A 72,089-nucleotide genomic window follows, 5' to 3' on the forward strand; every position below is an offset into this window, starting at 1 on the left:
GCTAAGGGAAGGTAAAAGAGAGTCATTCTGATTACAAGTGAAAGACCTCTGAGGTAATTCTAAGCCTAGAGAATTAAGCCTGGCGAATTAAGCCTGCTGAAGACTGAGGGGAAGGGTCCCTTTTATAGCTGGAGGGAGCTTCGGATCAGGTCAGGAGACCGCTGGAATCACGGGAGGTGAAATGCTTTTACCTTCAGGTGAATATCTTTTCAGCCGAAAGCAATAGTAATTCCAATGATTCTGTCTGGGCACTGTTGAGTGAACAGTAACTGGTCACTGTTTATGAACAGTGTTTTGTCCCCTTGCTTTTCTGGAATAGTAACTCTGCATAGTGTTTCGGACTGTGCAGTGAATAGTGCATTGTCTGTCTCTTTTGCTAGTGCGGGTACTGTACATGGAATAGTAACCGGTTTTTTAGCAAAGTGATTCTTGGTGCTTCTGGAGCGTCTGGAAACTACTCTGGGGAAGATATCAGTCTGTATCATAACCAGAGGGATACCCTTCATATGGATCAAATGCAGGAGGCTCATCATAGTGATCGTGCTCATGGTACCTGTCAAATAGGTTACAAAACCCACAATAGAGAAAAGGTTCGTAGTCTGCTTTCTGAGCTGTATAATGAGGAGGATCAAGGCAGATAATTCCTTCTGTGTTGAAAGCCTCTGAATATGGTTTGGTGGTGAATACTGTAATTCTGCCAGTATTTCCTATAAAGTGGTAATTTTCCCATAGTTCTCCGGTGACATTCCGTAGTTCATTGTTGAAGTAGTTTTTCCAACATTCTACGAGGGCCAAAGGATCAGCATAGGAGAGGTAGGAATCACCTTCATACCAAGGGCCATTGTGAGTGTACCCATTGATGAGTACAAGGTGGTAGGCAGGTTGAACTGTCATCCAATTGTTACCGTCCCATTGTGGGAGAGTGCTCCAGCATCTGATGGATACAAAAGGACTCTTGATCTTTGCTACGACCTGTTGGATAATCTGAGGGAATTGGCTGATCTGAACATGGTTCGTTAGTTTAATGAGTCTAAGGAAACCATATTCAAACATTCTTGAAAGCCAGCTAGGGTCTCTGTCAACATCATCTGCACCGTCTTCATAATTAACCAGAAGACCAGGAAAAGGATGTTGCTTTTCATAGACTCTGTGGCTGCTCCCAAAGTATTGATTCCAGGTTTCGCGGATGAGTGCAATTTCTGTGGCATCTGCTTCCTCTCCTAAAACCGGGAAGTGAGTGGTGACCAAAATTTCAAAATGTGTGAACCACTGGTCGCATGATTCAGACATAGCCTTGCTTCTAAGTATACGTTGCTGTATATCAGAAGGCAAGTTGGCAATAGCACTCCTAAGCCGGTTTTGAATCTTAAGACTCAACCTGGCGTAGTCAGTGCCCATGATAGTCGTTGTATCCATTGAATGGATATCCTCTTTGCCAAAGAGTTGACTAATGGACAATTTTCCAATCTCAATTTCTGCCTCAAGGTTAACTAGGTGCAATTCTAGTGCACTGAGGGTTCTTTGGAAAAGGCGATTGTTATTTTGGGTAAAGGCTCTTTGAAGGTTATCGAGGACAATTTTGATGGAGGGTGGAAGGCCTGTATAGACTCCATTTGTAAATTGGAAATTCCTGGATAAAACTTCATGCAAGGTGATTCTTTTATTACCACCTGAAAATGTTATTTGAAGCGGAACATGTTCTAGAAGGGATGTTACTTCTCTGGGTTCTGGTCCAGGAGAAGCGCCTTCATGCATAGGGGCTTTCCCCTTGTTCCTGCTCGAGGATGCCATTGTCCACTTACTAGTGGAGTTATAAAAAGTTTTTTGCTTTTTGACCTGCCATGTGTTAACAATGTGATTAATTTCTGAAACATATTTGTTAAAATCATGGGATGTCATGGAGCAAATTCTTTTGTATGCAATGTGATGGGATGATAATTTATGAGATTGAAGGAGACTCAAAGAATTATCAAATATGATGGATGGTACATTTTGATCAAGGTTCTTGGCTTGATTTGGACCATATGAAAAGTTTTTGGCGTTGGTAAGTTTAGGTTTTTCAGAAACAGAAACTTTTTGGAGATTCTCAATTTCTCTGGGTTCAGGATTTCTAAGAAACTTAAACTTGACTGGTTGGCCAAAAGGATGGGTAGTGATACCTTCACTATCCGTGATGAATGGATACAACAGACACATGAATGGGTTTCCTAAGATGACCCTATCTGTCATATTTTTGACAAGAACAAAGGTGGTTTTGAAATACGCATTGTCTTGGCAAACCTGTGCTTCAGGGATTTTGAATTCAATCTGCATTTTTCCTCCACTTGCGGAAGTTAACCTTTCTCTGGTTTTCCGGAAGTATTTAGAGGGAATGATTCCTTCTTGAATGCAGTTGAGATCAGCACCCGAATCTATTAGGGCAATAACCTCAAGTTCAAAATCTTTGCTTATGACAATCCTGACTTTGGAATGCCATTTTTGGAAGTTAATCCTGCTGATGGTTTGTAAGAACGATCCATTGGATGGTTCTGGTTCCATATCTGCAGTAGGGTTAACAGTATCATTTGTTTCTTCATCAGAAGGGTTTTGTAATGAGGTGCCTTCCTCATTACCTTGCTGTGAAGTGAACTCTAGATTCTTGACTCTTAAGTCTATGAGGCCATGATCAACCCTAAGGATGGTTAATTCTTGCTTAAGGTTTCTCATCTCAGCTTTGGTATCCTTAATCTCTTTCTGGAGATCTTGGATGGTTACCTCTTTCTTTGATTTGGTAAACCTGTTGTAGATTTTTTCCAAATCGACTTTGGGTTCCTGAAACCTAGGTTTGGATGTGCTTGTTTCCTTGACTAGGGTTTTATGGAACTCACTAAGCCTTTGAGCTTTCTCCTCAGGGTCCTTGATCTGTTCTATGAGATCGAGGAGCAGTTCTTCTTGTTTAGACAAAACATGGATAGTTTTGTTTCTACAACAACTATCCTGGCAGGCGAGGATTTCGTCTGAGTCACTAGAGGAACTAGAAGATACTCTAGAGGTTTCAGAGGATGTCCTAAACAACTGGTGTTTCTCCTGGTCACTGGACTCACTACTTGGGTGGTCGAGTTCTAGAAGTTTGAAGATTTTATTCTTGCTGGTTTGGTCACTAATGAGGGTATTGATAAGGGTTTTGGCCTTAGCTTTACACTCTTTTTGGAAATGACCTTTCTTTCTGCATTTGAAGCAAGCTTCTGATGCTTTGGTTGTGAATTTCCTTACAGGGCTGGATCTACCTTTCTTATAGAAATCATCAGTTTTGAACTTCTTCTTCCTATAGTGTTTAGAGGTAGGTTTCTTCCTGTGGGATCTTTCAGAGGGTTCTTCGCCTCTGTGTTTGGATTTCTTTTTAGGGAGGATCGAAGGTAAGCCATACTGGGTACAGAAATTCCCTATTTCGTACTTGGCTTTGCTTTTGTTGGCTTGGCTCTGGATTTTGAGGTCTCTACACATCTTCATTCCCTCATTTCGGATTGTGCTTGAGATGTCTCCATAAGTTAGGTTATCATAATCAATGATACCTAAAGAGCTAGCAAGAGTTTCTTTGACCTTCTGTCCAAACAATGTGGGTAAGCCATTGATAAACTTCTCCTTCCAGAATGGAGAGTTACAATCGCTTCTATGCATGACACGGGTGGTGAATACATCTTCATACCACCGGTATTCTCCAAGGTTCTTACATCTAAGGTTACTCAATTGGTCGTAAATCCTAGATGTGACATTGCTGGGTTTTCCTATGAAGTGTTTCATGATTGTATAGATCAGGGTATTGACTCCATCAGGATCACCTCTTCCTATGCGTTCATCAAAGATAGGGTTCTCATCCTCATCTTTTTGAACAGCATGCTTAATATCTTCCTTGGAAGTTGCTGTCATGCAGTTGTTCCACCAATGCAACAGTTTTCCAGTAAATCCTAAAACAATGAGCTCTACAACCTCAGTATTTGGAATACCATCATTAAGATAGTTATTTGCTACCATGGTTATATGCTGGATTTTGTTTTGGATTTCTTGCTCGGATAAACCATCTATGTTCCATTCATAGAGTTTACCACTAGAAACTGTGAATTGCATGGTTCTTTCCTCGAACTGGAGGTCTGGAGGTGTTGGTCTAGGGTACCAATTCTTGGTAAGGCTAGTTGGCGTTACCTTGGGTTGGTAAAGCTTATTTACCTATAAACCTCGAAATTGTTCTTCTATAAGTTCTATCTCCTTTTCAGTTTCTGAGGAGGTTCTGCTAGAACTGCTAGAATCTGTGTGGTGTAGGGTTACAACCCGAGATTCAAGTCTGGGGTCCCTACAGGTTGTGGTGGGATCTGGTGAAGGGGAGATTGGTTCCTTTTTCACTAGATCATCAAGCTTTTGAGCCATTTCCTTCAGGGTTGTTTGGTCCTTTGGTTTGAGGCTAGCTTGTCTGGTTGTGGGAAGCTTGACTAAAGGGTTTTCTAGAGATTGGATTGGTTTATTGAGGTTTCCTGGTTGGAGGAGAACTTTGTTATCAATCCTATCTTCTATCCTATCAAGCTGTTTTCCTATGACTCCTAAACATTGGTTGGTATAGTTGTTTTGCTCTATAACTTTCCTAACAACCTTTTCATCTGGGGTTGTAGCACATTTGAAAGGAGAGGCAATAACATCGGTACCACGCTGGTTAAAGAGTATGGCTTCTTGGGGAGGATGGCTAGACCTAATAATTTCTGGTTTGCTAGAGCTTGGAGCATCCTTTTTGGGAAGTAACTTCCAGTTGGTCTTGGAAATGACACAGTTCTTTTTATGCCATTGGAAATGTTTCTCAAAGTATTCAAAGAAAGGATAATCTGCTTTTACCTCTTTCATGAATAACTTCCATTTCTCCAAAACTTTAACCTTTTGTTCCTTGGTATGGTTGACTCTATAGGCTTCTCTTTTAACTCTGTTCTTTTCAGAATTAAATTCCTTTTCAAGCATGTCCATATCTGGAACGAACTCTTTGGTTATCACTAGGAGCTGATGGTCATATCCAGATTCTTGCTGGATAGGATTTCTAAAGTCAGATCCTGATGGTGAGGGGGGTTTAAGACTGTCCTGACTGTTGTTGTCTTCTTCTTGATCAACAACTGAGTCTTGCTTGGCTGTGTAACAAGGGGTACTAACCTGGGAGTGGTCTTTAACACCTTGAAACTGTGGACCTAAGTCTCTTCTAGATGTGGGATAAGGAGCTCGTGTTCTAGACGAACTACTCTGGGATGCAGGTCTATCTTTTAGAAGGATAGTTGGCTGCCAAAAGGGTTGTCGTAGATCTAAGGAAGATCTGGACCTTGGTTCCTGGTATGTTTCCTTGCCCAGATCTAACGACAACAAAGAAGTGCCGTCGTCAAGAGGGCACTGGGAGCGGAAGAGGGTATAGGTTACAAATGCAGTGCTATTACAAGTGTAAGCTAAGGGAAGGTAAAAGAGAGTCATTCTGATTACAAGTGAAAGACCTCTGAGGTAATTCTAAGCCTAGAGAATTATGTCTGGCGAATTAAGCCTACCGAAGACTGAGGGGAAGAGTCCCTTTTATAGCTGCAGGGAGCTTCGGATCAGATCCGGAGACCGCTGGAATCACGGGAGGTGAAATGCTTTTACCTTCAGGTGAATATCTTTTCAGCCGAAAGCAATAGTAATTCCAATAATTTTGTCTGGGCACTGTAGAGTGAACAGTAGCTGGTCACTGTTTATGAACAGTGTTTTGTCCCCTTGCTTTACTGGAATAGTAACTCTGCATAGTGTTCCGGACTGTGCAGTGAATAATACTTTGTCGGTCAGCCTTGCAGTGCGGGTACTGTTCTGAATAGTATCCGGATTTGCAAAGGTGGTTTGAGCTGTTCTGGACTTCAGAAGCTGTTCTGGAGCGTTCAGGAGTCCATCCTGGTGTTGCTTTTAGTCGCTGTCCAAGTTGTAGGCATCATAAGGATCTTGAGAATCCTGGAATGGATCAAACTGGATGCGATTGCAAGAAGCTTCAGAAGAGGCAGAAGAGTTCTTTTCTACTGACTCAAGCTGAGCTGACTGGAGAAGTAGCTGTTGGGCAAGATCTTTAAGTTCCTTGCTAGACTTTCCGAAGAACTGGGCGGAATCTAGGCTAGACTGTGATCTTGTGCGATGGGCTATAGTCTTCTGAACTGGAAGGGGAAAGTCATTATACATTTTGGTGATAGCATCAGTAGGTCTGAACCTATCCCACCATTTTGTAAAGAATTCCCGATCGAGAATATTCTGGTTGATTGCATAATTCCACATGCTTATCCAGTGGATCTTGTACATAACTGTCATGTGCAAGATGGCTGGGAACTGGGAAGAATGCTTATCAGTCTGGAAACTGGTACTGAAATACCTTAGTGCATCCTGTAGAGGTTCTGGGAAGTTTTGAGGAGTTGATCCGAACATTTCCCACCATTTGAGGAACCACGAAGGGATTTGGCCTTTGAAATTTTTATCAAATTGGATGAACCATGAATGATCATAGGTCATATTCTGAAAGAACAATACTTTTTCAAATGCGTCCATATAGTCATAATAGTTGTACAGGGGTTCTGAGCCTTTGAGTACTGTAAGTTTTCTGAGAGTGAAGGGATGTCCCCAATCTTTGCAACTGACAAAACTCTGGATTATGAACTTATGGTAAAGAACAATTGAGGGATTAGTTCTTTCTCTGATGTCTTCTATTCTGGCAGACTTTTCTTGAAGAAGGATGCCTTTATAGAACCTGATACTTTTTTCTGGGCTTTTGGGAAGGAAATGTCATTCATGCGGCAATACTTCCATTGCTAAAGCCATAGGATCTGTTATGTGGGCCAAGTGTGGCTCAATATAAGAGATGTGCTGGACAAAGGGTTTTTTGAGGTAAGAGGCTCTGCCTGTTCTAGGAGGGAGAGCATAAGGTTGCTTAGACACAATCTGACCAAAGGGTTCTTCTACTTTGGATGAAGAAGCGATTGTCTTGGGAGGTAATGTGGCTAGGGCAGAACTGTAACTGTGTTGTCCTTGGGGCCTTTGGTAGTTTGGTTTAGGGATTGTGGAAACCAAATAACGATTGGCGACAATGGATGGTGGCACAGGTGGGTTTTTTGGAGAACTGGAAAAAGGTATCATAGGGCCAGGGTTCTGTGCCTGAATGGTACTCCTAGTGTTATGCTGTTTAGGCAATTTGGGAGGTTGGGGTTGTACGGGCTTTTTCCCGGACATTTTGTTCTGAATTCTGCAAAAATTCACGGGTTAGGAAATCAAGGATACTGTTTTGAGTTCCTGCAATGAATTCAATGTCAAAATCGAAAACTGAAAGAATGGCTTGCCATCGTGCAAAAATCTGTTTTGATGCAATGTTTTGAACATCTTTTTCTAAAACATGTTTTGCAGATTTACAATCAATTCTTATTAAAAACTTTTGGTTCAAAAGATCGCTTTGAAATTTTGAAATACATAGTACTATAGATAAAATCTCTTTTTTAATAGTACTATAGTTGAGTTGAGTGGGAGTCCAAATTCCTGAATGAAAACAGACAATCTGTTCAGGGGAAGTGGGACTAACACGCTGAAGGAGAATGCCACCATAACCAATGTTAGAGGCATCTGTCTGGACAATCTTGAAGGAATTTTCTGAAGGGATTCCAAGGCAAGGGAGTGTCTTGACATATTTTTTGACCTGTTGAATAACCGATGTATGAGTGGGTGTCCAAGGAGGAGGATTGGTTCGGAGTCTATCAAAAAGAGGCTTGCATTGTTGCCTAAGGTTTTGATAGAAATCAGAAATGTAGTTGAGGGATCCTAAGAACCTTTGGAGTTGGGTCTTTTCAAGGATTTCATCTGGAAACTTTTCTGCAAACAGAATGGCTCTATCTATGGGTTTGATGACACCATGTCGTATATCAAATCCTAAGAACCTGACACTGGTTTGGAAAAGCTTAATCTTTGGAGTCGAGACAACAAGACCATTTCTTTTGATGGTTTGGAAGAATGTGTTGAGATGCTTCCAATGTTTGTCTAGGGACTCAGAGAAGATTAGGACATCATCAATGTATACAATGGTATGACTGGAGAATGGATTAAAGATCTCATTCATGATATTCTGGAATTCAGAAGGTGCATTTTTAAGACCAAAGGGCATCACATTCCATTCGTAATGGCCAAAGGGTGTGGTGAAGGCTGTTTTGTACCTATCAGTCTCACTGATTTGTATTTGCCAAAAACCACTCTTCATGTCAAACTTACTGAAAACCACTGCTTTACTAAGTCTGTTAACTAAGTCTCTTTTGTTAGGAATAGGGTACCTAATCCATTCTAAGACTTTGTTAAGGGGCTTGTAATTGATGACAAGTCTAGGGACACCTCTTTCTATCTCAGCGTTTTTCTGGACATAAAAGGCTGGACAAGACCATGGTGACCTGGAGTTTCTGATGATTCCCTTTTTAAGAAGATCCTCTATTTCTAGCTTACAAGTATCCATAAGTTCTTGACTCATTTGGATAGGTCTGGCTTTGGTAGGGATGTTCTTTTCATGGAAATCCTTGACATAAGGTAGTGCAACTTCGTGCCTTTTCCTATGCCAAAAAGCTGTGGGAAGATCTGAGCAGACATCTTGCTTAAGTTTATCTTCAAACTTCCTAATGTCTGATTGGTAATTTTTGCAAGCTAATTGCTCATCTGTCCTTTTGTAACTTAGTTCATTTCCAAGGTACTTAAGGTGTTGGGTTTTGGCTTCAATCAGGTTAAGGGTCTTGGAGATGGAAACCTCTTGGAGACTATTGATGTCTTTAGGTTTAGGACTCCTAAGAAACTTAAATTTGACTGGCTGGCCAAAAGGGTGGGTAGTGATTCCTTCACTATCCGTGGTGAAAGGATATAACAGACACATGAATGGGTTTCCTAAGATGACCCTATCTGTCATATTCTTGACAAGGACAAAGGTGGTTTTGAAACACGCATTGTCTTGGCATACATGAGCTTTTGGAATTTTGAATTCAATCTGCATTTTTCCTCCACTTGCGGAAGTTAACCGTTCTTTGGTTTTCCAGAAGTATTTAGAGGGGATGATTCCTTCTTGAATGCAGTTGAGATCAGCACCCGAATCTATTAGGGCAATAACCTTAAATTCAAAATCTCTGTTTATGACAATCCTGACTTTGGAATGCCATTTCTGGAAGTTAATCCTACTGATGGTGTGTAGGAACGATCCATTGGATGGTTCTGGTTCCATATCTGCAGTAGGGTTAACTGTATCATCTGTTTCTTCATCAGAAGGGTTTTGTAATGAGGTTCCTTCCTCATTGCCTTGCTGTGAAGTAAACTCTAGATTTTTGACTCTTAAGTCTATGAGGCCATGATCAACCCTAAGGATGGTTAATTCCTGCTTAAGGTTTCTCAGTTCTGTTTTGTTATCCTTAATCTCTTTCTGGAGATCATGGACAGTTATCTCTTTCTTGGATTTAGTAAATCTATTGTAGATTTTTTCCAAGTCAACTTTTGGTTCCTGAATCCTAGGCTTGGATGCACTGGGCTCTCTGACTAGGGTTTTGTGGAAATCACTAAGTCTTTGAGATTTCTCCTCTGGGTCCTTGATCTGTTCTATGAGATCTAGGAGCAGTTCTTCTTGTTTAGAAAGAACTTCAACAGTGTTGTTTCTGCAACAGCTGTTTGTGCATGAAATGGTTTCATCTGAGCTACTAGAGGTGCTATCTGGAACTCTAGGAGAGGATGAATCTTGGTAAATCTGACAGATTTCTCGGTCAATAGAACTATTGGGAGACTCACTTTCTGGATGGTCAAGTTCTAGGATTTTGGAGATATCTTCAGATACTAAGGAATGGGTAGGGGATTTGCCTGGACATTCTTGCTTGATATGTCCCTTCTTTCCACACTTAAAGCATTTTCCTTTTGCCTTAGGTTTGAGAAGTTTTAAGGAATTAGGTTTCCTATAGATGCCTCTTGCTTCTAATTTCAGGCGTCTATATTCTCTGGAAACAATCCTTTCCCTTTTGAAATCCTTGAAGGCTGGGTTTCCTCTATATTTGGATTTCCATATCCTCGGAGGAAGTGGGGGAGGATCACCGGGTTGGTTGTCTAGTGGTTCTTTCTCCTTTTCATCTGAGGAGGGTTCATTAGAACTACTAGAAGATATGTGTGCTTCTAAGACATTAACTTCTGGTAAAGGAGAGAATGGTTTCTCTGCTTTTCGAGCTGAATGTCTAGCTTTTGGTGATGGGATGGTTTTTGCTGGAAGTTTGGACTTAACACAGTTCTTTTTATCCCATTTGAAATGTTTCTCAAAGTATTTAAAGAAAGGATAATCTGCTTTTACCTCTTTCATGAATAGCTTCCATTTCTTCAAAACTTTAACCTTTTGTTCCTTGGTATGGTTGGCTCTATAGGCTTCTCTTTTAACTCTGTTCTTTTCAGAATTAAATTCCTTTTCGAGCATATCCATATCTGGAACGAACTCTTTGGTTATCACTAGGAGCTGATGGTCATATCCAGATTCTTGCTGGATAGGATTTCTAAAGTCAGATCCTGATGGTAAGGGGGTTTTAAGACTGTCCTGACTGTTGTTGTCTTCTTCTTGATCAACAACTGAGTCTTGCTTGGCTGTGTAACAAGGGGTACTAACCTGGGAGTGGTCTTTAACACCTTGAAACTGTGGACCTAAGTCTCTTCTAGATGTGGGATAAGGAGCTCGTGTTCTAGACGAACTACTCTGGGATGCAGGTCTATCTTTTAGAAGGATAGTTGGCTGCCAAAAGGGTTGTCGTAGATCTAAAGAAGATCTGGACCTTGGTTCCTGGTATGTTTCCTGGTGCAGATCTAACGAGGATCTGGGCAAGGGTTCATCATACTCTAAAGGTGATCTAAACCTAGACTGGTCAAAGCTAAGTCTAACCGTTCCATCGGCTAGCTGCTGGACATAATCTAGATCTGGATTCCTAACAGGATTCTGGATCTGTAGAGGATAATTTTCATTCTCTAGAGACCATTGTGCTGGGAATGTTATCTCAGACCATTTCAGGGTTCTTGGTACCTGAACGGTGGATCTAACATCTGAAGTTTGGATAAGAGTGGTTTCACCTGGTTTTCTCTTATCGAAAGCTTGAACGGACATGTTTGTCCTCATGCACTTATAATACACTCTGTATATAAGAGCAAGCTGCTTGGTGCCATGTAATACAAAGATTCCATGGGTTCTGATGTTGAGGGTGAGGACCTTCAAAATATGAGGGTCGTCAAGTGCAACTGTGAGGTTTGGAAAACAGTCGAAATGAATTGGACCGTTACTCAAACTGGATTCTATGGTTCCTAGGAGACTGTCTCTGAATCTGATAAGACGAGTATCCCTAAGGGCCATAAGGACCGAGTTGTCTAAACCTTCTCTGATCAATGGTTTAACTCCGACTTGGACAAGTCCTATGTGGAGGTATTTGTGACCAGATTCCCTGTGAGCTTTTATGGCTGCAGGGGACAACAAATAACAGGTTTCATATTCCTTGTTAATGCTGTAGACTTGTTCTATAGTCCTAACATGGTAGTCTGTTCTAAAAGACTTTTTCAAGGACCATGACGAAGACTTATAGACCTGGGTTGTGGGAACTTTAGGTATGTTCCAATTTCCTAACTTCTGATCTAGATCTGAAAGCTGGTATGACTCTGAGTTGATTGTTCCATCTTCTTGTGGAATCTCAGGTGGGTTTGTACTGCTAGATCTAATTGAAGTGGAAGAGTCACTCCTTCTAAACATCCTATTCATCATCTTGGATTATAAACCTAAGAAATCAATTACAACCTAGACTACCTTTATCTTCCAATTTCTGGATCTAACCTTAGATCTGAAACAGGGAGTGTATGGACGCCTACTGTATCCTGTTATCAACTTACGACTAAGATACCGTCCTATGAATCTTGCTACTGCTTATACTATTTCGCTTTGTTGAGTGTACTTTCCCTATCCTCTCCGACCCTAATGCCTAACGCTCTCCTGGCTAACGGCTCAACGGGCATTACAGATTGACTCGGGCTTCCTGCTCAACTTGGGTACTCTAGACTTTCTGGGTAGCAAACTATCACAGAACTGGAATTACTCCTAGGATTACCGGATAACATACTGACACAATACCTGGCATAGTACACATCTGTAACAAATTGTGGGGAAAGAAACAAAGAATGGAAAAAGAAGATATCTGGGAAGCAAAGGATTAGCTTAAACAGATAATCACAAGATAATAAACAGTTTGAATGAACGGGAGGCTCAGCCTACCACAAAAAGAAAGAACAGTATAAACTGGCTAAGATAAAGTAGTAGATGAAAAATGCAACATATGGGAGTGGAAGTGCTATCAGAAAATAGATGTAAAACAAAATAATGTTTGTTAGAGATAACATACTTTCAAAGTAATGAACACAACAAAATAATGGATAACTATGGCGGTATAACCGGCCAACTTGATTCAAAATAAATACAGTAACTTACAAACACTTACGATCGAGCTCAAATGGCTCTGATACCAAAGGGGGGTAAGCTACAACAAAGAAGTGCCGTCGTCAAGAGGGCACTGGGAGCGGAAGAGGGTATAGGTTACAAATGCAGTGCTATTACAAGTGTAAGCTAAGGGAAGGTAAAAGAGAGTCATTCTGATTACAAGTGAAAGACCTCTGAGGTAATTCTAAGCCTAGAGAATTATGTCTGGCGAATTAAGCCTGCTGAAGACTGAGGGGAAGGGTCCCTTTTATAGCTGGAGGGAGCTTCGGATCAGGTCAGGAGACCGCTGGAATCACGGGAGGTGAAATGCTTTTACCTTCAGGTGAATATCTTTTCAGCCGAAAGCAATAGTAATTCCAATGATTCTGTCTGGGCACTGTTGAGTGAACAGTAACTGGTCACTGTTTATGAACAGTGTTTTGTCCCCTTGCTTTTCTGGAATAGTAACTCTGCATAGTGTTTTGGACTGTGCAGTGAATAGTGCATTGTCTGTCTCTTTTGCTAGTGCGGGTACTGTACATGGAATAGTAACCGGTTTTTTAGCAAAGTGATTCTTGGTGCTTCTGGAGCGTCTGGAAACTACTCTGGGGAAGATATCAGTCTGTATCATAACCAGAGGGATACCCTTCATATGGATCAAATGCAGGAGGCTCATCATAGTGATCGTGCTCATGGTACCTGTCAAATAGGTTACAAAACCCACAATAGAGAAGAGGTTCGTAGTCTGCTTTCTGAGCTGTATAATGAGGAGGATCAAGGCAGATAATTCCTTCTGTGTTGAAAGCCTCTGAATATGGTTTGGTGGTGAATACTGTAATTCTGCCAGTATTTCCTATAAAGTGGTAATTTTCCCATAGTTCTCCGGTGACATTCCGTAGTTCATTGTTGAAGTAGTTTTTCCAACATTCTACGAGGGCCAAAGGATCAGCATAGGAGAGGTAGGAATCACCTTCATACCAAGGGCCATTGTGAGTGTACCCATTGATGAGTACAAGGTGGTAGGCAGGTTGAACTGTCATCCAATTGTTACTGTCCCATTGTGGGAGAGTGCTCCAGCATCTGATGGATACAAAAGGACTCTTGATCTTTGCTACGACCTGTTGTGGAATCTTCTTGTGGAATCTCAGGTGGGTTTGTACTGCTAGATCTAATTGAAGTGGAAGAGTCACTCCTTCTAAACATCCTATTCATCATCTTGGATTATAAACCTAAGAAATCAATTACAACCTAGACTACCTTTATCTTCCAATTTCTGGATCTAACCTTAGATCTGAAACAGGGAGTGTATGGACGCCTACTGTATCCTGTTATCAACTTACGACTAAGATACCGTCCTATGAATCTTGCTACTGCTTTGCTAGACATTCAGCACGGAAAGCAGAGAACCCAGTCTCTTCTTTACCAAAAGTTAATGTCCTAAAAAGCCACATATCTTCTAACAGTTCTAATGAACCCTCCTCAGAAAGTGAAAAGGAGAAAGAACCACTAGACGATCAGCTTGGTGATTCAACCCCTCTTCCTCCGAGGATATGGAAATCCAAATATAGAGGAAACCCAGCCTTCAAGGATTTCAAAAGGGAAAGGATTGTTTCCAGAGAATATAGACGCCTGAAATTAGAAGCAAGAGGCATCTATAGGAAACCCAATTCCTTAAAACTTCTTAAACCTAAAGCAAAAGGAAAATGCTTTAAGTGTGGAAAGAAGGGACATATCAAGAAAGAATGTCCAGGCAAATCCCCTACCCATTCCTTAGTTTCTGAAGATATCTCTAAAGTCCTAGAACTTGACCATCCAGAAAGTGAGTCTCCCAATAGTTCTATTGACCGAGAAATCTGTCAGATTTACCAAGGTTCATCCTCTCCTAGAGTTCCAGATAGCACCTCTAGTAGCTCAGATGAAACCATTTCATGCACAAACAGCTGTTGCAGAAACAACACTGTTAAAGTTCTTTCTAAACAAGAAGAACTGCTCCTAGATCTCATAGAACAGATCAAGGACCCAGAAGAGAAATCTCAAAGACTTAGTGATTTCCACAAAACCCTAGTCAGAGAGCCCAGTGCATCCAAGCCTAGGATTCAGGAACCAAAAGTTGACTTGGAGAAAATCTACAATAGGTTTACCAAATCCAAGAAAGAGATAACTGTCCAAGATCTTCAAAAAGAGATCAAGGATACCAAGTCTGAGGCAAGAACCCTTAGGCAGGAATTAATCATCCTTAAGGTTGATCATGGTCTTATGGATCAAAGAATCAAAAACCTTGAGTATACTTCACAACAGGACAATGAGGACAGAATCTCATTACAGAACCCTTCTGATGAAGAGGATGAAACAGTCAATCCTACTGCAAATATAGAGCCAGAACCATCCAATGGATCGTTCTTACAAACCATCAGCAGGATTAATTTTCAGAAATGGCATTCCAAAGTCAGGATTGTCATAAGTAAAGATTTTGAATTTGAGGTTGTTGCCCTAATAGATTCGGGTGCTGATCTCAACTGCATTCAAGAAGGAATCATTCCCTCAAAATACTTCCGGAAAACCAAAGAAAGGTTAACCTCCGCAAGTGGTGGAAAAATGCAGATTGAATTCAAAATTCCAAAAGCTCATGTATGCCAAGACAATGCGTGTTTTAAAACCACCTCTGTTCTTGTCAAGAATATGACAGATAGGGTCATCTTAGGAAACCCATTCATGTGTCTGTTGTATCCTTTCACCACGGATAGTGAAGGAATCACTACCCACCCTTTTGGCCAGCCAGTCAAGTTAAAGTTTCTTAGGAGTCCTGAACCTAAAGACATCAATAGTCTCCAAGAGGTTTCCATCTCCAAGACCTTCAACCTTATCAAAGCCAAAACCCAACATCTTAAGTACCTTAGCAATGAACTAAGTTACATAAGGACTGATGAGCAATTAGCCTGCAAAAGTTACCAATCAAACATCAGAAAGTTTGAAGAAAAACTCAAGCAAGAGGTTTGCTCTGATCTCCCCACAGCCTTTTGGCATAGGAAAAGACACGAAGTTGCACTACCTTATGTCAAGGATTTCCATGAAAAGAACATCCCTACCAAAGCCAGACCTATCCAAATGAGTCAAGAACTTATGGATACTTGTAAGGCAGAAATAGAAGATCTTCTTAAAAAGGGAATCATCAAAAACTCCAGGTCACCATGGTCTTGTCCAGCCTTTTATGTCCAGAAAAACGCTGAGATAGAAAGAGGTGTCCCTAGACTTGTCATCAATTACAAGCCCCTTAACAAAGTCTTAGAATGGATTAGGTACCCCATTCCCAACAAAAGAGACTTAGTTAACAGACTTAGTAAAGCAGTGGTTTTTAGTAAATTCGACATGAAGAGTGGTTTTTGGCAGATACAAATCAGTGAGTCTGATAGATACAAGACAGCCTTCACCACACCCTTTGGCCATTACGAATGGAATGTAATGCCCTTTGGTCTTAAAAATGCACCTTCTGAATTCCAAAACATCATGAATGAGATTTTTAATCCATTCTCCAGTCATACCATTGTGTACATCGATGATGTACTAATCTTCTCTGAGTCCCTAGACAAACATTGGAAGCATCTCAGAACATTCTTCCAAACCATCAAGAAAAATGGTCTTGTTGTCTCGGCCCCAAAGATTAAGCTTTTCCAAACCAGTGTCAGGTTCTTAGGTTTTGATATTAGACATGGAGTCATCAAACCCATAGACAGAGCCATCCAGTTTGCTGAAAAGTTTCCTGATGAGATTCTGAAAAAACCCAACTCCAAAGGTTCTTAGGATCCCTCAATTACATTTCTGATTTCTATCAAAACCTTAGGCAACAATGCAAGCCTCTTTTTGATAGACTCCGAACCAATCCCCCTCCTTGGACACCCACTCATACACTGGTTGTTCAAAAACTCAAAAAATATGTCAAGACACTCCCTTGCCTTGGAATCCCCTCAGAAAATTCCTTCAAGGTAGTCCAGACAGATGCCTCTAACATAGGTTATGGTGGCATTCTCCTTCAGCGTGTTAGTCCCGCTTCCCCAGAACAGATTGTCTGTTTCCATTCAGGAATTTGGACTCCCACTCAACTCAACTATAGTACTATTAAAAAAGAAATTTTATCTATAGTACTATGCATTTCAAAATTTCAAAGCGATCTTTTGAATCAAAAGTTTTTAATAAGGATTGATTGTAAATCTGCAAAACATGTTTTAGAAAAAGATGTTCAAAACATTGCATCAAAACAGATTTTTGCACGATGGCAAGCCATTCTTTCAGTTTTCGATTTTGACATTGAATTCATTGCAGGAACTCAAAACAGTATCCCTGATTTTCTAACCCGTGAATTTTTGCAGAATCCAGAACAAAATGTCCGGGAAAAAGCCCGTACAACCCCAACCTCCCAAATTGCCTAAACAGCATAACACTAGGAGTACCAGTCAGGCACAGAACCCTGGCCCCTTAGTACCCTTTTCCAGTTCACCTAAAATTGCACCCATACCACCATCTGTTGTTGCCAATCGTTATTTGGTCTCTACTATCCCGAAACCAAACTACCAAAGGCCCCAAGGACAAAATAGTTACAGTTCTGCCTTAGCCACATTGCCTCCCAAAGTAATTGCTTCTCCATCTAAAGTAGAAGAACCCTTTGGCCCAATTGCACCCAAACAATCTTTTACTCTCCCTCCTAAAACAGGTAGAGCTTCTTACATCAAAAAACCCTTTGTCCAGCACATCTCTTATATTGAGCCACACTTGGCCCACATAACAGATCCTATGGCATTGGCAATGGAAGTATTGCCTCATGAATGGCATTTCCTTCCCAAAAGCCCAGAAAAAAGTATCAGGTTCTATAAAGGCATCCTTCTTCAAGAAAAGTCTGCCAGAATAGAAGACATCAGAGAAAGAACTAATCCCTCAATTGTTCTTTACCATAAGTTCATAATCCAGAGTTTTGTCAGTTGCAAAGATTGGGGACATCCCTCCACTCTCAGAAAACTTACAGTACTCAAGGGCTCAGAACCCCTGTACAACTATTATGACTATATGGACGCATTTGAAAAGGTATTGTTCTTTCAGAATATGACCTATGATCATTCATGGTTCATCCAATTTGATAAGAATTTCAAGGGACAAATCCCTTCGTGGTTCCTCAAGTGGTGGGAAATGTTTGGATCAACTCCTCAAAACTTCCCAGAACCCCTACAGGATGCACTAAGGTATTTCAGTACCAGTTTCCAGACTGATAAGCATTCTTCCCAGTTCCCAGCCATCTTGCACATGACAGTTATGTACAAGATCCACTGGATAAGCATGTGGAATTATGCAATCAACCAGAATATTCTCGATCGGGAATTCTTTACAAAATGGTGGGATAGGTTCAGACCTACTGATGCTATCACCAAAATGTATAATGACTTTCCCCTTCCAGTTCAGAAGACTATAGCCCATCGCACAAGATCACAGTCTAGCCTAGATTCCGCCCAGTTCTCCGGAAAGTCTAGCAAGGAACTTAAAGATCTTGCCCGACAGCTACTTCTCCAGTCAGCTCAGCTTGAGTCAGAAGAAAAGAACTCTCCTGCCTCTTCTGAAGCTTCTTGCAATCGCATCCAGTTTGATCCATTCCAGGATTCTCAAGATCCTTATGATGCCTACAACTTGGACTGCGACTAAAAGCAACACCAGGATGGACTCTGAAGTCCAGAATAGCTCAAACCACCTTTGCAAATCCGAATACTATTCAGAACAGTACCCGCACTGCAAGGTTGACCAACAGAGCACTATTCACTGCACAGTCCAGAACACTTTGCAGAGTTACTATTCTAGAAAAGCAAGGGGACAAGACACTGTTCATAAACAGTGACCAGTTACTGTTCACTCTACAGTGCCCAGACAGAATTATTGGAATTACTATTGCTTTCGGCTGAAAAGATATTCACCTGAAGGTAAAAGCATTTCACCTCCCGTGATTTCAGCAGGCTCCTGATCTGATCCGAAGCTCCCTCCAGCTATAAAAGGGACCCTTCCCCTCAGTCTTCAGTAGGCTTAATTCGCCAGACATAATTCTCTAGGCTTAGAATTACCTCAGAGGTCTTTCACTTGTAATCAGAATGACTCTCTTTTACCTTCCCTTAGCTTACACTTGTAATAGCACTGCATTTGTAACCTATACCCTCTTCCGCTCCCAGTGCCCTCTTGACGACGGCACTTCTTTGTTGTAGCTTACCCCCCTTTGGTATCAGAGCCATTTGAGCTCGATCGTAAGTGTTTGTAAGTTACTGTATCTATTTTCAATCAAGTTGGCCGGTTATACCGCCATAGTTATCCATTATTTTGTTGTGTTCATTACTTTGAAAGTATGTTATCTCTAACAAACATTATTTTGTTTTACATCTATTTTCTGATAGCACTTCCACTCCCATATGTTGCATTTTTCATCTACTACTTCATCTTAGCCAGTTTATACTGTTCTTTCTTTTTGTGGTAGGCTAAGCCTCCCGTTCATTCAAACTGTTTATTATCTTGTGATTATCTGTTTAAGCTAATCCTTTGCTTCCCAGATATCTTCTTTTTCCATTCTTTGTTTCTTTCCCCACAATTTGTTACAGATGTGTACTATGCCAGGTATTGTGTCAGTATGTTATCCGGTAATCCTAGGAGTAATTCCAGTTCTGTGATAGTTTGCTACCCAGAAAGTCTAGAGTACCCAAGTTGAGCAGGAAGCCCGAGTCAATCTGTAATGCCCGTTGAGCCGTTAGCCAGGAGAGCGTTAGGCGTTAGGGTCGGAGAGGATAGGGAAAGTACACTCAACAAAGCGAAATAGTATAAGCAGTAGCAAGATTCATAGGACGGTATCTTAGTCGTAAGTTGATAACAGGATACAGTAGGCGTCCATACACTCCCTGTTTCAGATCTAAGGTTAGATCCAGAAATTGGAAGATAAAGGTAGTCTAGGTTGTAATTGATTTCTTAGGTTTATAATCCAAGATGATGAATAGGATGTTTAGAAGGAGTGACTCTTCCACTTCAATTAGATCTAGCAGTACAAACCCACCTGAGATTCCACAAGAAGATGGAACAATCAACTCAGAGTCATACCAGCTTTCAGATCTAGATCAGAAGTTAGGAGATTGGAACATACCTAAAGTTCCCACAACCCAGGTCTATAAGTCTTCGTCATGGTCCTTGAAAAAGTCTTTTAGAACAGACTACCATGTTAGGACTATAGAACAAGTCTACAGCATTAACAAGGAATATGAAACCTGTTATTTGTTGTCCCCTGCAGCCATAAAAGCTCACAGGGAATCTGGTCACAAATACCTCCACATAGGACTTGTCCAAGTCAGAGTTAAACCATTGATCAGAGAAGGTTTAGACAACTCGGTCCTTATGGCCCTTAGAGATACTCGTCTCATCAGATTTAGAGACAGCCTCCTAGGAACCATAGAATCCAGTTGGAGTAACGGTCCAATTCATTTCGACTGTTTTCCAAACCTCACAGTTGCACTTGACGACCCTCATATCTTGAAGGTCCTCACCCTCAACATCAGAACCCATGGAATCTTCGTATTACATGGTACCAAACAGCTTGCTCTTATATACAGAGTGTATTATAAGTGCATGAGGACAAACATGTCCGTCCAAGCTTTCGATAAGAGAAAACCAGGTGAAACCACTCTTATCCAAACTTCAGATGTTAGATCCACCGTTCAGGTACCAAGAACCCTGAAATGGTCTGAGATAACATTCCCAGCACAGTGGTCTCTAGAGAATGAAAATTATCCTCTACAGATCCAGAATCCTGTTAGGAACCCAGATCCAGATTATGTCCAGCAGTTAGCCGACGGAACGGTTAGACTAAGCTTCGACCAATCTAGGTTTAGGTCACCCTTTGAGTATGATGAACCCTTGCCCAGATCCTCATTAGATCTGCACCAGGAAACATACCAGGAACCAAGGTCCATATCTTCTTTAGATCTACGACAACCCTTTTGGCAGCCAACTATCCTCTTAAAAGATAGACCTGCATCCCAGAGTAGTTCGTCTAGAACACGAGCTCCTTATCCCACATCTAGAAGAGACTTAGGTCCACAGTTTCATGGTGTTAAAAACCACTCCCAGGTTAGTACCCCTTGTTACACAGCCAAGCAAGACTCAGTTGTTGATCAAGAAGAAGACAACAACAGTCAGGACAGTCTTAAACCCCCCTCACCATCAGGATCTGATTTTAGAAATCCTATCCAGCAAGAATCTGGATATGACCATCAGCTCCTAGTGATAACCAAAGAGTTCGTTCCAGATATGGATATGCTCGAAAAGGAATTTAATTCTGAAAAGAACAGAGTTAAAAGAGAAGCCTATAGAGCCAACCATACCAAGGAACAAAAGGTTAAAGTTTTGGAGAAATGGAAGTTATTCTTGAAAGAGGTAAAAGCAGATTATCCTTTCTTTGAATGCTTTGAGAAACATTTCACTTGGCATAAAAAGAACTATGTCAAATATATATATTTATATATATGTTAATTAGTTTTTAGTTTTGTATTTAAAAGTTAACACACCAATTTGTCAAATTTATCTAGTAAAATTTGTATCACCATTAATATCATTCTTTTTTTTTAAATAATTTAATATTTAGTTTTTAGTTTGGATTTTAAGTTATTTGAATAAAATAAGAAAATACAAATTTATTCTAGGGATGAATTTATGAATGGATTAAGATTTATTACTATGTCAATTTAATTAAAACCAGGATAAATTGCAAAGTACACTTCTAAAGTTTGAAGTTTGTTTAGATTTTACACCATGAACTTCCCCTCCATTAGCAAAAGCAGCCCCTCCATTAGTGGATTTGCCTACGCGGTTGTCAAATGACACGTTGGCAACCGAAACACACTCTAGCCGTCTAACATGTAATGTTTTTTGGGATAAATTGCAAAATACACCCTTAAAATCTAAGGTTGTTTGGATTTTACATCCTGAAGTTTGAAATTTGGATTTTATAACTTAAAGTTCCACTCTGTTAGCAAAAGCAACCCCTTCGTTAGTGGACTAGCCTATATGGCTATAGACACTCCATTTTGCAACTCTCATTTAACTTTACTTGCATTGCATCCTGAATCCCATTAAATATCACATCACAAAGAAGAACTATAATTTTGACCACATAATTTCTAATTACATTGCATGATATAAATCTTGAAGTCATAACGATCAAAATGACAATTCATGAGCCTTAATCGGGCAACCAGATTAAAAGATATATATATATATATATATATATATTTATATATATAAAGTTTTAATAGTAAAATGCACTTAAAATGAATCAAGTCTTGATTGTACGCAATTATGATCTCTTAATTCTGAATGGTCTATTTTTAGACCAATTTAAATTAAATGATGTGTCATGATGATATTGATTGAGGATATAGTTTATGGTAAGGTTGCATACACCTAATTTAATTTAGAAACATAGCATTAATTGATTCTTTGCAAAGCTAGTAAAAATTGATTAATTAAATAATTAAACATATTTGGAATTCATTTTTTGAGCCTGTGGACCAAGAAAGTATAAAAAATGGTTGAAATTTTGAAAGAATAAGATCAAAACTAAAACGGAAACTGACGAAATGAAAAAGGAAAAGATTTAGGAGGATTTAGGACAAAGTGCCAATGAGTACTTGGACCAAATCCCCCAAATCTCCTTCACTTTTTGCTCTGGTATGCTTTCCACTCAGTTTGACTTTGCCCCTACATTTTTCACTCATAAAACCTAATTTTCCTGAGTCCTACATTGCCCAGAGACTTATTTCGAACCCCCCAGCTTCTAGTATAAATACCTCTCTCCATCAATAGTTTAAAGCACATCGGGTCCCAAATCCAAACTCTTTTCTTGTCATCTCTATTCTCCAGAGTTAGTAATAGGAAGGTGTCTTTGGGTGTCTTGGACCTTCTAGTCCCAATTTACTAAAAATATTGATAATTTGGTCCTCTTGATCTTGAGCTACGATTTCCTCCCCCCCCCCCCCCCTCTAGAGAAGCTTTCTTGCTTGGAGTGTTGGTGCATACATGTAAGGTTTCTAACATTTCTTTTTATTATGCCCTAGTTCTATTTAGATTTGAAAGTTCTAAAAGCGTATAAAACACTAATGAACGTTTAGACCCCCAAAATCAAAATTACCAACATAAACTTATACACAAACAATATATGCGCAAAATGATGAATATAAGCTAAACTCAAATTGGTAAAACACTCTAAACCAAAATTAATTACAAACACAGCGGTAATTAAAAGGTAAAAAGTAAAGGAAGAGAGATGCAAATATAAAGATAACACGGCGATGTGTTATCGAAGAGGAAACCGAAGAACTTGGCGAAAAACCTCTCCGCCGCCCTCTAAGTGCTAAATGATCCACTAGAAAATCAGTTGGAATACATGAATTGCAATAGACCCTCCAAGCCTAATCTACCCGATGCACCTAAGCCCTCCAACCTTCTTGCTCCAACAGGGTTACACTGAATTTTGTCTTCTCTAACTTACTAGATCCTGCAATAAGCTCTATATTGCATCTACCATCCTTGGCATCTTCCAATACTTCTTAAAACTCCAAAAACACTCAACACTCTAAATAGGTGTGGATAGTATTTGGGTACAAATCTTCTCTCAATGGGTATAACAATGGGAGAGGGAATGAGAAGAGACTACAAAGATTTCTCTCTAAGAATGAGTAGCTCTCTCTCTAATGAGGTGGGTGTGTTGTAGAAACCTCTCTTAGGGTTTTTTTCTCTGAATAGTCACCCTACATTTTGTGGAAATAAGGGTATTTATAGTAGGGTATATGAGAAATGTGAAAAGTCAGTTTTCATCCAAATAAGGCATTTCGACGACTTGGCCTCGGGACTGGAATGAGTCACGAGTTTGAGTTGTGAGATAACTTCCAGGCCAAACTATACTTTTTTTCCTATAGTATTCCAGCTGTCATGACCCTTCAACTCCCTACATGCTTCACATGTGTGCCACTTTGGCGACTTGCCAGTCGCGAACTAGTCACGAGATCCAATCGTGAGACTCCTTTGAATGCACACATCTTAAGTTTCTTCACACTCTCTCACACACAACCCTTACATTATTCCCACCTAAATACGGAGTTTCTACATGCAGAATTACAAGCAAATTTGGTATGGAATAAAACCAACACATGGTTGATTAAATTCAACCTTACAAGATTGAAGTATGTTTTATTTTCAAATTCTTCACATGTTCTTGGTTGTTTAACATGTTAGATCTAAGTTGTTATATTCTTGCAATTTTTTAGGACTTCAATTCAAATAACTGTTGGGAAAACATATGGAAAAATATAGTTTTGTGTCTCATACAAAAACACGCAGTAGAGTATAAACGGATCTACTTCATTTATGAGAGATAACATGCAACATCTGAATTTAAAAACAAATAATAAGAAGGCGTACCTTGGTGCAATGAAATTCAAAACAAATGAAGATCGAACTTGAGAAGACTTTCAATCTTCACTCCAATTCCACAATGTGCCCAAGATATATGATCTCTCAATTAGTCCTATACGTATTTGTTCAAGAGAATAACCAAGTGTCTCTTAAGAAAAGACTCTAAATCTTTCTCTTTTTTTTTATCATATGTATCATTCTGCACTTAGCCGTTACTTTATTTAATAACTCTTATTAAATAAATAACTGATTATCTAATTGAGTTAGCCTTTTAGGTCAGCCCAATTGGGTTTAAGTGTGTGGCTTGGAGTGGGACCAAAAGAGACAAATAAAACTCTAACTTCAATGGGCTTTGGACTTATCTGTCAACTCTTGACAAGTCCAAAGTTACCATTAATTATATTTAATATCACTATATAAATATAATTACAATTTAGGTCTTATTAATTAATTATATCTCAAGACTTTATTAAACCTTTAACCCATTCATGAAAATATTCGTAGTAATACAAAGTCATAATGTGTAACTATCACTTTGAAAATTTCTACCGGTTTAATTCTCTAAGTTATTCATATGTATTTTATGAAGTCTAATTTCATAAAATATAAACTTTAGTAACTCTTTACTAAAGTGGTTAGGCCTAACACTCTGAATAACCAAATCCATTAAACTTATCTCAAGGGAATATTTTATATCTCTATAAAGAGATTATAAATTTCATCTTAAGAATATGTGTTTCTTCAACATTACTTGTGGTTGCCCAACATACTGAAATTTTAACTGTTTGTCTAGATCTCATTCATGATATATTAAAGCAACCTACATTTCATGAGTGAGTTCACTATTCCCTTAGGATTGAGAGTTTATGTAAATGAGAAGTCGTGAGATTTATTATTCATTTGATAGTTGTTGATAGAATAATAAATCTTACAGTGGTCTAGTTTAATATATTTTATACACTTAAAACATATTAACATATCAACTAGAAGTCTCTACTTCCATAATCAAGACAAATCATCTTAATTGACATGTTATAGTTTTCACAAATGAATTGCCAAATTTCATCACCGACTACGAATTAAGATTTTGAGTTTACAAAGAACTTGTGATTTATATGTTTTGTGACTAAATCATATAAATCACATACTATGCATCTCAAAAACTATATGATAATGTCCAAACATTCATGCTACCATTATTTTAGATAATAATAAAACAAGTTTATTACATAGAACATAATGTCATACATGGCATACAATAGGATTTTAGGGCATTAATCCTAACAATAGCATGTTTATATGCTCTTAGATTAATTAGGGTTAATCACAAATCACACACATATTCACCATGTTCTTCAATATCAATTCCTTGCATGCCTAGAAAAAGGTTTTATCATGTTCTTGCTTGTTTCAATCTTTGCAATCATATGTTTTTAGATGATATAAACTCTCGTATAATATGATATGATCATTAGCCACCAAAGTCTAGAAGACTGGTTTCACCAGGCAAGTTGAATGCCTAACATTTTTCCAATCTTGTAACCTAAACTCTTAGATCAAGAATTAGTAGATTATGATTTTCCTTGTAATTTTCAATTTTTTAGATTATAATTAGGAAACAAAGTCATGTACCTTTGTTTTAGGTTGTATCTAAGACTAACGCCATGTGATTTTCTAGTTATTATCGAGAAATGTACATTTTTCAATTCATCAATAAAAGTGATGTATTTTTTCAAGTTTAGTTTATTTATATATATATATATATATATATATATATATATATATTAAAATCAGTGACAATTGCATTGTAAAACTCTTAACCTTGGAGGGAAGATAAAAGTATTAGAACCTCCACTCTTGAGAGACACACAACATGACTCCACTCATTCATGAGGGTTATGTCAAAACCTTAGTTTGAGAGGTTTGGGCTAAGAGTGTGGTATCTCGTAGTGGTCGTTAAATGACACTCTAGCAACTGAGGCGCACTTAAGTTGTTTAAGCAGAGGGAAGTTTTAGGATATAAAATCCAAACAACTATATAAAATAAAAAAAATAAAAAAAAATAAAAAAATTGCATGTCAGATAGCTAAAGTGTGTCTTGATTTCTAGTGCGTCACTTGACAGCCACATGGGCTAGTCCACTAATGAAGGAGCTGTTTTTGCTTATGGAATGAGAACTTTAGAGCGGAAAATCTAATTTTTCAAAATTTAGATTGTAAAATCTAAATAACCAATAACTTTAGAAGTGTATTTTACAATTTATCCTTAAGACTATTAGGTGTAATTGTGATATAGTAATATACTGCTTTGTTAGAGTAAAATTTTTAATACTCATTGTGTGTTTTTAAATTCAAATTTAGCAATTTCTATTTCATTTATTTGAATCCTTAAATTCAATGCAAGCTAAAAGTGAACTTCTCTCCAATTTTTTTCTCATTCGGCAAATCATACCCAAAATAACTAAAAAAATCTCACTCCATAACCCTTCTTTTATTTAACGTACAAATAAAAAAGAAATGATTTTGAATATATGTAATAACTAATAACCGAAAAAAAAAAAAAAAAAAAAAAAAAATCCTTTGTACTGAGAATCATAATTCATATCTCCACTCCTCAATTATTGTAACAATTAAATTATATTAAAAAAAAGAAAAGAAAAAAAGAAAAAAGAAAAGAAATATTCATACTAGACCAATTAGCAAATAAACATATTGTAGGTTATTACACTTTCAACAAGGCATGATATGAGTAGTCTTGGTCTCATACCTCCTCAACGCACCATCACCACCACTACCACCAACCTTGCACCCAACTCTCAAAGTCTTAACTAACTCTCCACACATCCTCCTCACGTGCCCCTCACACTCACTCTGCATCACCAGCAGTATCTTAGTCACTCCATTACTCTTCACCACCACGTCCTTCACCTTCTTCTCCCCATGCACGCAGCACAATCCCCACAGCATCGCCACCGCGTCTTCCGTCCCCGCCTTCATCAGCCGCTCCACCACCGCCGCTACGCACTTTGGCGCCTCGCTTATCGCGGACCGCCCCTCCGGGCAAGTCGAAACTCTTGACAATAGCTTCACACACTTTCCAGCTGTGGAAAGTTTGGTGTTAGGGTTCAGGAGTTTTTCTGAGAGAATCGGAATGAGCCTGAACCGGACGAGCCGGGGTTTCACTGAACGAGTCACTGACACCGCGATTAAACACGACAAAACGGCGCCGCATAGGTTGAAATCATTCTCGGAAGCTAACAAACGGAGCAGCACAGTGAGTATTTCTTCTTCTTCAGCGATTCTGCGTTTGGATTCGGTTACCTCAAGAGCGGCTAGATATTCCAAAACCCTAGCAGACTCGATCTTCGAGTTTACACTTCCATTTCGCAAAAGCAAACAAATCGAAGCGAACCATTTTTGGTGATTGCTTCTGAAAATGGAAGAGTAAACTCGTTCTTTTACTCCATTCTGCGACATAATCAGATCCAAAACCCTAACAACCAATTCCACAACCTCCATCTCCGCACTTTTGCAAAGAACACCAACGATCGCCTCAACAAAGCCATCAAAATCTGCTAAAAACCTCCGGTTCTCGTCGCGAGCATTAGCGAACTCCACAATTTTTTCAAGGCAGTCACGGCGGTCAACGTTCTCGGTTATATTCTCGATGAAGACCCGAACTTGGTGAGAAGAGATCAACGACGCCGTCGCGGCGGCGGTGGTGGAGTGGTGGAGCCAGAGGTGGATGAGGCGGTGGAGAGTGAGGTTAGGGACGAAAATCTTAGAGGGAAGGACCTGCATGGTGGCGGGACACGTGTCGTGGCCTGATTCGAGCCAGTGCTGGATGCTGGAGCGGTCGTAGGTGACACCGGTGCAGAGGCTCACAGGGGATTTCATCACCTCCATCGAGATTGGGCACTTGAAGAGACTCGGTACAGTTATGTGCAGTTCCTCTCTACCCATTGTTTCTTTGTTTTTCTGAGTAAAGTTTGGAGAGAAAGAACAGGAAGGGAGGTTGTTAGTTACTTGAATTTAAGGGAGGGTGGGTGGGTCTAAGCTCAAAGGAGTGTGAATGTGACGTCGTTTTTGAATTTAATACTAAGAGGTAGTCGTTAGTCAAATGTGTTTTGGGTACCAAAGTCTGAGCGTGTACCATGTGTCGTGACTATTAAAGCGATGACCCGTGGGGCATGACAGGTGGCAAGGGCACGTCGTTTTCACTACAATTTTACAATAAAATCGAGTTACTTTCTAAAGACTAGTCATATGATTCAATTAGAGAAGTGTTTAATACACTACTAGTCTTGTTGCTTACACTTTTATATGTATTAAAATTATACTAAAAACGTGATTTGAAGTCAGGGCTTTCAAGTTAAAAATCTTGACCTGTTCAATGCAATTTTGCGTGTGTTTAACAATTATTTTCATTCCATTTCGGGGCAATTACAGTATGGGGTATTTATTTCACAAGGCGTACATATGTTTTTATAAACAGAAAATGTAACTTTTTTTTTTTTTTTTCCAGTTATAAAAATTCAAGTATGTGTAAAATACTATGATTGCGTTTGGAATTTGAGAAAAATTTAGCTTCATTTTTTTTAGCTTATTTTTACTCATAAAGTGGGTTTAATTGCATTATTAAGTGAGTCTTATTGCTCCAAAAGTTAGCTTTTAGTTTTTTTTTTTTTTTTACATATTTTTAGCAAAAAAATTTCAATTTCAACAAAATAAGCGGTTCATAAATAGACCCTATATACACAATTTTATTTATTTATTACAATATACTTTTTATTTTAATAAGATGTTATTGGTTCTTACCTAGATCCATCACTAATATTTTTTTTTCCCTGCTATTAACAACTTATTGTCTAAACTTTTTAAATTGTTATGCTAATAGTTTCTCCCTATCATTAACAACTTATTATCTAAACTTTTTGAAATTGTTGTGTTAATAACTTTTAATATTGTGTCCGTAGCGTTATTCAGCAGAGGGACACTCTTGTCTCACCTACCAGGGAGGACTCGCTGACTGACTCAAACTGAGGACTATAAATATAATCAAAATTCAGTATTGAGAGCTTTCAAGTTTGAAAATTTCCTCTCCGCGTATGTGTGTGGACTGTGGACCGTGTATTCCACTGCTAGCGAAGTCTTCTTTAATTTGGGTCGGCACTGACGAGAGACGACCAAAGACTCCATTTATTAATCTCATGGTTCAATTTTTCTACAAATCCCCCAATAAAATTTACGGTTATTTATTTATAAAGTCAATTGAATTGGCGTAATTGGAACGAAAATCCTCTGTCAAGGACCAATGCTCCGGCTAGTACCTCGGTAAGCCTAGACTTAAGCCACGGTTCCCATCTTGTTGTGCCCAACACGTCTTGACTCTTGAGGTTAGATTTTCTCCAAACGATGATGTTTCGTTAGACAAAAATATTCGTTGAAATTGAAACATAAAAAGGAAGCTAAGAGCAAGGAAAAAGTTTACCCCTATGTCGGTTAATTTTGAAGAAATTTTTCCTCCAACTCATTACGCAACAATTGAAATGGGCAGTCACATGAAATTTCTCTCCAACTCATTACGTTATAATTGAAATGGTTATCCATTTGTACTATTAGTCACATGATATTTTCAATAAGTCATATGATTTGTTTAAATAATATACGCGGATAATCTTATAAATGATCATATATTGATTCGGACGAAAAATGTGCCTTTTAGAGAAACAAGTAGACAACAATTCTACAATCTTTGAGTTTAGTTTGATTTCAAATTGCATAAATTCTATATGGGTTACTATACGGGGTAGGACCCAGTGGGCCTTGGACCCTAGCCTTGTGGCACCATATGGGGGAGGACCCCAGGCTCGTTGAGCCTTGGGCCCTGACCTTGAGATACAATGCCTGACCTTATCCCCATTGGATCAATGACCTCAATCCGAATGCACCTCGAAACCCAATCTGAGCCCCAAAACCATAATGAGGCCATTATGTCTTGAATGTCAAAAGCGAGCCCCTCCCGATCAGCTCTAACTTGGTCGGGAGTGTGATTGCTCGGGGATACAAGGTCGCATTGGTCCGATATTGCTTTGGGGAGTATATCTGTCGAACAGCCTTTTGGTGGCAGGAACCAATTCCAATGCCATTACCACTATTCCCAACGGTACCTCCACTTAGAAACGATGGAATTGGACCCCCATCCACACGAGTGAGATCAGAAAATAACCATAACATGTCCACTTACCTTCAACTATAAAAGGGAGGATAGGGTGAGAGGTTTGGGGGTTCGGCATGGCTGGAGGAAAAAGAAAACATAGAAGAGAAAGAGAGAGAGTAGCCATATCAAGAGAAAAGGGGAGTAATTCTGTGAGGAGAGAGAGAGGGGTTTGTAAAAACAAGAGTGTGTAATTAGGTTTCCGAGCAAAGGGACTACCCACAATAGGAAACTCAAAGCCTACAATATAAATAAGTTGTGAGCCCAAGTATAGATTGAGCCTGCTGACTATATCTAGGGTGCGCATAGTTACATTTAGGGGTGTGCTTATGTTGAGTTTGAGGGCTTTTTCAAATTTATCCAACTTTAACAAGGTGAGAAATTCCCAACCACCATATGTAGAAACAAAACCCATTCAAAGCACATTGGTTAGGTTGGGTTAACGATTGGGCTTAAATGTTTCATGTCCTTATTAAAAAATTGGGCTCTCAGTTAATTATTTAAGTTTTTTTTTTTTTCGAAAAAGTTGTTACTATTAACATTACACACTTAAATTATATTCTAAATTTATCAAAACTAATTCTCAAAATACCAAAATAAATCAAATAAAAGAGTTAAAATAAAATTTTATAAAATTATCCTATATATATTGGTTAGATGAGTTGAAAAAATTACAATCCGAACTTGACTAAATTCGAGGCTAAAAACAAAAATTCCAACCAACCCAACCCAATTCAAGGGTTGGTTCAATTTTAGTCCCTTAAATTAGCCCAAAACCCATACAATGCATAGGAAAGTTATTAAACATGAAATCTAAACAATATCACCCCTTAATTTCAAAACTATTAGGGTTTGTTTAGTAAGAGTATTTAAATATAGTTTTTTGTTTTGCAATCCATAAAATGGTGGGTCCCACACTTGAATTTATTGTTTGGCTGATGTTCTCTAGATACAGTTTTCAAAAAAATTGTATCCTATTTTCCTTGTTTAGAACATGATTTTGAAAACGGATAAGATGGTGTTTTCAAGATACAAAAAATGATTTTAATGATATAGTTAAATTAATTGAAAACAATAGACCCCATTGATTTGTCCAAACTCTTTTATCCCATAAATTAAGGAGTTTATCTTTATCACAAAAAAGTTCTCATACTTCAAATTTGAAACTTATATATCATTATAAAAAAAAAATTAAAAATTAAAAAAGATACATGAGATCTATTCACTTATCATTATCTAAAAAAAGTAATCTACAAATTTTACACGTTACTTTTTGTAATTTAAAAAAAAATACATAAAAAATAGAAATGGTCTTGCAAACATTTTTTTTTTCAATATTTAGAAAATTGTTCTTAAAAGTGGGAGCCAAACATGTATAATGTAAAAATTATTATTCGAAAAGTAGTTTCAATTTCAATTTTTTGAAAATTATTTTCATACTGTTTAAAAAAAAAAAACAAAAAAACAAAACAAAAATCTTCCTACCAAACAGGCCTTTAACATTTTGAAAATAGCTTAGTGTTTTGCTCTGTTTTTTAAAGTAGATTTTGATAAAACTGTTTGATAACATACCTCTTATTTTATCTCAATAGAAGACTATTTGATTTTATTCGTGCAGTAAGTCCTGCCAAACTTTCATGGCCTATTTGGTTTTGCAATTGGTTTAATTTTTACATGTACCAGTGAGTAATTGGTCTATAAATTAGTTTTTCTTTTTTTTTCTTTTTTAGGTTGTCTTTTTGCAGTATGCTAACATTTCACTTTTAAATGTTGGAAGACTTGGTGTTTGTTTATGAACAACTTACCTAGTTTTTTGTTGAAAATGTGCTAAAATATACATGTACCTTAAAAATTTTTGAAAAAAGTGAGAAAATGCGGAGAAATGTGAGGTTCTAAAAAATTGTACATAAAAACTAAAAGCTAAAAGCTAAATGTGATACCAAACAGACTCTTGGTTTGACTTAATCCTTTTTAATTGTTAGAGCATCCACGTTGGTGGAGCCATAATTTTAGCTATTTGGCTCCACCAAAAGCTATTTTATTTATTTTACCTTCTCACTTTACAAAACACCCAACATCAATAGTTTTATTTTAGCTTTCAACACAATAAAATTACATAAACAACACAATAAAATAATAAAAAAACAAACACCACAGCCAGCTCCACCAACGACCACAACCACCACTCTACTCTGGAAACTACAACACAACGTAGAAAAAAAAATAAAAAAACAAAAACAAAAACAAAAAAACAAAACCACAACCACAATCACAACTTCATCACCACTAGCCACCACAAAACCCATTGCGAAAGCCAAAATCATAAAATTAAAGTAAAGAAGAAATAGGGCCTGAGAAACTCACTGATAGCCCCCATAGAGGTGAGCAAGAAGTAGAATCCAAATAGGGTGAGCTTTGGAGTAGACTTGGATTTGGTGATGAAGTACAAGAAACCAAGGTAGGGAAACAAAGAAAAAGCAAAGAGCCGTGAAGCTCTTCTTTGTGAATCAATGTTGGGTGCCCATGGGTCAACTGGGAGCAATGCCTAACACACAATATCTCCCCTTCTCGTACCAACCAATCTCTCTATATAACACTTGGATTCCCTCCTTTTTCTACATAGGTTTTTTATGGGGTTTTGTAAGAAACTCACTGCCACCACCACTACCATAGCCAAAATCAACCACCACCGCCACAACCACCAAACCCATATGAAAACACACAAAAAAACCCAATCACAGCAAAGTGATAAGAGAGATGGGCAGTGGCGGCTTGGGGCTTGGGTCGGCGAAGCTGGGCAGAGAGGGATGAGAGAGAGAGAGGAGATCCGATGGCAATAACGGGAGAGAGAGAGAGATGAGCTAAAAAAAAAAGTGGAGAAAAAAAAAAAATATATATATATATATATATATATGTATTAAAGGGATTTGGCTACATGCTACAGTAAACAGGTACTAGTACCTGTTTATCGTAGCATGTAGCCAAACTTTTTTGGCTATGGCACCACCAATGTGCACAATATTTTGTAGTTTGAGGAGGCAAAAATAGCATTATAGCTATATGCCTCCACCAATAATGATGCTCTTGGATGAGATAGGTTATACTTAAAGGGAGAATAGAAAAGTGGGAGGCTAAAAGATATTTAATTTTCTCCTATTTGTGTTTGGTTGAGAGGATGGAAAAGTGGAGAAAACTTATTTGTTTGGTTGAAAAGAAAAGTGAGGAGATAGAAAATAAAGTTTATATAAATTTACAATTATGTCTCCATTAAATAAATAAATAAATAAAACACATTTTTTTAGCAAAAAAATTGTGTACGTGCAAGGACGAAAAAAAGAAAAGAAAAAAAAAAAAAAAGAAGCAACCCAATGTTGGACAAACTGGGCATTTTTGTTAATTAGCCCAGTTCATCCTCTCCCCTTCCCACAGTTTTCTCCCCATTTTGGGGAGAAAACTTTTTGGTGAGTCTGAGGAGAAAACACCCAGGTCCCATCACAATTTTTTTCTCTCCCCCTCCCAACCAAACATCAATTAAAAATCATTCCTCTCCTATTTTCTCTCATTTATTTTTTATCTACCTTATTTCACCTCCAAATAAATACATCCTTAGTCTGTTCCATTTTGTAGTTGTTCTATTCCATCATATGTTGGAATGTCCTAAAATATATTTTGCATTGAAAAGTTAATTAATACAATTTTTGTTATTAATAAACCCTTTTCTATTCTCTGTTTTTTGCTAATTCAAGTTGTTTTCTCATTGTGGGTTCTAGTTAGTTCAACTGGTAAAATCTCTGATAGTTGAATAAGAGATTTGTGGTTCAATCACCGCCTACACCAAAAACCGATTAGTGTCTTGGTCTAATGATAAAGAGCTATTATCAGGAGCGGACGACATAAGTTGAAACTCTCTAAAAAAAAAGAGTTGCTATCTCTCTATGAATTTAATGATAATAAATCATAATAGAAAAACAATGTTTAATATATTATTTGATTTGATAATAATAAATATTAATCTCTAAGCCTTTCAACAAAATCAAAGGTAAGGTTCTTTATGTTGTGGGATGTCTTTAATATAATTATTAAGATGTAGTTGATCCAATGGTGTCTATGCTGAAGGTTGAGAATTGAGATGGCTCCCTAGAATGCACAGATGAAAGAGATTTAAGAGGAAATTGAACTCGCTGCAATGAACTATATGAAGATCATGCTATCGGAATATATGCACATTGTGATACAAATTACAAATATTGAGAGCACATAAGAAATCACACCATCACCACTGCACATCTTTGGTGCGATAATCACTCCATATGTATAAATGCTTGTGAGGTATGGGAGGAGGAAGAGCCGGGATTCAAGTATCCATAAGAGAGCTTCATATACATATACACTTAGATTAGGTTAAAATAGAATTTATATCTTGTAAAAAAAAATAATAATAAAAAATACACCGTCAACAAGCTGAAAACTAATACCTACTGTCATTACGTAAGCAAGGTATGGCAGACAATAACTCCAGCGGCCTTGATCCTTTTCTCATAAAAATCATAAAAAAGCGATACTATTTTTTAAGCCTATGTAAAAAACTCATAAAAATCTCAAAAACAAAAATTACTAATTTCCAAAAGCCTTCTCTTTGTTATAATTAAGGCTCTCAAAACAATATGAAACCTTATTTGATAGTAGTTGATAGTTGATACCGATGTCTATGTTATATGCATATATGGCATGTACGCTCAATATATTTTGGAATGAAATGGCAGAATATGAGTGTTAGTTTTGGTAGCAAAAACAATAGCCAACCAAAATGCTCACACTACTACATATACTACTACATATGATCTCATTTTTACTAAATTCAACTTTAGATTACTGAAACTAAACTTCTCAAAAAAAAAAAAAAAAAATTACTGAAACTAAAGAAGAAGATTATTTAATTTATTAAGTTGAAATTTTCTTTTTCTACTTCTTCGAGGAAGTTAATAAGGATATTTCTTTTACCAATTAATAATCTATGTGAATAAAGAGACTACTCATGAGGGCTGTCTATGCTAGAGGATACGGAAGATGATTCCAAATGAAAAAGTTGGCTTCTTGATCAAGAAACTGCTAGAAGATACAAATTGTCAAGACAATTTAAAATATGAGACCCACGTAAATAGACTTGGCAGATTTAAACAGTTGATACTCCAAATCCATTGCATTCATTAAAAACAAAATTTTGAGTATTTGGTTTTTACAATTTGCGATAAATGCTACCTCAAAATTTAGAAATTAAATTCACAAAATAACTCATTTGTCACAAAAAATTAAAAACTTAGATGGAATTGTGACGTAAATTAATTGGGAATTCAATTAATAATCTATTTGAATTTTCTCTAAAGTTTGGCTTTATATATAGGGTTGTGTTAACGGGCACCTTATGATGCCCGTTAATACCCAGCTTTTATGACAGTTTTACGCACTTTATGCAGTCTTTTTACCAGATGTTGGGTCAGCTTTATAGGAAGAAAGAAAAATTAATAAAGAGACCAAAATACCTTTTTTCACATTTCTCATCAACTCAAGCCTTTAGTCATATTATTATGTTTATCCGTAAAAAATAATAATAATAATAATAATAATAATAATAAATAAAAACTAAACTAAACTAAACTAAAATCACAATCCTCATACAGGAAACAACCAAAATCAGTACATCCCAAAAAAAAAAAAAAAAAAACCATAAGAACATATGAGAAATGCCTGAGATGCTGCCAAAATCAATGGCAGCATCATGTTGAACAAAGGGGCTTCAAATCAAGGTTTTAAATACCGAAATTGAGGGAGACGAACTGGGTTGATGGCGGGGAAATCAAGGAGGAGATGAACTAAGTTAGAAAAGAAATTTGTGAAAAAAAAATAAAAGACAAAGAAGTTGAGCCAAGAGTTTCATATGGGAGAACATAACAATTTTAAAAGATGAGAAAGGAGAAGTAGAAAGAAGATAAAGGTGGTTGGGAGAAGAGAAAGGTGAAAGAAGATAAGGGTAAGGGTGAAAGAAACGTGTGGTTGAGAAAAAATAATAATAATAAAAGTAAAAGGTCGAATACCTGTCCATCATGCAAGGAATTTTACAAAATAAAAAGGGCAAATTTCACTCCCCTCTTTTGAAGTTCGGGGAAATGACACTGACCCCAACTTGAAAGGAAAAAACACTCCCCTCCCTTGAGATTTGAAAAAAATAACACTCCCCCCCCCCTCCCCCTTCTGTTAACATTAGTAACGGAATATTCTAATTTTTTAAAAGATTCTCTTTACCAAAGTTTAATCATGGTTAGTAAAAAGAGCATTCACATATAATAAAATAAAATAAATAATGAAAAAGCATATTATAAAACATGTTGCTTATTACATTAAAGTTTGATGATCCTCTTAGATTTTTTAATCGCACCTCTCACCAACACTTTGGATCAAAATTTATAAAATAAAACAATTTGCCGAAGCTTTCAAGCTTTTATTGTTAAAAAATGAGTTTGAAATTTTCATAGTCACTTATCAATATAAAAAACGTTGATTGGTGAACAAACTCACAAAAGCTTATTCTTTACCAACTAACGTTAAATTAGAAAAGCAGCTAAAGGAAAATATCAAGGTTTTCATAATCGGACCAGACCGAGAGGTCGGACCGTGAAAACCGGGAACCGGTGGTTTTTTAAGCCTAAAGAACCAGATTTTTTGTTAATTCCATGAACCTCTAAAATCGGGGTTGGACCGCACGAACCAGTGAGAACCGTGCGGTCCAACCCCTTAGCAATTTAAAAAAAAAAAAAATTTAACACAATTTTATTCTACTTAATTAAATTATCCATCTCTTACAAGGAATAAAAAAAATTATAATTAAAATCCTTAAAAGATATTCAACTTTACTTCAAAAATTAATCATAAATTTTAATGCTTTCATGGTTATTATTTTATTTTATTAACTTTCTTACTTAATTATTAAATATATGCTTGAAAATCATTAAATTTCCCTCACATATATAGATATATTGTCAATTTTGCTAGTTTTATAAATTTAATATCTATATTTAGGCTTTAATTAATTATTAAATTAATTATGACGTCATCACGGTTCGACCCCGGTTTGACTTTGGTTCGACCTCAAAAATCTTGAACCTCTCCTTTTTACGGTTTAATGAACGATTCGGGTCTGAAAACCTTGGAAAATATAGTGACTTTAGACAAGTATCTCCTATAGCTAAAAAATTTGAGAAAAATGGCTTGACTTAAATCAGAGTTGTCAACACTACACACACACACACACACAAAGTTCCAAAACAAGTTTGCACTCCACTTGCAAACACAATAAGCTGTCAAATGTCTAACAATTACTAGCAATTCTTGCACTCCTACAAGGTCAGTTTTCAAAACTTGTCTTCCCTTTCTTCCTTGGTCACTATCTCGTTGCACCATGTGTAATTCGTTTTTCTATGGTAGAAATGTCAGATGCCAAAGATGCTTGTATGTTTATTTGACTAGATTGTGTGTCATGTTGATCACCCCTGCTTGTTTCCTTGGCACATGACATGGAAAAATTGTATTAAAAATGTAAGCATAAAAGTCGAAGATGTGATAATTCAACTAATTATGAGATATAATAGTAAATTGGATGATGGGTTGTTGGACCACAAGAAATCTAAACAACTTACTAGCCTATGTTCAACCACTCTTAACCCTCCCTCTTGATGTTCTTGCACATTATTTTTTCTCTAAATTAAAGCACGAAGTATATTCAAAAACCACTCTTCCATAAAAATAGAAATTCTAACAATTAATTTATTAAACCAAACATATAGCAACTTATATTTTGTCTTTTCTTCCCTTTGCTTCTGCCTACGCTACCAATTGCAGCTCCCTGGCATGTCCTCTTGTTGTGACCAAACTCTTTGCAAGAAGTACACCTCACAGTGCATACCTCCTTGCTTCTTGTAGCCCTGGTGCATGTTCACCTTGCTCTTTTTTTCTCTTTTTCTTAGGTCTACCAATCAACTTTTTCCGTTTTGGAGGAAGCACGGTGTCTTGGCCTGTTTCCAACTCACCCTTAGGTAACATATCAATATCAGGCATTGAGTGAAGGATTTGGCTATAGGCTTGAATGTATATGCACATGGAGTAGAATGGATCACAATAATCTTGAATGTCTGCCCTTTTGTATGTGATACATTTTGCTACATGCTTGCAAGGCAAGCCACTAATTTCCCAAACACCACAAGGACACTTTTTGGTCCGTAAATTTACTACAAAATTTGTATTACCATCTATTACTTGAAACTCATCATCGCCTGCTAGTATAAGCTTACAGAATAATGAATCTTTTTAGTCAACTCAATCTTTTTCCATGCTTCTAGTGTGACCTTTATTTCCCAATTCCATCCACTAGTGTATTGCTCATGTAGCTTTTCCATTATTTTAAGCCTCACTTGCTCTACCAAAGTCAATATTGTCTTCCCACGCAAATTGTCAACCCAACTATTAAAAGACTCAATCATGTTGTTTGTGATGTGTGGAACAGATCTTAGGTCAAATGCATGTCTAGCTCATTGTGACTTAGGTTTTTCATCCAACCAATCAAATGCTTCCTTTGATAATTTTTGGAGACCCTACATAGCTTTCTCAAAAAGGAATAGATTATATGCTTTTACTGCACGCCAAAAATTATCCCTCAATGCTAGCCCAGAATGTTTTCCTCTAAAGTTGTTATACAAATGTCTTGTACAATGCCTAACTTGACACTCAAGCATAACATCAAGAATAGCTTCAATCAAGCCCTATCAATAACACAAAATTGTTAAGAAGATACAATAACAGGAACTTTAATATCTTTATAATTGTTATAAAAAATAAATATACATATATATATATATATATAGCACAACTTTAATATCCATACCTTTTGTTTATCTGGCATAATAACATATGGAACTCTTGATGAACTTTGACCAATAATGGTTTCCAAGCATGTAGGAAACCATCCCCAACTGTCTTTACACTCACATCCCAACACCCCATAAGCCACTGGAAATAGGCCATTGTTTCCTTCAAGTGAAACTACTACCAATAGCACTCCACCAAAATTTGCTTTCAAGTGGCAACCATCTAGTCCTATAAAAGGTCTACAAGCTTCAACAAAACCCTTCCTCATAGCTTCAAAGCACACAAAGAACCTCTTGAATGTAGGATTTTGTCTAATATCAAGCCTATCTAATTGCATCTTCATATAGCTTCTAGGATTGGTTTGCCTTACAAGCTGAGCATACTTGGCAAGCTTCTTATAACTATTAGAATGGCTACCTACATCCTCTCCCATTTCCTCTCTTTCTTACTCTATACAATCTGCTTCTATCAACCTCAACCCCATAATTTTCCAGCAAAGCTTCTTCCATGCTTTCATAAGACATTTCAGGATCAACCTTCAACGATTTAGCTAGTTTTTGAGCTATCCATGTTGATGTGGCATTGGTATTTTTGAATTTCTAACATAGGTGTGGTCACTATTGTACACCTTAATCTGAAATGAAATACCATCAGCAGTAGGGGAAGCAAAAACATACCAGTTGCAACTAAGGTCAGCACAAATTGCATGAACCCTAGACTTCTCATTTTTCAGTCTTACAATCTCAACACCTTCACCTATCACATAGTCCCTTAATGCTGCTCTAAACTCATACACATCCCTGAATAGCATTCCTTTTTCAAGACTTACCATTTCATTTTCATTTGGGACATATTGTTTACCGTACAACCCTTTCTCAACATGACTCTTTTTAACATCAGAGTTATTCAATTCTCTATCACAGTCTTCACTATAATAGTTGGACCAGTTCCCATCAGTAGCATTACCAACCTCATCATTATCTTCATCACTAAAAACTCCACTACTAAGTTTATAACTATCAACACTCAAGGCACTATCATCACTTGAGTCTTAAACAAAATCAATATCATCATCTTCCTCACGGTACACTACATCATCATCAACTCTTACCATAGACCCAAATGCTTGACACACAACATTAGGCGTCAAATTTTTACAATTTGTGCTCACAAATTCAACATATAATTATTATCACAACACCAGCATGCAAATCAAACATGGTTACCATGTCAATGTTATTGGTGAGTGTAATTTTCCCAAACCTCAAGGGAGGGAAATGTTATTTGCCCAAATAAAAATCACAAATTGTGTTACAGTACAACAAATTTTTACAAAATTTTCACATCAGTTGAGGTATCAAATCCTTCATATGTCAAAATAAAATTAAATAAATTAATAAAATATTAGACTAGGATTGACCACAACTAAAATATATATATATATATATATATATATTGTCACATTTCACATTAAATTCCAAAAGGCAAATCCTTGCATGATTATTGACACCAGCAAAAATACCAAAAGATATATCATAAGCATTCTCCGTATAAGTAGTATTAAAAAAAAAAACAACCACATCTTCATATTTTTGGTATCAATCAAAACAATGAGTAGGTGACCAAAAAATATGCTCCAATCTATTTTCTTCATCGGTTGTAAATGCATATTGGAATCTAGAGTTCTCTTCTTTAGAAACTTTGCAAAATTGTAGGAGATCCATGGCATCATTCTTTGCATTCTTCCTCCTCATTTTCACATAAAGTTTACGAATATCCCTTTGAAAAAATGGAAATTGTCCATGTTTCAAATGCCTCTCAAATTCCATAACACGCATTACCTCTCTAATTGAAAGTCTAGCTTCTTTCAATAAGAAAATGTGTTTTTCATCATCTATAATGATAACTCGATTGGTTGGAAGAATTAACACTTCTGAAGGGGAGAACAAATCATGATTGTGGTCTACAACAAACTTAGTGACATGCCATTCTCAAGGAAAAATATCAAATAATTTTCGCAAAATGATACTTAGATAAGCTTTACATCCACATTTTAAAGACTTCCTATTTCGTTGCTCCTTAGATGGATCCACTATTTTTAGTGGTTGTTTACCTTGTCGATGACAAAAGAAATCATATCTTACTATTTCTCTTTTATTTTTTTATTTTTTTTTCTTAGTACGACCTTTTCGAATTGTAAAACCTTATCGATTTGCATAAATTTTATAGAAAATGAAAGTTTCTTTTTCACTAGGAAAAAATTGACCAACAAAAGGCTCAATCTCATTTTTTTTTTTTTTTGAATTTATATATTCATGTACTTTAATACTCTCATTTCATCTATTGGACATCCATTCCAATCAATTATTTCATCTCCATAAGTATTATTATTTTTTCCACCATTTGGAAGCTCATTTAATTCAACACAATTCTTTGAAACACTTCCATGAACCTCACTTGCAATCAAATCATCATCAACTTGTGCTATATTAAAACAAAAATTAAAAAAACAATCAACATCATATTATATGATATATGATTATATCTTACAAATAAAATGAAAATAATAATACCTTCTTGAGACAATTCATTTAAGTCAAAACAATTCATTGGAACAAATTGATGAATCTCACTTGCATCTACATTGTCATCCCTTAATGCTATATTAAAACAAGAGTTTAAAATATAAACTTCATATTCTATGATAAATGAAATTTAAATTTACAAATAAAATAAAATTATATTACATTCTTGAAGTGGTTCATTTAAATCAAAGCAATCTTTTGGAGCAAAGTATTGAGTCTCACTTGCGACTATATTCCCATCCATTAGTGCTACAATATACATGTATCAAAAATAAAAATTAACATCATATTAATTTTAACCTATTTTTAAAAAATAACTATGAATCAAATAAAATACAATAGTGGAACCTCGTTTAATTATTCCTCAATCCTCTTCATCCCTTCTTCTCTTTGATATTGGTAAAGGGTAGGAAATTGAGTTTGATATTTTAAAATATTGGTAAAATAAGATTTGGTGGGAAATAAAAAGTGAGATGGAGAGAAATGCGTTAAGACGGCAATTTTGTCCAAAGAATAAAAATGCCCTTCTCAACGGTGTCTTCTTTAAGAGGGCAGCTTTGTCCAAAATTTTCTTGCCAGCCATATGGTGCTTTTTCTCCTATTTACTTAATTTTTTATTAATGTGAGACCTACATTGGCAAACCTTAACTAGCACCGGTGTTTGTTAACATTTTCCTTATACATATATAACTAACTACCTACTGTGTTAAGATGTGTAGGGATACACCTTGTCGTTTCAGTATTATCAACAGTAACCATAATAGTAATAAACAGGGTTCTACTTCTTGTTTATGAGTCATGACCAAGCCAAATGTCTATGAGAAGATAGAAGACTAGAGGCAGTGCCGACTCAATGGGTGAGCCAAATAGGCAATCGTCTAAGGCTCCCAATAAAAAAAGGCTCCTAAATTTTTACCAATAGAGATATTCCTGTACCAATAGAAGTATTAATTAAACCCTAAATATTCACCAATAAATAAAAAGTAGTTGTTTTTATCCCAAAAAAAAAAAAAAAACTAGTTAAAAAAAATTATTTTCAATGGATGGGTCAATTATTTAATCCCTCACACATAAATGTTAAAAGAACTCATTAATCTTACACTAGTAAATAAATTTATACTCAAATTCTATTTAGAAATATCAAATATATAACTTTATTAAAATTTTCAATTAAAACTTTTTAGTATTTGGTTACTTCATTCAATGAATAGTGTTTATTTTAGTTGTATGGTCAATGAATAATGCGATAGGTTCGTTTTAATTTGTAATTTTTTTCTTAAAAAATAGATTTTGAATGAAAAAAAAAAAAACCAAAAGTTAAATAAATATTCTATTAATATTCAAAGTATAAGAATATATGTCACTTGAAGTTGTCACCTTAATTAGGCCCCACAATACCTCGAGCCAGCCTTGACCCGAGGGAATAAGAGAGTTGGAACTTGAAAGTAGGATACTATTTAGGAAAAAGTGTTTTGGGGAAGGAAAACCAACTAAAGACTGAAGAGTTGATTGGGACCTGTAACGTCTAGACACTTGAATAAGGTTTGGCAGCTCATTTGGGGAAAAAAATAAAAGTAGAGGTGGCGAAACCATATTTAACCTTTCATGCTAGGCTTCCTCTTCCCACACTACTAGTCGCTAACTCGTGCGATGCACGGGATAATCAATTAAATAATTATTACAAATAGTTTTAAAAAAAAAAAAAAACACTTTCTTTGATTACAAATGTAAGATATTCCACATAACACATAAAGGCCACACCTTGGTTGGTTATGGCAATCAAAACATTATTACCAACATTCCAATAGCTCATAAGTCATAGCTTCAAACACAGATTTAGGCACAATCTTTATTATCTAATAAAGATGAGAGTAGGACCTGTAAAATAAGTATTATTAAATTATTAATATGTAAAGGGAATAATTTATAACAATAATAGTTTTATACTGAACATTTTTTTTTTTTTTTGGTTTAGCAATTATTAGTAGAACGTAATTAGTTTAAATTTCTTTATTAGTTCTATCATTTTAGTCAAAAAAAAAATCTTTATTAGTTGATTTAAATTTCTTTAGAAAAAAATGCAAAACTGATCCTCTAATTTTCACATTTTTTTTTATTTCAGTCCTCTAACTTTCAGTTTTGTCAATTTAGTCCTTTAACTTTCAATTTTTATCAATGTAGGATTCCATTATAACTCAGTTAGTGGCTGCCGCTAGGACTCCTAAAACGACGCCGTTTTGCATGTTAAAAAAAAAAAAAAAAAATCCCCTGAAATCAAAACAGATCAGAGAAAAATCTAGCACAAAACCCAGAAAGAAATCAAAACCAAAATGCAAAAAACATTAAAATCAAGAAACTAAGGCAAACCCATATGAATTTATGGTGGGAGGAGAAGGAACTCGATCAAATGTTGGCAAACCCAGATGAACGATATCATGCAATGGTGGCCATATCCACCGATCTTTGCAAGATAGAGAGAGCAACGTCAAAAACCCAAACCATCGCCCACCACTGTCCTCCATGCAAGAGAGAAGGGCTAATCTGTGCAAGAGAGATTTGGAGCAAGATTCAAATGAATAGTATGCTTCGTACATTCATTTCTTTATGATTGTAGATTCTGAAAAATAACATTTGTACTTGTAATTTATCATTGTCTTTCAGTGTTCTGTTGAATATTGTTTTTGGTTTTCTACGTCTTCTTTTAGATGGGTTTCTGTTGGAGTATTTAAGGATTTATATTGTGGGTTGGAAAATTAAAAACATTTAAGGCTTTCTTCTGGTATAAGTGTTTTTGTTTAAAAGAAATCTTGATCTGTCTTTTTTTTTTTTTTCTTTTTTCTTTTTTTTCTAATATTATGCATTGTCACTGGAGTTCGGTGATGGAGTTCTAAATCGGTTTCTTCTTTTTTCTTTTTCTTTTTTGCAGATTTTTTTTTTTAATTCTGAAATTTATTATAAAAAAAAAAGCCAAAATGACGTCGTTTTGGCTCAATTAACGGCAACCCCTAACTGAGTTCTAATGGAATCCTGCATTAACAAAAACTGAAAGTTAGAGGACTAAATTGACAAAACTGAAAGTTAGAAGACTGAAATGAAAAAAATGTGAAAGTTAAAGAGTCAGTTTTGCATTTTTGCCATTTCTTTATTAGAAAAGAAAAGAAAAGCAAGAGTTATATATTAATCTGAACTCTGTGATTAGTTTTATATAGAATAGTGATTTTAAATTTCTTTATTAGATAAGAAAAGAGAGAGTTATGTATTAATCCAAACTTTGTGTTCAGGTTAAACTTATCTAATACAGTATTCTTTAAAATTTGATAGATTGGATTGTTATAAAAAATTTAAAGCTATTTTGTTCCATTTATTTTGGTAATAGGTGGGATAAGAATAAGATGATCCAAAAAAAAAAAAAAAAGGTGGAGTAACATTGAAAGCAAATTTTTACATTGCAAATACTTGAAGGGATAAGCATAAGTTTAAACGTGCTAACTGATAAGCTTAAATAGAACAAAATTTAAAATAAGAACAATAGTAAAAGCCTTAATATTGTTCACATTTATTTCTTTTCCAGGACAATTCCAGCTGATAGGCCATAAACTGAATGACCCCATGTGATAGAAATTAATTAATTAATTAGCCAAGTTATTAATTAATCAATTTATCATGTAAACACGTGGTAGCACAAACAAATCACCAATAACCTAATTATGCAGCGAAAAATAAATAACACGGTGATTTGTTTACGAATGGGGAAAACCTAATGGCAAAAACCCCACCGGGTGATTTTCAGGTCACCACTCCCGAAACTCCACTATTATCACAACAAGCGGTTACAAGTAAAGGAATCCCAAGTACCTTACCAACCTACAGTTGAACCCTTACCCCAATACCCAATTGGACTTGTTCTGTAGTGACAGTTCCCCTTTCTGATACACGACTCCCAAGTACGTGACTAACCAATTGCGCGGATCCCAGTACGTGACTTCAATCACCAACTAAGAAGGTTGTTGGTTGCAAAGTTTTTTAGTTCATCAACACGATGAAGATCAAGAAGATGCTTGGTCACAAAATCCTACGTTGCACATACACAACAACTTCTTCAAGAGAAAGAGATGAACTAGGGCAAGAACTTCGTCTCCGGTCACAATTTGCTTGAACAGAGTTTGCTCAATACTTGTACAACTTGTGAACTGTTTGACGGCCCTTAAAACAATCCTTTTATATGTCTAGGGTTAGGAGAAAAGAAGATCCAAAGACATATTCACGGATCCCAAGAAAATCATATTAGAATTCTGAAATTCTTAAACCTCGACAGATAGCAACTGTCGAGCAGCTGTCGAGCACACTGAATCTAGAATAGATTTCTTAAACTCGATAGATACAGCTGTCGAGATTTAATGATTTTGCACTATCAACTTGTTTTCTTGGACAAACTTGAAGGCTTCAACACTTAATCTTGAAACATGGTTTCTTGAAGTATTTAAACACATCCTAAATCTACCCAAATACAAGTAAAGTGCGTTTTCTCAAAGGATAAGTCAATTACATAAAATCATAACATATGTTCTTAACATGTGAAACACATATGTCCTAACACCAACAACAAATGAAGCATCAAATTAATAACCTTTCCACACATTTTTTACTATTTAGTTTCTAACAAAACCAAAAACTCAAACTTTGCTCATTCAATCAGATCCCAATTGAACCAAAAATAAATTCCAATTTCCCTCATCATTCCCTCACTTAATCCTCCATTTTCTTAGCAACCAATCAAAAACTTCATCTTTCTAATTCCACAAACTGAATAATCCCCTTGAGTTATACTCTTTAAAGAAAAATAACAAATAACAAAGCGTATATAATCACAACTTTCTCAAGAAACAAACAGAGATGGAAAGTGAGAGAGAGAAAGTGAGTTAGGACAAGAAGGAAAGAACCTTAGCATGTGGATTCAGGAAGAGGCGACACGTCAGCCTAGACCGAGTTGTCGCCGGAGGGAATGGTGATGCGTTCAGGTACAGAGACCTCCACCGCCGCATCATCTGCCGCTTTTGGTGATTGATGCTTTCTAGGTTATTTTTAGTGCTTTGGATTCTCTCTCTCTCTCTCTCTCTCACTGTGTCTCTGATTCTTTGCTTTGCTTTAGGACTATTGGTCTACGCAAACGCAAAGTGCTTTTCTTAACGAAGAAGACCCAAGTTTTTTGTTTAAAATAAAACCTAAGATATCAAAAAATTAAAACAAATCAAATGGCAGAGAACCAAAGTCTGATTTATGGATTCAACAACACATCAAACCATAACAAAACCAATTACAACAAAACTTAAATCTCACCATTAAACCTTAACATTGAACCCAAAAAAACCAAAAATTAAACATGCATAACGGAATGAACAACACATATTCATTACAGAGCAAACAAAAAATAAAAATTAAATTGCTGCAAAACCATAACAAAACAAAAAGGCCTAAAACAAAATTGGGGCAGATAATTAGTAATTCTGTAAGACCCAAAACTATAAGCAATCTTTTTTGTAATTTTCGTAATCTATAAAATAGCTTGACTTGAATATTAAAAGGGACAAACAAAATCATATGAAATCAACATGTTCTCTGGAACCAAATAGGATCACAAAAACGTACCAAGCTTTAGAGGTCAAGACTTGAGCTAGCAAAGGCTATGAACAGAGAGAGCCAGACTGAGAGAAGAGGGATGCTCTGCGTTTAAGCGAAAGAGAAACAAATGAGAGGCAGCGTGAAGAGAGAGATAAGTATTAGGTTTCAAAAAAAAAAGGAAGAGATCGGCATTTAAGCCAAAGAGAAACGAATAAGGGGCAGCGTGAAGAGAGATATAAGTATTAGGTTTCAAAAAAAAAAAAAAAGATATAAGTATTAGGTTTTGAAAATAGTGTTTTTAATTTATTTTTTAATTTTTTAAATATTCTATTGTGCTGATGTGGAAAATTGTGGTGTCAGTAGAAGTTTCGGTTATATATATATATATATATTACTACTATTTACTACTACTTGTTTGAGAGATTGAGAAATGGATGAAGAAAGTAGTGTTGGTTGTATCGATGGTGAAAGAAACCCCATCTCCATTTTTAAAGAAATTGATCAGCGAACCAAGCGACACAAAACACTAACTGCACAAGATCGAATCAGTGCCTTACCAGACTTGATCCTCCTCGATATCCTCTCCTCACTGCCCACCAAAGACGCCATTAAAACTGTCGTTTTATCAAAAAGATGGACCTCTCTTTGGAGCTTCGTTCCCTCTCTCAGTTTCAATGACAATTCCTTCGCAAACTACGACATTATCACCACCGCCGTAGATGCTACCCTTGCCCAACACACAGCTCCCAAACTCACAAAGTTCTTCGTCAAATCCAAGTACCACTCACAGTTGAAGCCTTGCCTCGATGCCTGGGTTCATTTTGCCACAACAACCAAGGTAGATCAACTCAATATAAAATGCTTTAGAGATCTTAAGAAATTTTAGATATACGTATTGCCTCTGTTGAGTTAGTAGAAGCTCTAACACTAAATAGTTGAACAAAAGACTGAACAAAGAAAGCTTTTATTTAAAACTTGATTATTTGAATTACAACACTTAAGACTTATGGAAAGCCTAATGTGGCTCCACATATGACACAATTACAAGACTCACTTACACCACAAGGCAAAGCTACTCTAGCACACTTTGCTTTTACAAGACACACACCAACTCTCTAGACACCTATGTACTGGCACTACAGAATAGCTCTTACTTGTTTCTCCACTTCACGCTATTCACAAGTCTCTCACACATCTCACTAATCTCACACCACCACATCTATTTATACTAAGTGTATGTTGGTTAGGAAACCAACTTGAAGCTTCTAGCATCTTTCTTTTTATTGGCATTAAATGAATGCCATTCTCCAACCTTCTAGACTATTCTATAAACATGTGGTTGAGTTTTACTTCTACATGGAAGTCTCTAGAGAACTAAAGAGAGACACCTCATAGAGAAACCCGGAATGCAAGAGAATGTTCTAGAGAATGTGTGAGATGTTCTAGGAGTTTCTAGAAGTTTCTAGAAATTTCTAGAGAAAAGAGAGTTAGTGTTGATTTCTAACTACCTCAGCATCTCTATGCCAATGAGTTTGTTTCCGAATTGGATTTTTTTTTCTACTACATTAAACCTAATGGGTTAATACGCTGGAGTTCAATCAAGCGTTTGAATATCAGGAGCTTGCCATTGGGAGATGATGCGCTAAAGAATATGTTAATGGGTAGTCCTAGTCTTGAATACTTGGAATTTTCCACTTGTTTTTGGCCAAGCCAGTTGGATATAGTGTCTGAGAGTCTGAGAAAATTGGCAATAAACAAGGGTTTTACAATGGGGGGGATGGTCAGGTCATCAAGGAAAATGGGTCGTGTTCCTGTGTTTGTGTTGGAAATGGGAATTGTGGCTCCAATGAAATTGTAGGGAATTTTAAAAGGTTGAAGTGCCGAATGAAGTACATGGCAGCATTGGTTAAGGCTAAACTTGATTTCGAATTGTGGATAGGGAATGAACTTGGAGAGGAGGATGCTTGTAAGATGTATCAAGACACTGTGAAACAATTTCTTGAGAGTATGCATCATGTCAAGGAACTTACTCTTTGCAGATGGTGCCTCAAGGTTTGCTCTTTTCTTTTCTTTTAAAATTGTTTGGCTAGTCCCTGCATACAACATGTAGATACATCTGAACTTGAGTTCTTGAGGCTGATTGTAGACGTAGGGTATATTTATCATTTACTTAAAATTCCACCTTATTTTCAATGTTAACTTATGTATAACTCACTACAAAACGCGGGGGCCTTGGGCCGCGTTTTTTAAGGCGTGGCTATAAAAAACGCGGCCCAAGATAGACTGAAGCCGCGTTTCATTAAAACGGGGCCATAGACAGGCTCTTAGGCCGCGTTTTTGAAGCGGGGCCATAGATGGGTTCTTAGGCCGCGTTTTTTTGAGCTAAAAACGCGGCCTAAGGATCTCCGTACTTTATTTTTTGGCAAATTTTTTTTTTCTTTTCCTTAACTATGGCCGCATTTTAAAAACGGGGCCATAGACGGGTTCCTAGGCCGCGTTTTCTAAGCGGGGCCATAGACAGGTTCTTAGGCCGCGTTTTTTGAACTAAAAACACGGCCTAAGGACCTCCGTATTTTATTTTTTGGCAAAATTTTTTTTTCTTTTCCTTAACTGTGGCCGCATTTTAAAAATGTGGCTTTAGACGGGTTCTTAGGCCGCGTTTTCTAAGCGGGGCCATAGACAGGTTCTTAGGCCGCGTTTTTTGAGCTAAAAACGCGGCCTAAGGACCTCCGTATTTTATTTTTTGGCAAATTTTTTTTTTCTTTTCCTTAACTATGGCCGCATTTTAAAAATGTGGCTCTAGACGGGTTCTTAGGCCGCGTTTTTTAAGCGGGGCCATAGACAGGTTATTAGGCCGCGTTTTTTTGAGCTAAAAACGCGGCCTAAGGACCTCTATACTTTATTTTTTGGCAATTTTTTTTTTCTTTTCCTTAACTGTGGCCGCATTTTAAAAATGGGGCCATAGACTGATTCTTAGGCCGCGTTTTTTGAGCTAAAAACGCGGCCTAAGGACCTCCATTCAATAGTAATAGCACACCAAAAAAAACCCAAAGCCACAAAACATTTCAACCCAGAGCCATTTCGGTCAAAAAAAAAAAAAAAAAAAAAACAGAGAAACCACAAGCACCGTCGCCGTTGAGCTCAGCCGTCGCCGATGAAGCTCAACGGCGATGCCGAGACTCCAACCCACACCGATCGCCACGCTCAAGCGTCGCGATCGGCGCCGATCGCCAGCGCAACCCACACCGATCGCGACGCTTGAGCGTCGCGATCGGCGCTGATCGCCAGCGCTGAAGCATCGCGATCGGTTGATTTGTTTGGGATGTCGTTGTTACTGGAACACCCATTCAGGAGGATCAATTTGATTTGTTTTCTTTGATGTCGTTGTTGCGGTTACAGCAGAGTTATTTGGAAAGCTTGGAAGAGCTTTCTCATCTACAGGTATGTTACAGATTTGGTTTATCTAAGGTTATGTTACTGAAGAATAAGTATGCGTGCTCTGTTTCATTGTTCTATGTTGTTCTATGTGTAGGTTATAAGATTTATTTATTTTTAATCTTTTCAAGACTTAAGATGGATGGCAAAATGCTTTAACTTTATCGTGAACGGTTTACTGATCTTCTTCCTACTTTGTTTCTTTGCTTGGTCAAGTGATTCATCGTGTATTTTTTTCCTACCTTTTTTTCCTTTTTCCTGCCTAGAAACTTTAACGAAGTCCATTAATTTTAAATTGTTCTGTTTCCTGTTTTTAATTGCATTGTGTTGTTTTCTGCAGACTGATTCCTATGTATGCAGTTTTTTTATTTATTTATTTTTTAAATAATTTAATTGGTTATAATGCAACTTAATACAATTTCAGGTACTAATGGAAACCATTTCTTTGCGAAGAACAAAAGACAATGGACTGATTGTGCCACTTAAAACAATAGAGAACTATTATGTGGAATTTTCTAAAGAAGAACTTCAATTGTACAACATAATGGAAGAGAAAGCTAAGCATGTTTTCCAGGATTATGTTGATTCTGAGTGTGATCTATCCAAGCTTGAAGCTGTTATAATTACACTCCTACAACTTCGCCAGTTATGTATTGATTTGGGTTTGTGCGCTTCAAATATCAAGTCAAAACTTCTTGATGAAAATATTGAAGGTACTGTGAAAGATTTAAAATTATCAATTTTTTTCCTTTTATTTTATTAAGTTACTGCAATTTCAGTTGCTTAGATTCCTTTAAACTTTATACTGTTATTTAGCAGATAGTTCTGTCTTGTGTGTGTATGTGTTTCTTTATCTGCCATCTCAAAATTTAAATTTTGCTAGACTTGAGGATTTCAGTTGGTCGCTCATTCCTAAATTAATATGTGTTGTCCCACTTCCTAGTCTAAATTTTCAGAATTGCTTTGAGTGGTGGTTTTCTGTTGTCCCCTTTTTGCAATAGAGGTATGTTTTTTGTTGACACACTAGTGAAACTTCTCTACTTACATTATAGCATGAGTCTGAGAAGAGGCATATTTCTTTCTTATCAAGGCTATCACTAAGACTTAAAAGTGAGTTGCATGCTTAGGACAAAGCCAGGCATAAAGGGTTTATTAAAGTCTTCTATGCAAAAATTATTTTGTGTTTGGCCTGTGATTTGGTTCAAAAATCAATAGCCTGGAAAAATTTTAAAAGCAAAAATAAATAAACAAAATGGTTTGCATCAAGTGAGTATGATGACTCTAACATTGCATGTATTGTATGATAACTCTCTAGGGAAAAGAAAACATGCTACTTGATTTCATACATGAGTTTTGAGAAATTTTGAATGGGATGCATACTCACAAATGACACAATGTTGCAAATTATGTGGAAGAGTGAAAATTTCCCTAGGCTATGCATTGTTTTCGGTGGGCCTTTTAACAGGCTATGTGGAAAAAATATTTAAAATATGAGTATTGTTATAAAAAGCATGAAAGTAATATTATAATGTCTCTTAAAAAGTGAGACTTTTTGGGATTTTTTTTTTGTTGGATTGCAAACAGAAGTTGCATTGCTAGTTGAAGGAGAATAAAAAATCTATTTTATTTATGCCTTCATTCCATGAAAATTAGTGCAAGAATATCTTATTGCATTGGAATTTCTGCATGGTTTGAAGTTATTGTGCACATTTGAGTATCAACAAATCTGGGGCCTACTAAAAGTTGGCCGGCTGGATGGCTTACTGACGTAAGACCAAACGAAAGAGAGCCTTTCCAGAGTAAGAACTAAGGTGACAGCTGGAGGAAAATATTGAAGATCTTGGGTTAGTAGGGAATTAGTTTTAGAAGTTTATGGTTCAATTTGGACTAGAAAATTTTGAATCTTGAAGACCCTAGCTGTAGGAGACTGCAAATTTAGTTGTAACAATTTTGTGGCAGCAGTGTTTGGGCTTGTTGGATGCTAGGTTTAAGGTTTAAAAAGAGGGAAAATGTTAGGGGAACCATAGGGATGTTAGTGTTTCTAAAAGGGTTGAGGAAAGGGGTAGGAGTTGGATTTGAAACAAGAAAGAAAAACCCAAGTTTTGGGTGCCGTTCTATTTGAGTTTGGAGGCTTGCTGAAGGGGTGGTATGAGCTGGGGTTTTGGTTGTTGTAATTGTGAGCGTTGATTAGGTCTTGTTCAACTTGAATTTGGTTTTGTTATGCTGTAAACTCAAAAGAAAGAGACAAAGAAAGCCTCTGGGAGTAGCTTTAATACATTCTCTGTATGTTTGAGTTTCTTCATTATCTAAAAACTTTTTTAGTTATTATAGAATAGAAAGATGGGAAGAAAGAAAGTAGAAGATTTAATTTTAGGCTTTGTACTTATTTTTCTTAGATATCCCATTTAGGTTTTGATTGGTTCACTGTTGTTCTTTTTGAACTTTTTCTCTCATGGACTATGTATGACATCCATGATATATATATATATATATATATATATATATATGAGACAACATCATCACCTTAAATTTACTTGTAGAGTGCTGAAGATACACTACAAAACGCGGGGGTATTTTCATTCTGTGTGTCTCTTGATGACTAATGCAGTCATTTTGTCCAATTCGAACTGTTTATTACACCAAAACAATGTCCTTTTGGAAATATATATATATAAAAGACTAAAGCTAAAACTAAAGATATAATTGGACAAACTAAATGGAAAGATTAAATTGAAAACACATTAAAATTAAATAACTGAAATGAAAGAGAAAAATGATACTTAAATGATTGAATTGAAAATAAATTAAACTTAAGAGTCTTAGACTAAGTAAATTGTAATTTAATTAAAACAACAATCTCATAAGCGAAAAGAGTTCACTATATTGTTTGTTAAGGATGGGAAGTAAATTGTTTGGTAAGGATGTAAAGTACCTTCCCATATGGCAAACTAATTCTTACTGAGCTTCTTCTTTTCTTTTTCTTTTTTATTTATTTATTAATTCTTGGAGCTAGGTATCAACAACCAACATTAATTCGTTCTTATCTTCATTCCTGAAGCAAAATAATAACTCCCAGTTGTATTGGATCACTCTAGGCATATAAAGGGGAGGCCCACAGCCACACCACACTTTCAATGTCTGCTTCTATCAACTTGTCCTCCCACTTTGGTCATGGAGCCAAAATAAAAGTTTTAAATTAAATATGATTTGTTTTAGAAGAAAATTAATGGTCAGTGAGCTATGTATGAAAGTGCATTTTTGTTCCTAAGTTATCAATTGTTTTAATTTAGTCTTTAAAATTTTAAAATTGAATGACAATTGCTAATTTGAGGTCAAAAATATGATTTTGGACCCTTAATCATTATTAGCCCTATATGAGAACAGTAATTGCTAATGTGATACACATTTACTATATATGTGTCCTTAAATCACAAAATTCTGGTAAAAAAAAAAAACACAAGATAAATAGAAATATTTAAATATTGATTTTGGAAGACTAGCATAGAGCCTAAGGATGAAACTGAAATCTAATGGCATAATTCATAGACTAATTATATTTTAATTAAATAAATGAAACTAGGGATACTTAATCTAGGATGGAGGAGATCATGATTAAACATAGACATATTGAAGTTTGCGTATTTTTTTCAAAGACCATCCATGGTGATTTATTGAATGAAAATATTTTATCTCGCTTTGTGGGATGGATTAGATACTAATCAAGAAATTTGGCATGTCAAATTTTATAGTCCTCACCACAAATTTTATCTAAAGTGCACTATGAGTACTATGTATGTACTTTCATTGCCCTCCTTTCTTGCATTTTATCTTTGCAAGAGATATTACTATGTATGTACTTTCAAAGTTTTTATAGTAAATGTGAGACTAATGCAAGATTAAAACTGTTTAATGAGGGCTTGGTTTGTGGTGACTGTACTAGAAAACAGGTGTGGAGGTCCTTAAGGCATTTGGGCTAGGAAAAAGAAAAAAAGGAAAAAAAAGGGCTATAGCCGCGTTTTTAAACGCAGCTATAGCTTTCACCTATAGTTGTCAACAAAGGTCCTATGGCCACACTTTTCAAACGCGGCCCAAGACGAGGACCTATGGCCACGTTTTAAACGTGGCCATAGGTCCTCGTCTTGGGCCGCGTTTAAAACGTGGCCATAGGTCCTGGTCTTGGGCCGCGTTTAAAACGTGGCCATAGGTCTTGGTCTTGGGCCGCGTTTAAAACGCGGCCCAAGACCACAACCTTAAAACGCGGCCTAAGACCAGACCCTTAGGCCGCGGTTAAAAAGTGCGGCCATAGGACCGTCAGTCCTATAGTCACAGGTTTTAGGCCACATTAGAAAGCGCGGCCTAAAAAAACGCGGCTATAGGCTATAGCCACGTTTTTTTGACATATGGTCGCGTTTTAAAAACGTGGCCATAGAACCTTTTTTTTGTAGTGACTTTTTAAAACTTAATTTATAAACAGAATAAGTCGAAATAAATCAGTAAGAGGTTATTATATAATTTGGTTTCTCTTTAAAGAATTTATATTACCCAATTTATATTGGAAAAATCATCTTATGATATATAAGAGTATTGGAAAATTATGATACTCTATTAATCTATTGTGAGCTGTGCTATTTCTCCTAGGCATTTGGATTTTAATCCAAGTTGTTGTTGATCAATAATTGGAGGACCTAATATTATTGTTCTGATTTCATGATTTTTTTTTTTTTTTCCAATTGTCTGCATATGAGATATACTTACAGCTATGCACCTTAGTGTTTTGTAAAAAAAATGATAGCTAAATCGTTCACTAGCAATGTATTTTACCTGGGGCAATTAGTCGTGTTATTTGTTCTTATATTCACTTCACCTTATTGTGACCCACTCGTTGTTTTAACCGACCTAGGTTCTATCTATAATGTCATTGAAACATCTGCCTTCTCTATTGTCAAAGTGCAAAAGTTTAACTATGAAAGCAGACATGGATAAATGGGACCTCCCTGGCATTGCAAGTCTGCTTCAAAGTTCACCTTATGTGGAAACGTTGGTGTTAAGGATAAGATTACCTCTGCCATTCAAAACTCAAATATCAAGATCACACAACTGGAGTATAACAGCCAAGATTACCACAACAGCCAAGATTACAACAATCCAGCTCACAGATAACATTTAGTTGCTGTATATTTAAATTCAAACTCTTCATGTACATCTGAAACTATGCAACTGATCAGTGTATAAATGCAAAGAGCCTTCACCGTATTTGGTAAGGCAGCACGATATCAATTTGTTGTTAGCTTTCACATGGTGTCAGAGCTTTTTTGACTAACGTCAATTCCTATGGCCAGCTCTTCCTCTTCTGACTCTACCAACACCATTGCTACAACCAATCCATCCTCTCACAACCTAATCAACCTTCACCACAATACCACAATCAAATTAACCCGAGACAACTATCTCCTTTGGAAAGCTCAGATTGTTCCTTACATTAAAGCTCTCCATCTTTTTGGCTTTCTTGATGGAACCAAACCTGCACCCCCACAATCTATCACTAGCCAATCTTCAAATGGCGCAGCCACTGTCACCACAAATCCTAAATTCCTTCAGTGGCACCTTTAAGATCAATTTATCCTCAGTGCATTGACATCATCACTATCAGAATCTATACTCACCCATGTGGTAAAATACCTCACCTCTCGAAATGTTTGGCAAACTCTTGAACGCATGTTCTCTTCTCAAGCTAGAGCACATCTCATGCAAATTCATTATCAAATTGCCACACTAAAAAAGGGCAATCTCTCTGTTACAGATTATTTTCAGAGATACACCAATCTAGTTGATACTCTTGCTTCCATAGGAAATCCTCTAAATGATTATGAGTTGGTCTTATATTTTCTGTTCGGTCTTGGCTCAGAGTATGATTCCTTTGTAACATCAGTTACAACACGAGTGGATCCAATGACTCTTGATGATCTTTACGGTCATCTTCTTGCTCATGAACTCAGGCTTGAGCAAAACCAACCTGCTGTTGACTTAGCTCTTGCAAGTGCTAACATTGCAACAAAGAAAGGATCATCACGAGGGGGTCGTGGTGGTCAGTCTCAACAATTTTTTCTCATCTGGTAGAGGCCATAACTCCAACAACAATAGCAACAGAAAATTTCGTGGCAGGGGGCGTGGTCGTGGTTCGACCCCTTTTTCTGGAGCTCCTTGCACCATCTGTCAAGTCTACCTCAAACCTAGACATGATGCACTGGCCTGTTATCATCGATTTGACAACTCTTATCAAAGGGATTTGAATCAAAACATGCAAGCTTATTTTGCTGCACCTCAGCCCATAATAGATCCTTCCTGGTATCCAGATTCTGGCGCAACACATCACACAACTTCTGATCTTGCCAATCTGAACATGCAAGCTGAAGAGTACACAAGTTCAGACCAAATCAAGATGGGTAATAGTACTGGTTTAGATATTAAACACATTGGCCAAACCAAAATTCTCACACCCACTACTTCTTTTCTTCTCCATGATGTTTTGCATGTTCCTTTAACTAAAAAGAATTTATTGTCTGTTCACAATGTAAGGTTGAATTTATTCAACCATCTAATTGGCTTTATTCCGTGCTAAATTTGCTTGTAATTCAGCATTTAGTAACCATGTATTTAGGTGGGTTTGATGTAAGGGTAGTGAGTGAGATAGAGTGAAGATTGCTCAAGAGTGTGCAAGAAAACACAGACTCGCGGGTGACTCGCGGCTGCAAGCCGCCAGACGCAGCACACGTGCCAAGCATGCTGGAAGGTGAACAGTCATGCAAGCCGCGAGCCACCCCTGTTTTGTTAAACCTGACGTTTCACATTCCTCTCCCACTCCAGTATAAATACCCATTTTACCCACGATTGAAAGAGAGCTTCCAGAGAGAATTTTGAGAGAGAAACTCTAAAGAAAAACAAGATTGATTCACCCATAATATATACCTTAGAGTCTCTCCAAATTCCTCAACTCTCTTCCTCTCCATTGTCAAATCCTTGAGAGGCATTATACCAAACCTGGTTCTCACAATCATCATCACTGTGAGACAGTTGTTTGGATTTCTGGGAAGCAGTTAGGAATGAACCAATCTTCATTGGTTGATGCTACGGTCTAGTAGCGGAATCCGGGAAGCTAGAAAAGAAAAAGGTTCGACGCAACCTCGTTGGAGCAAGAAGCTTGGAGGGCTTAGGTGCACTGGGTAGATTAGGCTTGGAGGGTCTATTGCTGTCCATGTATCCCAACTGTATTTTCTAGTGGATTGTTTACCGCTTGGAGGGTGGCAGAGAGGTTTTACGCCGAGGGCTTCGGTTTCCTCTTCGATAACACATCGCGTGTTGTCTTTGTGTTTGCATCTTCCTTCCTCTCTATCTTTGCCTTTTTATTATCTGTTGTGGATTTTATTTTGTGTTGGCTTAGATAGTTTTTAACCAATTTCATATTATAGCATATGTTAAGTTTCCGCACACTAATTGTTTGACATATTGCTTGAATTGGTTAAGTTGTAATTTGGGAGTCTAAACGTTCAAAGGTGTTTATACACATTTTTGAACTTTCAATTGGTATCAGAGCGGGTACACTGCTATTGGTTTCATTACCATTGTGTGATCCTTGACTCCCTTTTGAGATGGATAGGTCTCAATCCTTTAATGTACCTCCATATTTTGATGGTAGTAATTATGCTTTTTGGAAGGTTCGCATGAGAGCTTTTCTGTGTTCTATTGATGAATCCGTTTGGGATGCTGTTGAGATTGGTTGGACCAGACCTGAGGCAGCCAAATCCACTTGGGATAAGGCAGCACTTGCTGCATCTAATGCTAACAATAAAGCACTCAATGCTATTTTCTGTGGTGTGTCTCCAAATGAATTTCACAGGATTTCTCACATTACCATTGCCAAAGAAGTATGGGAGATTTTGGAAACCACCTATGAAGGCACGAAGAAAGTGAAAGACACCAAGTTACAAATGCTGACCACTCGGTTTGAGGAGCTCAAAATGAGTGAGGATGAGTCTTTTGACTCTTTCTATGGGAAGCTAAATGAGGTGGTTGTCAGCAAGTTCAACTTGGGGGAGAAAACGGAGGATTCAAAGATTGTAAGGAAGATCCTTCGATCATTGCTGGAAAGTTTTCGTGCTAAAGTGACAGCGATTGAAGAGAGCAAGGACCTTGATGACATCAAAGTACAGGAGCTGGTTGGTTCTCTGCAGACCTATGAGATGTCGCTGCCCAATCAACAGAAGAGTAAATCTCTTGCTCTTAAGACCATTAATGAGAAGGTGGAAGATCAAGACTCGTCGGGAGAAGATGTAGTTGACAAAGATGTTGCATATGTTGTCAAAAATTTCAGAAAGTTCTTGAAATTCAAAAATAATGGCAAATTTGATGATAAAAGAAAATTCCAAAGTTCTGGAAGGGAGAAAAGGGAATTCAAAAAGAAAGATGGAAAAGAATCCCAACCCACACAAGGTGTCACTTGTTTCGAATGTAACGGGCATGGACACTTTAAGAAGGAATGTCCGAATTATTTGAAATCGAAAGGTAAAATGTATGCCACGACTTTGAGTGACTCGGATTCGTCTAACTCAGAATCTGAAGAGAGCTGTGATGGAGAGGGGAACTATTCGGCTTTTATGACTATTGCTCATGTTGAGTTTTCGGATGAGTTGAATCTGCTTGTATGAGACCTTGGAGAACATAATGATGATGAATCACTAGGAATTGTTGAAGAATCAGATGCTAAAGAAGATGAAAGCACAGCAAATCTTCAAGAGAATTATAACTCACTCTTGGAGAAGTCGGGTGAGTACACAAGGGTGGCCAAGGCTGTTGTGAGAAAAATGAAGAAGGCTGAGGAGGACTACAAAAGTCTCCTAATCCGATATAGGGAGGCCAAATGTGAGATAGAAACACTGAATGGTGAGTTGTCCGAAACTTACACAAAAGTGAGATTTCTTGAGAATGAAGTTGTGCAAGCAAATGCTAAAATAGAGAGGGTCGCCACCAAGAAGCTAGATGATGTTATCTCATCTCAAAAGAGCTTTTCAGACAAATCCAGATTGGGATATACCGGAGGAAGTGGTTCATCTGGAAATGTCACTAAAGAAGTGAAGTTTGTAAAGGCCAAAGATCCAGTTGTAGCTGACCTTACTGGTGAGAAGCTCGAGGTGGAGGAGAAGAAGAATGTGGTGAACCAACGGATGTTGAATCCCCGTAATCAATCTGTGGGCAGGTCTGAATCTCGTGCCAAGTCACGCCCACGACCACAAAGAGGTCCTAGAGCAACTTATGTGTGTCATTACTGCGGACTTCAAGGGCATACTCGACCAAATTGCCAAAAGCTGAGAGCAAAGAATAGTGCAACTCCTCAAAGGTCAGGAGGACCTAGAAATGATAGAAGAATTTGGGCAGGTGATCAATCTAGAGATCAGAATGGTGATCCCGGAATGATGAACGTGATGAAGATGATTGGTGCATTCACCAACTGCTTGGAAAGCTTCTCACGAAAGTTTGAAAACCCTAACTCCCGTACCCATTCCTATAAGGAAATCACCCCAAACGCAAGTGACGTGTGGGTGAAAAAGGGTACTCATGCATAAGCATTACAACATGTCCATGCATTAATACTTCCTATGCTTTGTGACAATGTTTGTTTGTTTTACTTGCTGTTTTTGCTGTTGATTGTTTGCTTGTCTTCTTGTGCATATTTTTAATTTTGTCTTATCAATCTTTTTGTTTCTTGTGTCAAAAATCCAAAAATCACATAAAAATTAGAAAATCAAAAAACTTGATTGACTTTGTTGAGTTTTTGTCTCAAAATTTGTTTTGCCTTGTACCTTTGTGCTAATGGCTTTGTGCATTTTCGAGCATTGCTTGTTTTCATGCACTCATATCACTGTGGGAAAAATCTTGAAATCTATGTGATTGTTGTAAATAGATCTTCAAACTTGTCATGAATGATTAGTGAATGGTTATGTTGATCTTGAGACATGCATAGACTTGTGTCTATATATCTTCCCACTCTTTATTTTTGTTTTGCTAAAAAGAGCTCACAAAATGTAAATCTCCAAATGAAAAGAGATATTGAGCTGCAAAAGCCTGTCGCACATTTTAGTATTCGACTAGGAAAAAGGGTAAGCGACTTTATATTAAAGAAAATGTTTATTCAAAAAGCCAAAGACTTGTTCATTAATGTGAAATGTCAAATATCACTCTCACAATGAGAGGTGACTGCCTCAAAAGATCAAAAAGATCAAATGTTATGATTAAAAGTGGAGTCAAATGTAAAGCTCTAAGTTAAGTTATCAAGTTGTGTGGGAGGTCATATATACATACTTCTATAATTGAGATGGGTCACATGATCTAGTGCTAATTGTGTATGTCTTGGTTGAATTGATCATTGAAGCTTCACATTAGACTAAGGACTATCTCATTGTTGATATCCACACACAACACACAAGTTTATGTTCAATAAATGCCATATTCATTTGTGTGATTGTACTTGATGAAATGTGTTTTCACATGCTCAATCTTTGTTAAATCAAACACAAAAAGATTTTTGAGTGTTTTAGGTGTTTTTGGAAAGTATTTTGTTTGAAAAATCTGAAAATTTCAAGAATCTAGTTTTGCCCTGTTTTGGCGGCTAAGTCGCGGGTATGTCAAGTCGCGAGCCTCAGTCGTGTCTTCGCGGGTCATTTTTGGCGACTTGCTCGCGAGTGGAAGGTCCAGTCGCGAGGGTTACTCAGAGATTTTCGCGGCTCAGCTCGCGACTCACTCGCGGGTAGACCTTCCAGTCGCGAAAAACACTTAGAAAATTTTTTCAAATTTTTGTCCTTGAGTGTTTTGGCGGCTTGAACTGGCGACTATGTGGCGACTTTAGCAAGTCGCGAAAAACGCGTGTTTGGTAGAAACAGGAGCAGTTTTTAAATCTTTTTCAGTTTTCCCTCGAACATTTGTGACTGTTCATCTTCTTTCTAAACTATCTCCTTCCCAAACACTTCGTGAATCCATTTTCAAATCTCATTGGTGCTTCATTTCTTATCCAAATCATCAAGAAAAGGTATGGGTTTTGCTTTCTCAATCTCATTTTCCTTTTTCCTGGATATTTTTGTTACCGTTTGGATTGGTATTGTGTTCGAAATACTTCTCTCTTTGTGTAATGGGTATGGCGTGTTTTGTTTGCTATTGTTCTCATCTGTTTTCATGTTGAGCGGTCACAATGTGTTTTTCATTATTCTGATATTCGCCTGTTGTTGAGTCTGAAAATCTTTTCTTAAATGGGTTTGGTGTTTATTTGACTTGCTCATTTCACTTGCTTGAGTATTGATGTTGGATTTCGGTATTGGTTACTGAGTTTTTATGATAACATAATGTGTGTCTCTCAATCATGTGCTCTAGTTTGGATGATTTGTTACTTCTTGTTGAAATATTTTCCCAAGTTCATATCTCTTGTGGAGTGTTTTATGATATCTGCTCTAAATGTTCGAATGCTGTATCTGTTTGCATATCATGGTCATGATAACCTGTCTCATTGACAGTTTTGTTAGTTGTTTTTGTCTATCTATGCCTTTGTGCACTTTCACCATTTTGCTGCACCTGTCTTTTTGTGCTCCTTTGTATTGTTGGAAGTTTGGTCTGCACTATCTTCAGTTTGTATTTGTGTATTGAAATTTTTTTTGCACTGAATCTTGTTGATATTTATCTTGTGTGGTACTGTTGTTTGGTTCTCTGCTGTGGGCCTGTTCTCTTGCAGATGTCCCGTCGATCTTCCAGGGGTAAAGACATTGTTGCTGACGAACCAGCAACACCAGTGGCTAAAAGGACTCGTCTATCATCTCAGGCATCTCAAGACCCCAATGAGGATAGGTTCAGACTTCTGCTTAACTCACATGCCTACTCAAACGTTTTTGACAAGTCAACTACTATAGTGGAACAGGTGGTAGAGTTTAACACCTTAGGGACCACTTTTATACCTCGAATCTTTGAGAAACGAGATTGGGCAAACTTGTTTGGGAACTTTGATGATCCAATGGATGAGCTGGTCAAAGAATGCTTCTCCAATGTAACTGATCTTGGAGTTCAACTCATTTTCTGGGTCAGAGGAACAGAGTTTAGTGTTTCCCCAGACTCCATCGCAGATCTTCTCGGCATCACCAGACCTTAGAATGTGAATATAACTCCTTACAATGAACGAACTCCAGAAGTTAGAGAAATCCTACAAATCCTAGGATCCGATCATGAAGTATCCAGTGCAGGAACATCCATCAACACCGCAAAGTTTGCACCAGAGCTGACCACACTGAAGTTGATCATGTTCACCAATCTCTACCCACTGTCCAACACTACATTCATCAATCTTGGGAGAGCTCTATTCCTTTGTGATCTTATTACAGGAGCCCCCATTGATATATGTGCTCACATCTACTACACCTTGAGGAAGACCGCGTGTAGAACGGCAGCTCGAGGAATTATTCCATTTTGCAGTCTCATCATGAAGCTCATTCTTCGTGAAGGCATTATTCCTCCTGCAGATGGGAAAATGTTGACCCGTCAGCGTCCCATTTCCATGTTCACTCTTCAAGCTAGCAGAAGTCACTTCTCTAAATCACCAAGGAATGTTCACATCTCTCCGGTTACTCCATCTGTCCCTGAATCAGAGACACCTGCACATACTACATCTACTTCGAGTGCTGTTCCTGAAGCTTCACAGGCTAGTATTCCGCAAGCACAGACTGCTCCTCATACTGACAGAGTCGGGAGTGTACTTGAGCATATTCAGAAACGCATTGATGAGATTGTGGCACTTCTCTACTCCACAAACAACCATGTCCGAATGAGTCTTGAGACTATGGAGAATCAGCTAGATGCTATTCAACGAAAGTTGGACGAGAGCCTTTAGCTATTCGTGCCAAAAAGGGGGAGAGTATTCAGTAAGGGGGAGAAAGTTCAAAGGGAAGTGTGCATAGTGATAGGGGGAGTACACACATACTTTTGTTTTAAGTCTTATCCTCTAAACTTATAGGTTTAGGTTTATGTTTGTTGGACTATTTATTGTTTATATGGGTTTGATACACTGTGTTTTTGGTGTATAGATGTTTCTAACTCATAACTTATACTCTTGGTTTAATCTTTTATATATTTTGATGATGTTATTCAGGATGTCTTGTAGTTTTGTACCCATGTGCTTTTGTAAGCTTTTAGGGTTAATGTTTTATGCATAGTTTGTAGGCTTTATGGTTTGTACCTTGCTTATTGCAGCCTTTATGCTATGTTGAAAACAGTACTTTAATCTAAATGTCTTGCATTTTGGTTTATGTACTGTCACTCTTGTGTCCTTGTAGGATTGTTCCTAGATGCATATACCTTGTGTATTATGCATTGGTTGAGTGTTGAACATACAAGTGTCTTGCCTTGTGCTTGTTAACTTGTATGTCTTTGTGTTCATTCCAAGTGTGAATGAGCACTGTGATCACTACCTTGTGGTGTTCACTTGGTTGATCAAGTCATGGTTTGTTTCTTAACTCCATCTTTGCTTGATCACATATTGCCTGTTTCATATGCATTTATAATTTTCTGCTTACAATGATCATGGTGTATTGTTGTGTTTCAGGAGTATTATGTTCATATGATTCAAGTGCTTCACAGCTTCTAGAGTTAGGTATGAGTGAGTTTTGTTCAACTGTTCCCAACTCACATGTTAAGTCTAGAGTCTGTTTTAGGGTTTTGTCACGGAATAGCCAAAGGGGGAGATTGTAAGGTTGAATTTATTCAACCATCTAATTGGCTTTATTCCGTGCCAAATTTGCTTGTAATTCAGTATTTAGTAACCCTGTATTTAGGTGGATTTGATGTAAGGGTAGTGAGTGAGATAGAGTGAAGATTGCTCAAGAGTGTGCAAGAAAACAGAGACTCGCGGCTGGGACTCGCGGGTGACTCGCGGCTGCAAGCCGCCAGACGCAGCACACATGCCAAGCATGCTGGAAGGTGAACAGTCATGCAAGCTGGAGCACTACAGGACAAAACAGGACAACTGGCCATACAGTTATCTTGCGACTTAGTCAAGCCGCGAGGTCAAGCCGCGAGCCACCCCTGTTTTGTTAAACCTGACGTTTCACATTCCTCTCCCACTCCAGTATAAATACCCCTTTTACCCACGATTGAAAGAGAGCTTCCAGAGAGAATTTTGAGAGAGAAACCCCAAAGAAAAACAAGATTGATTCACCCACAATCTATACCTTAGAGTCTCTCCAAATTCCTCAACTCTCTTCCTCTCCATTGTCAAATCTTTGAGAGGCATTATACCAAACCTGGTTCTCACCATCATCATCACTGTGAGACAGTTGTTTGGATTTCTGGGAAGCAGTTAGGAAGGAACCAATCTTCATTAGTTGATGCTACGGTCTAGTAGCGGAATCCGGGAAGCTAGAAAAGAAAAAGGTTCGGCGCAACCTCGTTGGAGCAAGAAGCTTGGAGGGCTTAGGTGCACTGGTTAGATTAGGCTTGGAGGGTCTATTGCTGTCCATGTATCCCAACTGTATTTTCTAGTGGATTGTTTACCGCTTGGAGGGCGGCGGAGAGATTTTACGCCGAGGGCTTCAGTTTCCTCTTCGATAACACATCGCGTGTTGTCTTTGTGTTTGCATCTTCCTTCCTCTCTATCTTTGCCTTTTTATTATCTGCTGTGGATTTTATTTTGTGTTGGCTTAGATAGTTTTTAACCAATTTCATATTATAGCATATGTTAAGTTTCCGCACACTAGTTGTTTGACATATTGCTTGAATTGGTTAAGTTGTAATTTGGGGGTCTAAACGTTCAAAGGTGTTTATACACGTTTTTGAACTTTCACACAAATTTACCAAAGACACCAACACTTATCTTGAATTTCATCCTTCTTGTTTCTTTGTGAAGGATCGAGCTACGGGGAAGGTTCTGGTGCAAGGCCCGAGTAACCATGGGTTATATTCATTTCCATCTTCTCTATTCCGTCGTCGTGGTCCTTCTTCTTGTCTAGTTTCCTCTGCCTTTGTCAGTGAACGCGCCACACTCACACAGTGGCATTCTCGTCTTGGACATCCAACCTTGCAAGTCGTCTCTCATGTGGTTTCAAAATTTGGTCTTCCAGTGTTTGCAAATAAAATGGACAGCTCTTATCCAGCGTGTCTTAGTTTTTCCTTTATCTAATTCTCGTGTAGCAACTCCTTTGGAATTGATTTACACTGATGTTTGGGGGCCGTCCCCTATCTGTTCTAGCATTGGAAATAAATATTATGTTTCTTTTGTGGATTCCTTTAGTCGATACACATGGCTCTATCCAATGTCTTGCAAAAGTGATGTTTCTTTCATATTCCTCAAATTTCAAAAATATGTTGAATGATACTTTGATCTAAAAATAAAAACAATTCAATTTGATTGGGGTGGTGAATATCGTTCCCTCCACCAAATCCTCCAAAGTAGTGGCATCTCACATCGGTTATCCTGTCCTCATACACCTCAACAAAATGGGGTCATTGAGCATAAACACCGTCACTTAGTTGAAACTGGCCTTGCTTTAATGTCTCATGCTAGTGTTCCCTTAAAATTTTGGGATGATGCATTTCAAACGGCTTGCTATCTCATTAATCGATTGCCCACTCCACTTCTTCAAAATTCCTCTCCTTATGAAACACTCTTTTGTTGCCCTCCTGATTACTCTCTCTTACGAGTTTTTGGTTGTAAATGTTGGCCTAATCTTTGTCCTTATACTACCCATAAACTTCAACCTCGTTCTCTTCCTTGTATTTTTCTGGGCCATAGTTTGTTGCATAAGGGATACAAGTGTCTTCATTCTTCCACAGGCCGAATATATATCTCCAGAGATGTCATTTTTAAGGAGACCCATTTTCCTTTTCTAAACTATTCACCCTCCAGGTCAATTTCTTCTCAATCCACTGAGTTTGTCATGCCTATGGTTACCAAATCTGGGTCGGCCCATTCACCTATCTCTACAAGCCCGATTCCTTCACTCACCTTACCAACCCACTTCACCATACCTAGCCCAATCCTACAAAACCCAACACAATCTGCTCCAGATACCCTTCATCCTCCACCTGTAAACCCCATCTCTTCTTCCTTAGCTAACACCTCATCAGCTTCTTCTATAAGTGAACCAACTATCCAACCTCAACCCACTGTTCAGCCAACCCACCCAATGACTACAAGGTCCAAAGAACAATATTTCCAAACCCAAAAACCACACCGATGGCACCATCCATTATCCCATCCCCACGGCTCTCTTGGCTGAACATGATTTTAGTGATTCTGAACCTACTTGTTACTCTACAGCTTGTAAGTTTCCAGAATGGCGAGAGGCAATGAACAAGGAGTTTGATGCTTTGCTCAAAAACAAAACATGGGTCCTTGTTCCTCCAATGGCTGCCACCAATGTTATTGGCTGTAAGTGGGTGTTTCATTTCGCATAAAACGGAAAGCTGATGGTTCTATAGAGCGCCACAAGGCCTGACTTGTTGCCAAAGGTTTTCATCAACAATCTGGAGTTGATTTCACTGAAACTTTCGGTCCAATTGTGAAACCTACAACGGTACGTATTGTGCTCTCCATTGCTATTTCTTTGGGCTAGCAAATTCGACAAATTGATGTCCATAATGCCTTTCTACATGGTTTTCTCTCCGAGGATGTTTTTATGCACCAACCACCGGGATATGTCCATCCAAACTATCCTAATCATATATGTAAACTTCAAAAGGCTCTCTATGGCTTAAAGCAAGCACCTAGAGCATGGTTTTCCAGACTTACTTCCAAGCTGATCTCACTTGGTTTCAAGGGTTGTTGTTCAGATACTTCACTTTTCATCTACAAAAATCATATTTTTATTATGTATATTTTGATTTATGTAGATGACATCTTAATTACATGCTCTAACTTATCTGCCATTACTGAGTTGATTTCACTGCTTGGTGTGGATTTTGGCATTAAAGATTTGGGGTCTTTGAATTTCTTTCTCGGCATTGAAGTTCTTCCTCATGAAATGGTGTTCTTCTTTCTCAGAGGCGATATATTCTAGATTTATTGAAGAAAACTAACATGCTTGAAGCTAAACCAGTCAATACACCTATGGCTGCTTCAACTGGTTTATCTGCCTTTGATGGAACTTCTTATGAAGACCCCACACTTTTTCGTAGCACAGTTGGAGGGCTGCAATACTTGGCTATTACACGGCCTAACATTGCCTTTGTTGTTAATAAACTCTCTCAGTTCATGCACCGCCCAACTGTTACTCATTGGCAAGCTACTAAATGCCTTCTCCGATACCTCAAACATACACTCAATTTTGGACTTCACTTCCAACGTTCCAATGTTTCTTTCCTTCAAGCATACTGCGATGCTGACTGGGCACGTTCTCGCGATGACAGAAGATCAACTGGTGGCTATTGCATTTATCTTGGCACTAATCTCATCTCTTGGAGTTGCAAGAAACAAGCTACTGTAGCTCGTTCAAGCACTGAAGCTGAATATAAAGCTTTGGCTAACACTGCAGCAGAAATATCTTGGCTGACTTCTCTGCTTTTTGAACTTGGCTTTCCTGTTTCACCTTCACCTCTTTTATGGTGTGACAACATTGGTGCTACATATTTATCCTCCAATCCTGTGTTCCATGCCCGTACAAAACATGTTGAAATTGATTTTCACTTTGTACGTGATATGGTGGCGCGCAAGTCAATTAATATTCGTTTTCTCTCTAGTCGTGATCAGATTGCTGATATCTTTACAAAGCCACTGTCCTCCTCTAAATTTGTCTCTCTTCGGACCAAGCTCAAGGTTGTTCCTCTATCCTTGAGCTTGAGGGGGTGTGTTAAGGATAAGATTACCTCTGCCATTCAAAACTCAAATATCAAGATCACAGAACTGGAGGATAACAACCAAGATTACCACAACAGCCAAGATTACAACAATCCAGCTCACAGATAACATTTAGCTGTTGTATATTTAAATTCAAACTCTTCATGTACATCTGAAACTATGTAACTGATCAGTGTATAAATGCAAAGAGCCTTCACCGTATTTGGTAAGGCAGCACAATATCAATTTGTTGTTAGCTTTCACAGTTGGTTATAGACATCGAATCCTCCCACCGCCCAATCTTAGAGGTATGTTTTTCTTGGACCAATGTCCCAAATGTCATTCTTTTTCTTGACTTGAGGAGTTTCTAGGCTTATGTAATTTAGATGATTTTTGTAGCATCCCTAGTACATTGCATGTTAACATGGGGAGTAAGTTCTAGTTCTATACCTTTTCTTTTCTTTTTTTTTAATAAAAATCTTAAATTACTTCTCCAAAAATGGTCAAAATATCATCATCTAAAACTGAACTTAAGAAATGGCTAATGTACTTTTATTTTTGCAGTTCCCAGAAAAACACTACCTTCTCTTGCAATTATGATGAAGTGAGCCATGGGAAATCAACGGAGAATTATTTCAACTCTTTGCTGCTATGTGTCACGACTGTCAAGATTTTTGGTTTAGAAAGAAGGTTGTTCCAAATAAAGGAAGTATTCATTTTAGTGGTAAGGTTTTTACTCAAGAATGCAAAGGTACTGGAGAAGATGGTTATTAGTGAACCACGGGTTATGAAATATCAGACAGGTGATATGATATATGAAATTCTACAAGTGACTCAAAAGTTATTGAGCTTCCCTATATCCTCTCCGCATGCAATGGTTATGTTCACAAACTTCCCATATCAGAAAAATGATTTTTAGTCATTCCATCCTCTTAGACTATCCAATTCTCATAAATATACAGTAGTCATACATAGTAGAGGTATGAATTTGCTTCAGCTTTTGTTGTCATGTAGTTATGATTTTTTGGTGATGATATTAAGCTAGACTTTGGATATATTCATGGTTAATGTCAGTTGTTTTGTTGTTTATCAAGCTTTTGGTTTGATTCTAATCATTATGCAGTTTCAAACTTTCATTGACATTGTCAGACATTTCCAATATCCTCCCGTTCTTTTTATTGAATCACATATTTTCCCAATATGCCTCACTTGTGCAGTGGTGTATCACTAGAACATTGATCGGCCAAATTAATATATGCAGAGAGGAAACGGAATAGGTTCTATCTTATCTTGGATTGTGGAAAAAAAATTGTTAAATGTCTGAGGAATTCTTCATATTGTGGATGGTCTTTGTACTCACTGGAATCGGGATCAACTGCACTCCCAGTCTCCCACGATAATATTAGGGACATTTCGATTTTCAAGTTAACAGGATTCGTCACAAGTCATGGACATGTTGTCAACAATTTCCACGTTTTATGGATTACGTCTCCATTAATTCCTGCTTCTGCTACTAGAAAATGTAGTTGTTGCTTCTGCCATTATATGGTTCTCTCTCCCTCCTCACTCAACTAAACATGCGTGTACTATCATATCATATAAATTCACATGTCTCATAAAATCTAAATATGCTGGTACATGCAATACATGTATCGCATGTACCATCATATTTAGATTTTTTTTTTTTTTTTTTTTTTTTCAGTTTTTAACGCATACATGGTTCTGGGAGTTGGGTATGGAATAACTATTTAATTTAAGTTTTGTATTAAGAATGATGATTAAAATCATGAGCTAAAAATTGGGCTGTTATTAATGTTGTGCTTAAAGATATGGGCATTTTGTAGTTGTCAAGTCCTATAAAAAACAGGTAAAAAAGATGGAACAAACTGTTCCATTTGTGACAGTGTTTCTCCAAATGACAATTAGGCTGTGTGAGTTCTTGGATTCATTTGTTTCCAGTTGGGAAATTAGATTCCTAAGAATATGAAGCCTTTTGCCTAGCCTTAGTTTTCGTTTACTGCGTCTAGTTGCCAACTGAGTTGAGGAATTAATTAGGGGAAGGAAATGATTTTTTTTTTTTTAAAAATATTTAAGCAAACAATAATAAAAACTAAAAACAAAAACTTGGCTTTTATTGGAAACTAGTCGGAAACCCTGGCAATACACCAGAAAATGATTGAAAATGAAATCTAACAAATTCTTGTATTATTAATTTTTTTTTTTTATTGAATGTGATTTTTTTTTTAAATAATATACTAATTGACAATTATGAAAGATGGAGTATCATTTAAATATATATATATATATATATTTATATAAGTGAATGCCGCTATCCATAACTATTTGTTTTACCTTTGGAATTTCATAAGTAAGTTACTACTTGAGCTTCTAAGTAAGGTCATACATTTATTTCTAACCTCATAGTATTTGAAGCTCACAATATAAGACCATAAAGAGTCCCCCTAACAGCATTCACATTTGATCTTGCAAATACTATATGTAAGAAAATTTTAGCATTAATGCACCAAACAAGCCCAGCATCAGGACTTGCAAACACCAACTATTGCAAAAAAAATTGCAATAGTGCTACAGTGCAATTCCAACTTTAGAATTGCACTGTAGCACACTAGCACTATTCTATAAAAATAAATAAATAACTAATATTTTGTTCATTTTATCAATTCCTCTCTCTCTCTATCACCGGGTTTTGGGTTTTTGTTTTTATTTGGGTTTTAGGATATATTTTTTTATTGTGTTGAAATATTATTTTAATATGTTGTATTGTAAAATAAAAGTTAGGATGCTGAAAGTATTATAAAATGGTATGGTATAATTAATAAAGTAATTTTTTGGGATGGTAAAATAAGATGGGATAAAATTTTGGGATGTGAATGCTAAGTCCACATGTTATTTGCTGTTGCTTTTGCAATATGAAGAAACTCTTTGTGCTGAAGAAAGTACTTTGGTATTTCGTAAAAAAAAAAATGGTACATTGGTAGTGAAATCGGTCCGTTTACATCTTCACGTGGTTGAAATAATAATAATGGGCCTACTATCTCAGAGGTCCTTTTGACACGAACCTTTATTAGTATTGCTGCATTAGCAAAGTCAATAAGGAGCAGCGGTGCCCTCTGGCCTTTGTTTGAATGGAGAACTGAGGGACCATTTAAACTGCTTTTTTTTTTTTTTTTAATAATCCATTTAAACTGTATTAGGGGCATTGGCAACCCTCAGCTTTTGCTTTTTTTCTTTTTTCTTTTTTTTTTTGGTTCCTTGGTCCGTATGTATCTGTACAAGCATACATCATACACACGTGCCTTTGCATTAAATTTAATTTCAATATTAGCATTAAATTTCAAAGGATTCATCAGAAATTATTTGAATTGAACCTCACAAATTAGAAAGGTAGGGTAACGCCAAGAGCTTTGTAGGTTTGTAGTTCAACTAGTTGGCACATTTTGGTGTTTTTAAAATATTCAAAGTTCAAATATCCTCCATTTCC

The 72,089-nt window shown here is 37.1% G+C and overlaps 2 protein-coding genes across 2 annotated transcripts; one reads left to right on the forward strand and one right to left on the reverse strand.

Annotated features, from left to right (window-relative positions):
* Window positions 1-26,619: 26,619 nt before the first annotated feature.
* On the reverse strand, window positions 26,620-28,004 carry LOC115977780 (U-box domain-containing protein 28-like). Its single transcript, XM_031099799.1, has one exon. It carries the CDS (start codon window positions 27,922-27,924, stop codon window positions 26,692-26,694), a length of 1,233 nt encoding a protein of 410 aa, XP_030955659.1. The 5' UTR covers window positions 27,925-28,004; the 3' UTR covers window positions 26,620-26,691.
* Window positions 28,005-50,415: 22,411 nt separating this feature from the next.
* On the forward strand, window positions 50,416-55,879 carry LOC115974479 (putative SWI/SNF-related matrix-associated actin-dependent regulator of chromatin subfamily A member 3-like 1). The gene is made up of 3 exons (XM_031094867.1): window positions 50,416-50,739; window positions 51,158-51,446; window positions 55,634-55,879. The coding sequence occupies exons 1-3, from the start codon at window positions 50,677-50,679 to the stop codon at window positions 55,714-55,716; spliced, it is 435 nt and encodes a 144-aa protein (XP_030950727.1). The 5' UTR covers window positions 50,416-50,676; the 3' UTR covers window positions 55,717-55,879.
* Window positions 55,880-72,089: the final 16,210 nt, after the last annotated feature.

This window comes from Quercus lobata, chromosome 2, assembly GCF_001633185.2.
Source record: "Quercus lobata isolate SW786 chromosome 2, ValleyOak3.0 Primary Assembly, whole genome shotgun sequence".
Taxonomy (NCBI): Eukaryota; Viridiplantae; Streptophyta; class Magnoliopsida; order Fagales; family Fagaceae; genus Quercus; species Quercus lobata.

Coding starts and splice junctions, on each gene's coding strand:
- LOC115977780 (XM_031099799.1), bottom strand. CDS start 27,924: ATGGGTAGAGAGGAACTGCACATAACTGTACCGAGTCTCTTCAAGTGC.
- LOC115974479 (XM_031094867.1), top strand. CDS start 50,677: ATGTCGTTGTTGCGGTTACAGCAGAGTTATTTGGAAAGCTTGGAAGAG. Junction 50,740..51,157: donor AAGAGCTTTCTCATCTACAG/GTATGTTACAGA, acceptor ATACAATTTCAG/GTACTAATGGAAACCATTTC. Junction 51,447..55,633: donor TCTTGATGAAAATATTGAAG/GTACTGTGAAAG, acceptor TAACCGACCTAG/GTTCTATCTATAATGTCATT.